The sequence below is a fragment of the Lathyrus oleraceus genome, chromosome 7, assembly GCF_024323335.1.
Source record: "Lathyrus oleraceus cultivar Zhongwan6 chromosome 7, CAAS_Psat_ZW6_1.0, whole genome shotgun sequence".
In the NCBI taxonomy this organism is placed as follows: domain Eukaryota; kingdom Viridiplantae; phylum Streptophyta; class Magnoliopsida; order Fabales; family Fabaceae; genus Lathyrus; species Lathyrus oleraceus.
Genome location: NC_066585.1, coordinates 410,670,754 through 410,742,842, shown reverse-complemented (window position 1 = coordinate 410,742,842; position 72,089 = coordinate 410,670,754). Strand labels below are relative to the sequence as shown.

The following is a 72,089-nucleotide window of genomic DNA, read 5'->3' as shown; positions in this document are numbered from 1 at the left end:
TTATATTTAGGAGATTTAAGGTGTTAAAACGATACCGATCTTATAAAGTTTTTCCAAATCTCTACAATTCAACCTCAATTTGATTTATAGTTTAGAATTTTCAAAAGATGCACTGTATCTCTAAGTCTAGATTTTTGCAAAAATTTTGTATGGCTTAAGTAAATAGGAGAATTAGTAAATAACGGAAACCACGCATAAAGACTCGATAACACATTGATATTTAACTCAACTGACACTTTAACAAAAAATTATAAAATAACAAAAGGAAATAACAATATTTTAAATCTAACTAGAACGCGGTAAAGCTTCCTCCCCCATACTTAAATCTTGCATTGTCCCCAATGCAACGACATAAGATAGGAAAGAAAGGTAGAACCTGGTTATTCTGCTACTGACGCCTTTTGCTGTAACACCCCAATAAAAATAAGATAATTATTTGATTTAAATTAATATTATATTTATTAATTTAATTAAATAATTGGAATTATTGGATTATTATTATTATTATTTTGGAATAATAATAATTGGAAATATATAAGTGTGAAATAAGGAAAAAGAATCCCATTTTTGTAAAAAGAGTTTTACGTGAAACAGAGAACCGGCTGAAAAGTGAAAAGTGGAGAAAGGGCAAGAAGGAAGAGCAAGGGCAAAGGTTGGAGAAGAGAAAAGCTTGAAGCTTAAAGATTCGCCGGATTAACTCAGGTAAGGGGGGTTTATCGTCGTTTAATGGGTATTATGGGTTAGCATGTAATGGGTAGTGATAAACCGTTGAATTGACCCTAATTGAGATTTGAAATGCTGAGAAATTGTGATGAATGAGTTGTGTGAAAACTGTAATTTGAATCGATAATGGTGTGTGTCGTAAATTGCTGGACGTGTAGCTTTTTACGGAATTGGAATCGGAGGTCCGGAAGTCCTCCAACGGCGGAAAATGCGGAGAATTCTGCATTCTGCTTTGTGTTAGCGCAGGAACAGCTTCTGTCTTGCGTTAACCGGTTAACCCAGGGTGTTAACCGGTTAACACTGTGTTGTGTTGTGTAAAAACTGCTGTTTTGCTTGCGTTAACCGTTAACCCAGGGCGTTAACCGGTTAACACTGTTGTGATTGCTGAGATATTGCTGTTTGTGCTGCGTTAACCGGTTAACCCAGGGCGTTAACCGGTTAACACTGTTAAGTTTTGGGCAGGAAGCGTGTTTGTGCTGCGTTAACCGGTTAACCCAGGGCGTTAACCGGTTAACACTGTTGCAGAGTGGGAAATTGGTGTTTTAAATGTTGTGTGCTTAGTCGATGGTTGGCCTATGTTGGCGTATGATGTAATAGGGATTAATTCCTGTTGTTTTGAGTAGTAAGGGTATTAGTAGAGCGTGCTAATACTGTGATTAATTATTTGACATGATATGATGTTTGATACATGTGTGGATGATGTATGATGATATGCATAATGTTGTGAATGTATATATTATGCATGTGTTTGTGAATGGACTATTTTATGGCTTAGAGTGTGAGCATATGTCCATTGTGAATTATTGTTGATGATGTTGCATTGCTAGGTGATTAGCATGCATATTGTGGCCTTTAAGGTGGTAGCTAATTCCCATGGTGAGGAATTAGTGATGTTAGTCATTTTGGACTGTTGTTGACGTTTGCATGCTAGGTGATTTAGCGTGCATAGCATGGCCCTTGGGGTGGTAGCTAATTCCCATGGTGAGGAATTAGTGATGTGAGTCACTAGGTCTCAAATGAGTGGGACTAGTGAGCTTGGTAGCCGTACCTGGATTTGGTCGGTGAAGTTGAACTATATGTTCACGAATAGTCGGTACCGCATGCATGGAGTCTCATTGCATAATATATGTGTAGTGTATAATATGAATGGATGTATTCCAGTGTTATACGTGTGTTGTATTGGCATTGAGCATGAGTATGAATTATGTTGATATTGAGTATGATATTTGAGTTGATGTGCCGTTACTGAATGTGTGATGTGATTAGGGTGATTCATGTGTTAAAATTACTTAACATGACATTATATTCTATAATGCTTATTATATCGATTGAGGAACTCACCCTTACAACTATTTTTCAGGTAACGAGCAGTGATTGAGTAGAAGCTAATGCTTGGAGTCTAGTGTAGTCTCCTTAGTGGGTCATGCTCTGATAGATGTAACATCGGGAGGGAACATTTTAATTGTGTTGTTGATGTTTGTTGAACCAGTTTACATGTAGTATGTTACATGTTTTGAATGATCGATTTGATCTCTATCCGCTGCGTATTGTGCAATACTTTATGTTTTGAGTTAAATAATGAGCATGACTAAATAGTATGACGAATGGTGCGAAAAGTTGTGTGACACCCTTACTTGCATGATTACTCTGATTTATATACGTTATTTTAATTAAATATTTGGGGTATTTTAGAAGGGTGTTACATTAGTGGTATCAGAGCATAGTCGGTCGAGTCGAGTCGTAATTATTCTGTTTCCCCTGTACGGGATAGGTGTTGTGTAACCCTATCAGTACTTATTGTTTTAGTTTGTTGGGTTTTCAGAATAGAGATGGCTGGAAGAGGTAGAGATGATGCTGCGATTGCTGAGGCTCTGGGTATGCTAGCTGGAGTACTTGGAGGAAATCCGAATGTTGTGGGAATGGGAGTTGCTCGTCAATTGAGTGAGTTCCAGAAGAACAATCCTCCAATATTCAAGGGAGCATACGATCCAGATGGCGCTCAGAAGTGGTTGAAAGAGATAGAGAGAATCTTCCGAGTGACTGAGTGTGCCGATAACCAGAAGGTCAGGTTCGGTACGCATATGCTGTCAGAAGAAGCAGATGATTGGTGGGTTGCTACCCGCACTGAGTTGGAATCTGCTGGGAATGCTGAGATCACTTGGGCTGTGTTCAGAGAGAGATTCCTGAGGAAGTACTTTCCAGAAGATGTCAGAGGAAAGAAGGAGATAGAATTCTTGGAATTGAAACAGGGTAACAGGTCTGTTACTGAGTATGCTGCTAAGTTCACAGAGCTGTCAAAGTATTATACTCCCTATAATGAGGCTGCTGGAGAATTTTCAAAATGTGTGAAGTTTGAGAACGGGTTGCGTCCCGAGATCAAGCAGGCTATTGGATATCAGCGGATTAGAGTGTTTTCTGATCTAGTTGACTGTTGCAGGATTTTTGAACAGGATACCAAGGCCAGAGCGGAAAGCTATCAGCAGAGGGTTGATAGGAAAGGTAAGAATCAGAATGATCGTGGAAAACCGTATGCAGCTGGCAAAGGTTTCCAGAGGCAGAGTGGAATGAAGAGGCCTAGTGAGGGAGACTCCAGTGCTCCTGCTAACTGTTACAGATGTGGTCAGGCTGGACATCGTTTCCATGAGTGTACCAGTGCTGAGAAGAAGTGTTTCAAGTGTGGCAGAGGTGGTCACTTGGCTGCAGAGTGCCGGTTGAAGACTATGACTTGTTTCAACTGTGGAGAGGTGGGTCACATCAATCCACAGTGTCCTAAGCCGAAGAAAGAGAACCAGTCGGGAGGCAAGGTCTTTGCTTTATCGGGTTCCGAGACTTCTGCAGATGATCGTTTGATCCGAGGTACGTGTTATATTAATGGCTTTCCTCTTGTAGCTATTATTGACACAGGTGCGACTCATTCCTTTATATCTTTGGATTGTGCTGTGAAACTTAAGTTAGAGATATCTGAGATGCATGGAAGTATGGTGATTGATACTCCTGCGAAGGGTTCAGTGACTACTACTTCAGTTTGTTTAAATTGTCCTTTGAGTATTTTTGGTAGAGACTTTGGGATGGACCTAGTGTGTCTTCCACTAGTGCAGATTGACGTTATCTTGGGTATGAACTGGTTGGTGTCTAACCGGGTTTCTATCAACTGTTTTGATAAGACTGTGATCCTTCCTGAGATTGAGGAAGGGAAGAGTTTGTTTCTATCAGCAAGGTAGGTGAATGAGGCAGTAGCAGATGGGGCAGAGTGGTTTATGCTGTTAGCGACTTTGGAGGCTAAAGATAAACTGGCGATTTGTGATCTAGCAGTGGTGTGTGATTTTCCTGATGTGTTTCCAGAAGAAGTGAGTGAATTACCACCAGAGCGTGAAGTTGAGTTCTCGATTGATTTGGTACCTGGTACTAGGCCGATATCGATGGCTCCGTACCGTATGTCTGCAGTTGAGTCAACTGAATTGAAGAGTCAGTTGGAAGATCTGTTGGATAAGAAATTTATTCGTCCGAGTGTGTCACCGTGGGGTGCACCAGTGTTATTGGTTAAGAAGAAAGAAGGTACTATGAGGTTGTGTGTGGACTACAGGCAACTGAATAAAGTGACGATCAAGAATCGGTATCCTTTGCCGAGGATTGATGATTTGATGGATCAGTTGGTTGGTGCGAGTGTGTTCAGCAAGATAGATTTGAGATCGGGTTATCATCAGATACGTGTGAAAACTGAGGATATTCAGAAGACTGCTTTCAGAACAAGGTATGGACATTATGAGTATTCTGTAATGCCTTTTGGTGTGACTAATGCGCCTGGAGTATTTATGGAGTATATGAATAGGATTTTCCATCCGTACCTAGATCAGTTTGTTGTGGTGTTTATTGACGATATTTTGGTGTATTCGAAATCTGAGGAAGAGCATGCTGAGCATTTGAGAGTGGTTTTAGAAGTTCTACGAGAAAAGAAGTTATTTGCTAAACTGCCCAAGTGTGAATTTTGGTTAGAAGAGGTTAGTTTTCTTGGTCATGTGATTTCAAGAGGTGGTGTTGCTGTTGATCCTTCTAAGATAGAAGCGGTATCTAAGTGGGAAGCTCCGAAGTCTGTTGCTGAGATTCGAAGTTTCCTTGGTTTGGCTGGTTATTATAGGAAGTTTATTGAGGGATTTTCTAAGTTGGCGTTACCGTTGACGATGTTGACTAGAAAGGGGCAAGCATTTGTTTGGGACTCAAAATGTGAAGAAGGTTTCCAAGAGTTAAAGAGAAGGTTGACTACTGCTCCTATTTTGATATTACCGAGTCCGTCGGAACCATTTGAGGTTTACTGTGATGCTTCATTGTTGGGTTTGGGTGGTGTGTTGATGCAGAATAAGCAGGTTATAGCTTATGCTTCGAGACAGCTGAGGGTTCATGAGAGGAACTATCCGACACACGACTTAGAGTTGGCAGCTGTGGTATTTGTTCTGAAGTTATGAAGGCATTACTTGTATGGATCAAGATTTGAGGTTTTCAGTGACCATAAAAGTTTAAAGTATTTGTTTGATCAGAAAGAGCTGAATATGAGACAGAGGAGATGGTTAGAGTTTCTGAAGGATTATGACTTTGGTTTGAATTACCATCCGGGTAAAGCAAACATAGTGGCTGATGCATTGAGTCGGAAATCATTGCATATGTCTATGTTAATGGTTAAGGAATTGGATTTAATTGAGCAGTTTAGAGACTTGAGTTTGGTGTGTGAGAGTACTCACAATAGTGTTAAATTGGGAATGTTGAAGTTAACGAGTAGTATTCTGGATGAGATTAGAGAGGGTCAGAAATCCGATGTGCTTTTGGTCGATAAGTTGACTTTAGTGAATCAAGGTCAAGGTGGTGAATTCAGAGTTGATGAGAATGGTATTTTGAAATTTGGGAATCGGGTGTGTATTTCGGATGTTACCGAACTTAAGAAGAGTATTCTTGAGGAAGGACATCGTAGTGGCCTGAGTATTCATCCTGGAGCTACGAAGATGTATCATGATTTGAAAAAGTTATTTTGGTGGCCGGGAATGAAAAGAGAAATTGCGAGTTTTGTTTATTCCTGTTTGACTTGTCAGAAGTCAAAGATAGAGCATCAGAAGCCGTCTGGGCTAATGCAACCGTTGGCTATTCCAGAGTGGAAGTGGGATAGTATCAGTATGGATTTTGTTTCTGGTTTACCGAGGACAAGTAAGAATTTTGAAGCTATTTGGGTGATTGTAGATAGATTGACGAAATCGGCTCATTTCATTCCGATCAGAATGGATTATCCGTTAGAGAGATTAGCCGAGTTGTATATTGAGAAGATTGTAAGTTTGCATGGTATTCCGTCGAGTATTGTTTCGGACAGAGATCCTAGATTTACATCGAAGTTTTGGGAAGGTTTGCAGAAGGCTTTGGGAACTAAGCTGAGATTGAGTTCTGCATATCATCCGCAGACTGATGGTCAGACTGAGAGGACGATTCAGTCACTAGAGGATCTTTTGAGAGCTTGTGTTTTAGAAAAGGGAGGTGCTTGGGATTGTTACTTACCTTTGATTGAGTTTACCTACAACAATAGTTTTCATTCGAGCATTGGTATGGCACCGTTTGAAGCTTTGTATGGTAGGAGATGTCGGACGCCTTTATGTTGGTACGAGTCCGGTGAGAGTGTTGTGGTTGGACCGGAGATTGTTCAACAAACTACGGAAAAGATTAAGATGATTCAGGAGAAGATGAGAATTGCTCAGAGTCGTCAGAAGAGTTATCACGACAAGAGGAGGAAGGCACTTGAGTTCCAAGAGGGAGATCATGTGTTTCTTCGTGTTACTCCGATAACTGGGGTTGGTCGAGCTTTGAAGTCGAAGAAGTTGACACCTCGATTTATTGGTCCTTATCAGATTTTGGAGAGGATAGGGGAGGTAGCCTATCGTATTGCTTTACCGTCGTCGCTTGCGAATTTGCATGAGGTTTTTCATGTGTCTCAGTTGAGGAGGTACATTCATGATCCGTCGCATGTAGTCCAAATAGATGATGTACAAGTGAGAGATAACCTGACTGTGGAAACATCACCTATGAGGATCGAGGATCGAGAGTTGAAGCAGTTGCGGGGTAAAGAGATTGCCTTGGTGAAGGTAGCTTGGGGAGGACCAGCAGGTGGCAATGTGACTTGGGAACTTGAGAGTCAGATGAAGGAATCTTATCCAGAGTTATTCGCTTGAGGTATGTTTTCGAGGACGAAAACTCTTTTAGTGGGGGAGAGTTGTAACACCCCAATAAAAATAAGATAATTATTTGATTTAAATTAATATTATATTTATTAATTTAATTAAATAATTGGAATTATTGGATTATTATTATTATTATTTTGGAATAATAATTATTGGAAATATATAAGTGTGAAATAAGGAAAAAGAATCCCATTTTTGTAAAAAGAGTTTTACGTGAAACAGAGAACCGGCTGAAAAGTGAAAAGTGGAGAAAGGGCAAGGAGGAAGAGCAAGGGCAAAGGTTGGAGAAGAGAAAAGCTTGAAGCTTAAAGATTCGCCGGATTAACTCAGGTAAGGGGGGTTTATCGTCGTTTAATGGGTATTATGGGTTAGCATGTAATGGGTAGTGATAAACCGTTGAATTGACCCTAATTGAGATTTGAAATGCTGAGAAATTGTGATGAATGAGTTGTGTGAAAACTGTAATTTGAATCGATAATGGTGTGTGTCGTAAATTGCTGGACGTGTAGCTTTTTACGGAATTGGAATCGGAGGTCCGGAAGTCCTCCAACGGCGGAAAATGCGGAGAATTCTGCATTCTGCTTTGTGTTAGCGCAGGAACAGCTTCTGTCTTGCGTTAACCGGTTAACCCAGGGTGTTAACCGGTTAACACTGTGTTGTGTTGTGTAAAAACTGCTGTTTTGCTTGCGTTAACCGGTTAACCCAGGGCGTTAACCGGTTAACACTGTTGTGATTGCTGAGATATTGCTGTTTGTGCTGCGTTAACCGGTTAACCCAGGGCGTTAACCGGTTAACACTGTTAAGTTTTGGGCAGGAAGCGTGTTTGTGCTGCGTTAACCGGTTAACCCAGGGCGTTAACCGGTTAACACTGTTGCAGAGTGGGAAATTGGTGTTTTAAATGTTGTGTGCTTAGTCGATGGTTGGCCTATGTTGGCGTATGATGTAATAGGGATTAATTCCTGTTGTTTTGAGTAGTAAGGGTATTAGTAGAGCGTGCTAATACTGTGATTAATTATTTGACATGATATGATGTTTGATACATGTGTGGATGATGTATGATGATATGCATAATGTTGTGAATGTATATATTATGCATGTGTTTGTGAATGGACTATTTTATGGCTTAGAGTGTGAGCATATGTCCATTGTGAATTATTGTTGATGATGTTGCATTGCTAGGTGATTAGCATGCATATTGTGGCCTTTAAGGTGGTAGCTAATTCCCATGGTGAGGAATTAGTGATGTTAGTCATTTTGGACTGTTGTTGACGTTTGCATGCTAGGTGATTTAGCGTGCATAGCATGGCCCTTGGGGTGGTAGCTAATTCCCATGGTGAGGAATTAGTGATGTGAGTCACTAGGTCTCAAATGAGTGGGACTAGTGAGCTTGGTAGCCGTACCTGGATTTGGTCGGTGAAGTTGAACTATATGTTCACGAATAGTCGGTACCGCATGCATGGAGTCTCATTGCATAATATATGTGTAGTGTATAATATGAATGGATGTATTCCAGTGTTATACGTGTGTTGTATTGGCATTGAGCATGAGTATGAATTATGTTGATATTGAGTATGATATTTGAGTTGATGTGCCGTTACTGAATGTGTGATGTGATTAGGGTGATTCATGTGTTAAAATTACTTAACATGACATTATATTCTATAATGCTTATTATATCGATTGAGGAACTCACCCTTACAACTATTTTTCAGGTAACGAGCAGTGATTGAGTAGAAGCTAATGCTTGGAGTCTAGTGTAGTCTCCTTAGTGGGTCATGCTCTGATAGATGTAACATCGGGAGGGAACATTTTAATTGTGTTGTTGATGTTTGTTGAACCAGTTTACATGTAGTATGTTACATGTTTTGAATGATCGATTTGATCTCTATCCGCTGCGTATTGTGCAATACTTTATGTTTTGAGTTAAATAATGAGCATGACTAAATAGTATGACGAATGGTGCGAAAAGTTGTGTGACACCCTTACTTGCATGATTACTCTGATTTATATACGTTATTTTAATTAAATATTTGGGGTATTTTAGAAGGGTGTTACATTTGCCACGTATACGTAGACGTCCACCGTTTCCTGGCTAGTGAGGTGGCGTATAGTTCTGGAGATCTTCCACACGCATTGTCAATGTTGTCATTTCATCGATCAAGTCGGACATGTTCTGTTAGGTTCTGAAAGCGTAGTTGTGCTGATCATGTTGCATTTGACGAAGGATTTGCATCATTTCAGTTTGCTGAGCTCCCATGGTTTGGATTTGTAGGTCTCGCTGAGCGTCTAATTCTCTATGCCGCATCAGTTCAGCATAGATCTCATCAAGAGTGGCTGGTGCCACATTTCTTCTTGGTCTTTGACTAGAAGATGTACCTGCAACATTTACAAATGAAGTGTGTGTGGTGTGTGGGTCAGTAGCGGGAGTAGTCTGCTCCGGAATGTGATCCTCATCGGTGTCCCCGCCAGCAGCTACATTCTCAAGAATGTGCGTGGGGACTTGGTTAGACACCAGATCATTAGTATAATAATAATTATCCGGGTTGCGCACATTTGTGCGATTTGGATTTGGGAGGATAAAATCTTGTAACACATTATTAGCAATTATTAAATTAAATTTACTGTCACTCCTTCGTTTTACTAGTTTCATGCTCCTTGCTATGTCAATGTCAATGGCATGATGCGGGAGCGGGGTTAGCCTGGAGAATTTTTCTTCGAGTCCTAGGACTCTGGCTATGGAGGTTATTAAACCTCCAAAAATAATCGGGTCTCGCTTCGCATTGACAATGGTCTGCATGTGAGATAGAATAAAAGGGACGGTATTCACCTTTTGTGGCAAAAATGTGGCGAACAAATAAAAGAGTTCTTTTTCGTTCACCTTGTTAGAATTTGCTCGGCCAAAAATGGTGGACGCCAATATTTGGCGGAAATATCGAATAGCCGGATTTTGAATTAAAATGGCTTTGTTTCCCTCAAAACTATGGATGATTGTACCGGTTATTGTCCTCCAAAATGGTTGGAAGGCGCGTTGTCAGCCCTTAGTATCTGGGACCTCACTTAATACACCATCCCCATGGGGGAAATGTATGAGGGTCCGCTAATTGGGAAAATGTAAGGGCATATTCGACGTTAAATAAATGAAACTAGACAGTCCCACTAGAGCAGTTTGTGTTGGGTGTGGGACTAAAAATTAATGAGCTCAAGAATTCTAATGTTAGTTGAGCATAGACAGGGTCCTTGAGAGATAGAAAATAATTTAAGTTTAAAACATCTAGCATATAGTTAACACTATCTTGAATTCCTAAGGCAAATAAACAGTGTTCATCGGCGTACCTTGTTGATTCGATCTTTCTGTCGCTTAGAGCCGTGTACGTCTCCTCATGTGATTCGCCTGACTCGCCGTTTCTGAACACTATTTCGTATTCCCTCATCTGTGCCATAATGGATTTCACACTCCTTGTGTAATAGTGAGAATAGAGCAAAAGAGGAGAGAAATATGTAGATGAGAGATGTGGTTTGTTGAGGTAATGTTGGTGGTTTATATAGATGAGAGATGTATGTCTTGGTCAAAGAGTTGTTAAAAGTGGTTGAATGGCATTAAGGTACTGTCTTACATGCAAGGGACAACACCATAAAAGTGATATGAATGGTCAAAATACACAGCCTGCGCGTGCAGGCTTGTGTAGTGGCTTGCGCCACTTTTGGTGTTGGTGGCGGGCGCCACTATGGGCTATGTGGCGGGCGTCACAGCCCTCACATGGGCGCCACAATTGTGTGTGGCAGGCGCCACATGTAGTGTGGTTTCCCATGTGTGTGCCTTTATCTGCTTTGACCACAGAATTTCAATGGAATTTAGTTTACCAATAATATATAGCGTATGGGAATAATAAACATGATATAGTGGAATGGAATTTAATCACAAAATTGATGAACAAAAGAATCGAGTAGACGAGAAAAATGAAATACTTTGTCTACTGGAATAAAAAGAAATGAAGTAATTAAATAAATCCCAATATGTAACAACAAATAACAATAAAATTTCAAACAAGAAAATAAAATAAAATAAAAGTCAGTAAATCGGTAATACTATAATAAATTAGCCATTACAGCGACTGCTGGTAGGAGGAGAGAACGAGTAGAAGTGCTGGGAAATGTGATCCAGGTTCTCTGTCACTACATCCATAAAGCCGTGGAATTCCACGCGGAGGGTGCTCAGCTCGCCTCTCAGACTGGCAACGTCTGTTTGAACAACTTCGATGGCAGCAACATGATCGGTGAGAGGTGCAGCAGGTATAACTGGGGCATGTGGTTCAGCATCAGAGAGATAATTGTCATAGTGGTCGTAGATTTAGGGTGTCTCTGGAGGAGAAGGTGGTGCATCTGGTGGTCCATCGAAATCATAGAGCCAGTTGTTCATATCATGTACACTCGTCCTAGGGTCTGGCAGGGTAAACAGGTGTACTACTTCGCTGTTAATGAGGAATTCAAACACATCCGGACCTAGGTTCCTAATGATACCGGTGTTGACACAAAATTGGATGTTCATAGGTCGTATGACCCTGACGAGTGGGTAAGGCAGTCCCATTGCATGCGTTATCATGGTCACTAAGCCTCCCACTGAGATTAGTCCATAATCTTCCTGTGTTATACGGTACATATTAGCTATCATGAATGTAGCAGCATTAACAGGTGGGGCCTGTGATGCACAATACATTATAAATAGTTCGTCTTTGGACACAAAGGTTATGTTCTTTTCCTTTCCAAATATGGTGTGAGCTAGGATCTTATGACAGTAACGAATGGCAGGGTTATGGATGTTCTCTGATTGCATAAGGTCTAGCTCGGGATGGTTGTTTCCAGTGATGCTACCCCAAAAGATGTCTAATTGATTGTCCACAAGTATGTCTTCCTGGGTAATGGTAAAGGTATCAGGTCCATTAGGACATCCTAGGAGTTCAACCATTTCTCTATGGGTGTAGCGGTAGTCTTTATCAAACAACCTAAAGGTGATTAGGCCTTTGTTAAATCCCATACCATGATTAGGCCTTTGTTAAATCCCATACCATGCCCACAGGGCTTCTGGTAATTTTGAGGACCAATCTTTCCTAGAGGTTGCAACTGTCTTTTCTAAGATTTGTTTAATTTCTCGGTTCGAGACTTCTACTTGCCCACTTGTCTGTGGGTGGTAGGGTGTTGCTACGCGGTGCCGGACTCCATATTTCAGTAATAGCTTTTCAAAAATCCTTGAAATAAAATGGGAGCCACCATCACTGATGACAAGTCTCGGCACTCCGAATCTAGGGAAGATTATTCGCTTAAAGAGTCTAATTACCACTCGTGTGTCATTCTTTGGAGAGGCTATGGCCTCAATCCATTTTGATACGTAATCGACCGCAACAAGGATATACTTGTTATTAAAAGAGGATGGGAAAGGTCCCATAAAATAGATGCCTCAAACATCGAAGACTTCTACTTCCAAAATGCCTTTAAGAGGCATTTCGTCGCGTCTAGATATGTTACCAGTGCGTTGACACCGGTCGCAATTTGTGATCGCGTTGTGGACATCTTTCCACAGAGAGGGCCAAAAGAGGCCGGCTTGCAATATCTTAACGCAAGTCTTCGAGGTGCTTGCATGTCTTCCATAGGGAGCAGAATGACGGTGGGAAATTATGTTTTCTACCTCATCCTCGGGGACACATCGACGAAAAATGCCATTGGCGCCTCTCTTGAAAACTAGAGGCTCATCCCAATAGTAGTGTTTAAGATCGTAGAAGAATTTTTTCTTTTGTTGGTAGGTCAGGTCTGGCGGAAGCACCCTGGCTGCTAAGTAGTTGACGAAGTCAGCGTACCATGGTAGTGTGGTTGGGGTGTGAATTGCTTCCACTACTTCATTTGTTTTGGTATCCTTATGGGTTAACGCATATTTAGCTGTATTGCTTTCTAATTGGGCTATGGGTCTTTCATACGGAAAATCATCATTTATAGGCACTCGTTTAGGTTCAATACCTTCCATTCTTGACAAGTGATCGGCCACGACGTTTTTAGTGCCTTTTTTATCCTTGATTTCTAGGTCAAACTCTTGTAATAGTAGGATCCACCTTAGGAGTCTTGGTTTGGCGTCTTTTTTGTTTAACAGGTACCTAATTGCAGCATGATCGGTATAGATAATTATCTTTGCTCCTACTAGGTGGGAACGGAATTTATCCAGAGCGAACACTACGGCTAAAAGTTCCTTTTCTATGGTAGCATAGTTCATCTGTGCAGGGTCTAGGGTTCTACTTGCATAGTATATTGCATGAAGTTTCTTATCCCTTATTTGTCTTAAGACTGTGCCTACAGCATAGCCACTAGCGTCACACATGATTTCAAAAGGTAATCTCCAATCGGGCGGTTGCATGATAGGTGCGGTAATAAGAGCTATTTTCAGTTGTTCAAACGCCGCTAGGCATTTGTCGTCAAAGATGAATTCGGCGTCTTTCATCAATAAGCCAGTCAGTGGTTTGGTGATTTTTGAGAAATCTTTAATGAATCGTCGTTAGAAACCGGCATGTCCTAAGAAGCTCCGTATTTCTCTTATGGTTTTCGAAGGCTGGAGGTTTTCTATAACTTCTATTTTTGCCTTGTCGACTTCAATCCCCTTGTTGGATACTATGTGTCCGAGCACGATTCCTTGTCGAGCCATGAAATGACATTTTTCCCAGTTTAGCACGAGGTTCACTTTTACGCATCTTTCGAGGATGAATCCTCGGACAAACTTTTCACTTTTCCTTGATTTCCATGGCCACTTCTCAATCCATCTCTCATATCCATCACATTTTCTTCTTTTTCTTCTATGAGGTAGTTTATCCTTCTGAACTTGTGGTGGTGGTTCTGGCTCTATCCTGAGAGCTAGCTTTTTAGGTTTAGGTTCAATTTTTTCATCCACCACCTCAAGGTCTAATTTGCCCCTTTTAATACTAATGAGTTCCCTAGTTTCAAGGTCTTCTAATTTTCTCTTCTTATTCAGGATCTCAAATAAAGGTGCATTGGTGTGGATATTTTCCGATAGCTCCTCATACCTTTCGGATTTGGGGTCTACCTTAACTTCCACAAACCTTTGGGGGAAAGGAATCGGTGATTTATAGGGAGGAGTAACAATACATAGTTCTTCCTACTCTACCTCTTTGACAACCTCCCTCTCGGGTGGTGACGATGGTTCTTTCTCAATCTCTACTCTTTTATCACCTGAACCCCCCTCATTATCATTCTCCTTAGGATTTTCGGTAAATTTTTCACTGGTGATTGTTACAACATCCGCATGTTTCTCTGGGAATGGTCTTAGAGATGTCTGCGCGAGCAGGGAGATTTGAGTCTCCAATGCCTCGTTGTGAGTGACGAGGGACTCGACCATAGTGTTTAGTTGCGTAAGGGTTTCATTGGTATAGAGACTTTGTTTTCTAAATTCTTCATTCTGAAGCGTTTGTGTAGCCACAAAGCGTCCCATCATAGATTCTATCCTAGAGTGAGTTTGTGTCTCAATGAAATCCTCCATTAATATTTCCAGGTTGGATTTATAGGAATCTTGCGATTCCTCAAAATACTGGGAGTGATAATCGTAGAGAAAATTTGGGTGATACATAGTAATAGAGAAAAGAGTGCGTTAGTCTATACTGGGCAATACTGGAGTTACGTTATCGACTAAATTAGTCCCCGGAAACGGCGCCAAAAACTTGATCATGACTTAGTAAGTCTATGTGAATCGTGACTGCAAGTGCACAATCCTATCGCGTAGTTTTAAAGATTATCGAACCCACAAGGACTACAATCGAACGTATTGTGGTCTAATGTTGCTATGTAAATTTAATGCTGATGATTGTTCTAGGATTGGAGGGATGAAGAGAAATAATTATAACGTAAATAGAAATAAGATATGGGATATAGGGGATATCGGTATGTAATACATCAAACTTCGGGGATTCGATAGATAGTTGGTGTAATCTTATTGGTTAAAATATTCTTCAGTAGAAATTATTTATAGAAAAGACTTAGTCTTGAATCTTAGATTAAAATAATTCCGGCAGGCTTTGGCAATGAATAACCCTTACAATCGAATCCCAAATGCGTAAAAATAATAAACCGTAATAGTCCCCGATGTGGAGAAACTATCACTTTTACAAGGTAAGAAAACTGCCTAGAAAACTAAAAGAAAAATAGTGCTGAATAAAATTAATCGTGAACTTGAAAACTGGAAGAAGAGAGAGAGTCCTGCAAGTCTGAGAGGTCCACTTTTTATATCTTTTTTCCACAATCCCTAAATTTTAGCAAGGTAATGGCATTGTGGCTAAAAAAGTGGAGATAATGGTGGAAGACCAGGTTGTGGCAGTTGCCACAACCCTAGCTTCTTAATGAGTGGCGGACGCCACCTTTGTAGCAACAGAAAGCCACTTCTCAAGGGCTGGTGGAGGGCGTCACCTTCCTCTTGGGCCAATGTGATGGGTGCCACACTCCTTGGATAATGGGCGCGACAAGCCCATTTGCTTTGGTAGCCCATTATCCCTTTGAAAACCTCATTTTCTTCCCTTTTTCTTTCCTTTTGGCTATTTTCCACTTTGCTTGCGGTAAACCTTTTAATCGATAAATACCTGCAATAAACATAAAATACTGCGTAATAATAAGTGTTAATCGAGTAAAAAGCAATGCATATGGAGGGGAAAATACGATACGTTTTCACGTTATCAAAAGTCTTTCACAAAACATAAAACATCTCATTTAATCACTTCCCATTTATTCTTCAGGAAATCAAAAGTGCAACCATTCGGTCCCACACTCTTGCTCCCATTGCAGCTTCAAGCCGCGTCCTTAACCTCAGTCTCACTAAAAGGTTCTTCCAGACTCCTATTTTCTTCGTCAGAAACACAAGAAAAGATAACGCCTTCAGGAACGGGTCTTGAGTTGTTGGATTCTTTGAAGAAGTTCTCAAAATGACTCAAAACAGCTTCCTTGACTTCTTTCACTCCTTCGACTCTACCGTTATGCGACTCAAAAACATTGATAAAATTCCTCATGAACCTATCCTTCATAGACCTATGAAAAAATCTGGAATTATAGTTCCCCTCCTTAAGCCACAACTATCTTGATTTCTGCCTAAAGAAACTTTCCTTTAAAACCAAGTTTCTCCAAAAGACTTATGACACCTTAGTTCTTCCTTTAACTAGATTAATAATATTACCTCCCTGATTTAGAACAAGAGAAATATCAAAATCATTCAATTCATTGATAGCATTCTCAAATTTCAAATCGATTCATCCAAAAACTGCTTTGTTCCACCACTTAAGTTTCTCTTTCAACATTTCCAGTTTCTCTTTAAAAATGAAATCACATTTCCCTGTAACAACAAGATTATTCCACTCCTTAGCAATAAACTCCTCTAACTTCTCATGCTTGATCCGTCTACCCAATTTTTAAATCTGAACGGTTAGGACCCTAATCCTCAGAATTTGACTTCATCCAAATGGGACAATGGTCCGAAATATCCATCTACCCAATTTTTTGACCAAAAATCTTCCAGGTTGAGACCAAAGAAGTAGACAAAAGGAACCTATCCAATTTTATCATAGCATTCCCATCCCCATTAAACCAAGTGAAGCAACCACCAACACTTGGAACATCAATCGGCTTCATGTCTTCAATAAAAACTTTGAACTCCTCACATTCTGAAACTCTATAACTCATCCCTACTTCAATAAGCTCCTCCTTTCCTAAAATAGTGTTGAAATCCCCCCCCCCCCCAAGCACCATTCATCATTCAGACTCTTCCTTTTCAAATGAATCAAAGTATTCCACAACTTTCTCCTTTTCACCAAATTACAAGAAGCATACATATTGATAAAATTATAAGTTCTCCCTTTTCCAGTCTGCATTAACACCAACAAAACCTTCCCCCTTAAAGCTAAAGTTTAGATACAACCAATCTTTCCTCTAAAGAATCACCATACCACCAAAAGTACCATCAACCATACTACTAGTCCATTATACATCCTTAGCTCCCCAAATTTCACTAGTGGTTGAACTATCTACATATTGAAGTTTTGTTTCTTGAAGAAAGCAAATGTCAAACTTGTTTGCTTGATTGTTGAAGCTGGTTCTCTTTCTCTTAATTCTGCTACCACCACATCTAATGTTGAGGGATAAAATATTCATCTAAGAGATTGTAAATCCGCTACCCGTTTAATCTTTGCTTCCTTATCTCTTTTATCCATTAAAGTTACTTTTTTCACAGCATTAAAATTCTTCTTGCCACTCGAAATCCTTAATCTAGTGATCGAATCCCAGGCTATCTTTTCCCACCTCTGATTCCGAGTTTTCCACAAACCTGGAATTGCAATGATTGACATCAGAATCAGTAGTTGATTCGCAACACAACACCTCCTCGCCTGATAATTGATTATCATAACCAGAAAGACACAATCGAGAACTACCGGACATAATCCTTTCATCGATGGCCTTCACCTCCGACTCAACCACTTGCTTGCAATTTCTAATTGCTTTTCTAAGGCACCGAATTAGGGAATGAATTTTGCCACTCCTAGGCTGAAGAGTCGAAAATTAAGAAGGGTGAAAATTCTCTTTCTTTAGAATGTCCAAAAACTCTTTTTTTTAGATCATGGGTTGACATCCATGACTAAATCGTTGATAAAATATTAAAAAAATTTATCCAATACTCTCATAAATACAGACTAAATCGTTGGTAAAATATTAAAAAAATTATCCAATAACCTCACATTTACCAATGATTTGGTGATGACTCGATCATCTATATTTAAAATATTATTGACAACTACGAGACCGTGAACAATCTTTATAGATAACTAGTAACAAACTTGTGTATACACACATGTTCTAGAGTGGTACACGTATTTGTTTTCATACTTTAAAAAAATAGTTGATAATTTTTTATTTTTTAATATTTGGATCAATAATTTAATTTTTCCCATTTCATATAATTTTTATCATAAAATAAAATTATTAAAATTTTATTATCTATAACTCACTACAATTATCAAAATTAATTAAAAAATTAATTAAAATTAGATGATAAAACATGAAGAAAATATCAAATTTTAATTTGTTTTTTAAAATTTTAAATATTGATATTTGAATTGAAATGATGAATTTATTCAATGTTCTCAAAAACAGTTAATACATGATAAAATTTATTATTTTTGTTATAAACATATTATAACATTTTCTGTTTATTAACATCATAATAAAATAGTAGATTTTTTTCATATATAAATATTATTTTTATTTTTGGCATCATTTATAAAAATATTTGGATCAATAATAAAAAAATTCTCGTTTATAAAAATAACATTGTTTATAAAAATATTTGGATGAACAATACATTGTTTACATATATAAAAAAAATATGCTTGTTTTGACATTATTTGTTAATGGTGTAGTTGTAACATACAAACTCCATGAATATGGTGCAGAAAGTAATCGAAACTTGGAAAGGAGGAAGAGATAGAATGTGAAAGATAAAGTTGTTATTCATTGATTGAGCAAAAAGGAGATTACAATATCCAATATATACATTGGTCAATAACTAACAAATAACAAAATTAAACTAACTTTACACGTGTTAAAGAATTAGTGGCTCAATAATATTAGAATATTAATAGCCCCCGTCAAATTGGACGGTGTATATTATACAATCCTAACTTAAACAACACGGCAGACAATGTTGGTGAATGCAATGGCTTGGTGTAGATATCTATTAGCTGAGCATTGGTCGAAACAGGCAACAATTGAATGTGTTTGGAATAAAGTCTCTCTCGCACTACATGACAGTCGAGCTCGATATGTTTACTCTCACGCCGAATCAGTGGAGCTACGTCGGGCTTTAAAGAGATGAAAAAATAGTGTCAATGTCGGTACATTATTCTTATACTCACACTAATACTATAAGACTTTGATGTAAGTCCAGCTCACTGGATGCAATTGTTTAGGAATTATTGCTTGGTGATTTTTAGAACACCTTCCTCGAAGCCATTGAAATGAAGGCAAAAACTTATTTAAAAAAAAGGTATTTATGAAGAGGGATGACACACCTACCACACTTGTTGCATATCCTCTTATTCTCTTCAAGGGGAAGCACCCCCTAGTCTGAGGAATGACGCACCTCGGTTAAGGCATGATCCATACCATCCTTGTTGGCGAAGATCAAGAGGGTATCCAATCTCTATTTATCTACCCATACGGATGAACCATTTTTTGTCGCGTCTCAGACTCCTAGATGAGGCTTATCCATTTTAAAAGTCCTACTAACATATAAATGAAATGGCCATAAGTAGTAGCATTGGATCAATATAAATTTAAGATTCGACATCCCTATCAAAAGTCATCAATGGTGAAAGACTTCGTCAATTGCAGGGAAGCAAAAGCCATAAACCCTAACATCTTTCTAGAATAGATATCGCCACACAACATTGTGTTCCCTAGAACCCTAGTGAAGCAAACGGGTGTAGAAGGAAAGAAAGGTTTTTAGGTGTTATCTTGAAATATATGAGCTTGAAAACCCGCATAATGAGTGGGAACGATAACTAGACGAGGGATATTGACGAAGATGGAAGAATTTGTAAACATAGAAGAAGAGTTCTCAAGATCCACGAGCAACGAAAGGGGAGAAGGTAATCTCATGACTCCCATATATCCACCAACAAAGGCAATTATACTATCCACAATAATAGGCATTAGAAAGTGCAAACCACACCATCAACGGTCGAGATCTTACTCCAAACTGTTAAGAATACTCAAATATCCTAGTATAGGAAAAGATCATTATTATTAGGCAGAAGTCCACGCGTCGAGATTCCCCTACTAAACGTTGTTAGCCACGACGGAGACAATTAATGTGCATGTTCCCAATGTCATTAATGTTCCACTGAAACTCTTTCGCTTCCTTCTGCCAAAAGCCAGACAGAATACATGCATAACAAACTCTCAGTCTACAAGTGTGAACAAAGACTTGGGGACAACTGTTATGGGTCGTTCACATGGCATGCGATGAGGACACAATAACAAGCATCACACGGAAAGGTGTGCGGAAAAGGTGAGACCTTACCTCCAACTAAGGACAGATGATTCCGGCCTCTAACCCACTTCCCATTGTTAGATGTGATCTGATAGCCATCCGCAAGAGGTGTCAAATCTCATCGAGGCGATTTCAATCGTCCATCTTATATAAAGCACAACACATGTCATTTTAGGTATTCTCTCATTCACGCACTCAAACTACTTTCTCATTTATTTATTGACTTAGACTTTTGAGTGCAAACCTTACAGTCTACCTCCGTTGCACCATATCAGAAGTTCACTCCATCGTATCAATGTTAAAGTTCATTCGGCCTCAACTTATTTTTGATTCCGATACGAAAAAGACTATTAAATCCAAAAAAAAAAAATTATATGTCATTTGAAATGTTTTTAAGAGGCGTGAAGCTATCCATCAACTTCCTTTTACGCCAAAATAAAAGTACATACTATGTATAAATGAACGGAAATGAAAACTTTAGAAGTTAAAAAAATAGCAATATATATATATATATATATATATATATATATATATATATATATATATATATATATATATATATATATATATATATATATATATATATATATATATATATATATATATATATATATTACGTTGTAGGGGTTTTAATAACATTGTAACTTAGTGCAAATTAAATACAATCTTACTACTTCTACCCTTTTACGTTGAAGAGAAGAAATTAGTTGTGCTCACATTGTTACCACTTCCCACATGAGCACCATGACTATTGAATCCTCTTTACTCGTTTTTACGTTAGCTGGGAGTCACTCAATTATTTCAAACTTTGAAGTACATTGGATTTCACATTAAGTGATTGATTAATTAAATTGATTAAAATAAATTTCACATTAAATATGACAAAATTATGGTACAGATAAATTTGTATACAAACTTATGGAGAAAACATTTTTAAAGAAGAATAGAATGTAACTAGAAACGGAAGAAACACTTGATAAATAACGTTGCAAATTTAATTGAAGAGGGTGTTATTATGGATAGATACATTGGAAACCGAAGATGAGAAGTCTTAGAAATCAGTGCCCTGACACAATTTCCATGCATACATAACCACAAATATAACGCCATGTATGATTAGGTGGCACTTTCTTTTTGCATGACAAGCAACCTCATCACAAGAGTTACAAAAGAAAGAGAGAAGAGAAACCACTCCATTCTTCATTGGGGTTGCATCAACCTTGATTGATAAAGCATCTCTTATCTAGAAAAAGAAAGAAAGAGAGATGGGTTACAACAAAGGGTTTCATCACAATGGAGTGAGTCAGAAAGGAAGGCCTTATTTGTTGATATTGCTCATGACATTTGGTGCTGCACTTTTTGGTGTTATGGTGCTTCACAGGTTTAGAGAGAAACGCATTTTCAATCTTCTTGTCAAACAGAAAGATCATCAGCTTATTACCCTTCAACTTCTCTTACAGGTCAGTTACTCTCTTAAATCGACGTGCAAGACATTCCTATGTCTTAAATTTTCAGTCAAAGTTTAATTGTGGAAAAATAGATAGGATCCTATTTTGTCATGGTTTAACTGTGGCAAATAATTTAAGAGGCTCTTTTAGCCACTGTATGACCGTGTCAAATTTTGGATCTGTGTTGTAATCCGTTTTGAACTCCTTCAAAGACGGCTATAATAGTATATGTATAGAAATCAACAAAACATTTCTAAGATCTTCTGTAAGCAATTTTATTATTTGTTCTGTAGTATAAAGATGTTACGTTTTCAATTCAATTATGATGATGTTTGTTCTGTAGTATATATGTTCCTTAGTAATATTTTGGTTTTTTTCAATTCCATAGAAGGAAAAAGATCGCACAAAAGAGTTGAGTAGGAAGAACCAAGAGACAAAGGCAAAAATATACACCCTGAGCAGTCAAAAGATGGAGCTTGCTAGAACAATTGCTGGGATGAAATCTACCATGAATTCACTTAAAGATGAGCAGAAACTAATAGAATCCGCGTTCGTGGAACAGCAGCACGAGCTCAGAAGGATGCAGAAAAGAGGGAGTAATTTGGAACGAAGAGGATTTGAAAAGATAGCATCAAGAGAGAATCAGATGAAAAAGGAAGCAGAGAAAAAAGATACCCTAGTTAAGACCAGCAGGTTAAGTATTTATGAACATCCAACAACCATCTATGATCAAATTCTGGCAGAGAATGCAAATGCAACGGCGGAAGCACAGGGTAAAACTCAGAATGATAATCAAGAAAAAGATGAAAATTCCAAATATGAAGGTGATGAAGATAGAAGCAAATTAACCGAGTTCAAAGATGGGAAGGTAACAGCTGAAACGCAAGAAGAAAGTAAGACTAATGATGAGCAGGAAAAGAAAAATGACAACCCTGAAGATAATGGTACCGCTGCAAAAGATATTGATGCTGAAGTGTTGGAGGATAAGAAAGCAATCATAGAAGAGCATCAAAGAAAACTCGAGATGAACACAGATGGTGAAAGACGAGATTTCAATGTGAAGCAGTTGTCTGGAGAGAAGAGGAAACAAGATCATTTAAGTAAAACAAAAAGGAAGCACCGGAGAACCATCGTTGAGAATAAGTTAATGGAGAATAATGGGATTTCTGAAAGTCATGGAGAGGTAAACATGAGCAACAGAAAGGTTTACAGAGAGGAGAACAATGGAACAGTTGTAAGAGACTCTGATGAGGAAAGGGACGGCAATAACCAAAGAGAAGCTGAGTCACAGGCAAAATTGTTGAAGACTGAAAACCATGAAAACAGTGAAGATGACAGCAATAACCAACGAGAAGCCGAATCACAGGCGAAATTGTTGAAGCCTGAAAACCATGAAAACAGTGAAGATGACAGCAACAAAACAGTGGGTAAGACTAATCTGCAGGTGACAGACAATGGAATCAATAATTACAAAGAAGAGCATGAAGATGGTACTGTCCAACAAAACTTGAGCAGGAGGCATATCAATAATGCTGAACAACAGAAATCCAATATATTCCATGAAAAGTCAGAAGAATTTGAAGTTTCAGATTTGAATAAGCAAGAGAAAGATACAGGGGATGATGGCGAGGAGGATAATACCGACAATTTCCTCAACGAAACTCAACCTGATTTTGAAGATGAAAGTGAGAAAGAAGAGTACAAGGAGGAAATAGACGAATCGGAGTTCCAGAGTGGTTTGTAATTAAACTGGATTTAGAATGTCCATCCAAAATAGTACTCATGGTTTGGGTTTACTGAGTTTGAAAATATTTTAAATTACTGACTATAGAGTACCAATATCATCTTAGGAATAGGATGTGAGTGAATACATAATTCACCTTTATATATTTGTGTTTTAGTATTATCAGACATTTTGTTCACATTAACATATATTTATCGATCTCAAACTTTGCAATGAGATATGTTTAATTGTCACCGAACTCATTCTAGTTTCACAAAAATACTGACAGGTTTATACTACCATTGGTAAGGCCTTTGAATTTGATATATTTTGAAAGAGCTTTTGTTAGTGACTTTCTTTGACATAGAAGTGCTATTGATAATGCACTTCAAATACTACCATATTATTTGATAGTGCAGTTGAACATTGTCTGCTGTAATTAGTTGTCACAGTATAGAAATTTGTCTCCACGTAACCACTAAACAAAGCAACACAACTCTTATTGTTTTGAAAGCTTAGTGTTCCCCGCATACTGTCAAAGTCAATGCACTTGTTATTTTACTTCTCCCGTGTAGCTCATTCTCATGGATGAGAAAACCTTGCGGGGTGTTATAAACAATTCATTTTAAAAGTTACATTTTTAAATATAAAAATAAATTATTCGTATTAATGTTACCCGAAATTTCTCACCTGCAATCTATTCTTATCATTTTAAGATTAATGGTTGGGCCAAATCATAATGTTACCCGAAATTTCTCACCTGCAATCTATTCTTATCATTTTAAGATTAATGGTTGGGCCAAATCATAAATTTTAGCTTTTCTTAATATTTTTTATTTACCTAATACATTTTAACTTGATATGTTTTGATGAAAAAACAAAGCACGTTGGGTATGTTAACCGTGTAACAAGGTTGTCTTCGTGACTCACAAAGGACAGACAATGTGTAAAAGTGGAGGGTTTATCAGAGGATAGACAGTGCTAAGTTGAAAAGGAGGTGTGTCAATAAAAAAAACTAAAAGGGTTGGTGTTTTACTAAGAAGCTAGAGAGTGGAGTGTTTGTGCGGTTTAGAAAAACCTTGAGGAAGGTTAGTGTGTGCTATTTATCTTTCTTGTTTATTTTAGTAAAATATTAGACATTGTGCTCACATTTTAGACTGAATAATCATGGACTCAAACTTTTGCAACATCCATGATGTCAGTCAAACACACATTATTAGATTGTTGGAATGATATCCCCTTTACCACTTGTACGAATACTTGGATGACCTATGCGGCAATTAATTTATCAAATGTGGTACATTACTGTAAAATGACCATATAGCTCGAACCATTATGGTGAGAAATTAACTACTCTTTTTTGCCCTGGTACTAGAATGATAAGTATTTGATAATATGGAAACTTATGGATAGCTTTCTTCTGGTAATAATAACATCAACAAAAGTAATTGCTTGCAAATGTAATTGAAATCCGGAATCGAAATAAATAGGCAAATATAACGCTAAAAGTAACATATTGTTACGTTATGGAAAGAACCATCTTCAAATATTCACTGTCTGTAAGAATTATTTGATAACAAGGCAAAAGGTTTGCTTGCCAGCAAACATGATCAGTCTAACAAACCCAAAAAAAGGCCCGGGCACACACATTATTACCAGGAAAACTGTGTTCTACTACGTTGCAAACATCAATGTGCCGCTTCAGGTAATTTCTGCAACAACAAAAAATCAACACATTTGGTGAGTAAAAGCTAAAATTTTAACTGCCAAATAAGATTAAGATCAGCTGTAATTAACATGACATGCACTACCTTGGCAAAATTAGCTTACATATAAGGAATGGAAGGAAGGAGCGCATGATACAAAAAGCACCAGAGAAATACAAATAGAAACTACTGATTCATTAAAGTATTGCAGCAAGCTCTGAGCTCATCTAATTACTATCTTGCCTTCTAATGTGGATTCTAAAATAAAAACTACTGTCTTCATTGACAAGTAGAAGAAACAAACCGTCATTCTTCTTCAAATAATCATTCTAAACTCTGAACTGTCAAAAGAAAAAGAAAAAAATTGCAGTTGCCTCAGAGTGTTAAATAGAACTTGTTATGATACCTCATTAGGGACTAAGCCCAATAAAGGGGTAGAGTAGGGGAGTTAGGGGAAGATTGCTTATGTGTCAATTAGCAGAGGTTGGCAACTGAACATAGGGCAGGAAAAATGGAAAGGGAATCATTCAGCGCCAATTTCCAATTCAAACCTTTTAGGTTGAGGAGAGACAGTACTATCCCTTCTCAGAGGAGCAGTAGCTATAGGTTAACAGGGGAATTTTCTTCTGCAACAAATATAATTTTCCAATCAAGAATACAATTTGTTTCTTAACTGTTTCTTTCATTTGGGTTCCTATACACAAAACATAAAACTACATATTTATCATCAAAACTATAACTACTCCGCTCCATCTGCATGTGAAGAATTCCCCCAAACAATTACGGATATATTGTACTGTACATGGCCAATGAACAAAAATCCATGCATTAATTTAGAATGGTAAATGGTGAAATACTCTTCTATCTGACATCAGAACAGCATCGCAGATACAGAACTCAGTTATAAACAAACAAGATTAGACACACTCATATTGAACATAGCTACAAGCTAATAAACACAGTAATCTTAGTTGTAACAGAGATAACTAAAAATTCAAAGTACCTCTTCTTTCTTGCCTCCGGAAAATAACTTGTATCCCCCATAGATGAGTACTCCCCAGCCAGTTAATGAGGCAATCACAAACTGGAAACACACAAATTAAAACTCAAGAATATTCACACACAAAAATCAATTCCAAAAAAATAATCCAAATATCTCAAGAGTAAAAAATAACAATTCAAGTTATGTAGAGTTCATTTTCAAACACAAAACTAGAGACTCACGTGCTCTTCCTTCCATTTTGAAGGGCTTAATGGGTCTTTCCAGATGTCAACTTTAGGGGTAGCATGAGGATCTGCAATAACCAAACGATGAAGCCATTCCACATATATCAGAATTGAGTACTAAATGCAAATCTGCGGTACACAAAATCAACTCCATGGAATAAAAACAACCGAAAGAAAGACCAAACATATATCATGAAACCTCACAAGATTACTCTATCAAAAATCAAAGTGAATTTCTTTGTTCTAGAATCACAAAATATGCAATACACGCTTCTGATTTCAATTGCATAGAATGCATAAATTGGAATTGAGTTGAATAATCGGAAATTACGAGTTAATATCTCGAAAAATGCGAATAGTTCAATTTCGGGGATTTTGATGAAACGAAATATGAGATCGGAAAATTAAACAAAGATATGATGAAAAATTAACCTGCAGCTCCGGCAAGGCCGCGGCGGTGGACAAGTTGAATCGGAGATTTGGAAGCGGATGTAGAAATACGGGTTAGGGATGCGGCTCCGCGCGCGAGAAAGGCCATGGCTATCGAGCTTGACACGGAGAGAAAGGGCAGTGTTGTAGTCGGGACAGGATGCTGCTGGAACAGAAATGACCTAAAGGGTTAGTATTATACGACAGCGTATTTCCGCCTATCCTCTTCTCGTTTTGGATCCTAAGTATAGGGGTTAAATGTAGTTTAGACCCGTAAAAATTAATTTTTTTAAGGCTAAAATTTCAATATTCAATCAATAAAATTTGTTTTCATATTTTATTCTTCACACTACTTTTTTATCTAATAATTTTAGTCACTATAATATCAAAATAAATCATTCTTTTTATTTAGAGTGTAAAAAAATGTTTAAGATTAAGTTTTTATTTTGAATGTAAGTCATTCTTATAAATTCAATTTAATAAGGATAGACAAACACCTGTTTATTGACATATTGGTATATATCATATTTCATTTGATGTAAGTTTTTAGACTCATATATTCACGTTGTCGATTGAAAACGTGTAATTTAAGCATATTGATCATTTGTGATGCGATAATAGGTGGTTAAATAAATTTTGGATATATCTAATATCATATTAAGTTTTTATATTGGATCTCTCTTTCATACGAATATTGTGTTTATATGAAGACTAATAATGATATTTTGTAATGGTACAAGGAATATGTAATGAGATAAATATGTAATGAGATGGGAATGATATCTTCTGGTGAGGTGGTAAGTGCTCCTGGTACAGGTAAGTGGGGGAGATTTAGAAGGTTAACACTTAAACACACAAGTCACTAAAAGTGGTGTGTGTCATACCCTAATTTTATCCTTAAGATTTCACATATCATATCATTTTCATTTCAACCAAGATCACAAGCATGGTATCCTCCTAACTTTCACCTCTTTGAATTTGTCTTTGTGAGAGATCATCAAACACTCTTTTGTGTTTTCCTTTTACCTTTTTGCTTGCTTGCATTCTAACTTTGCTAACCTTATTCAAAATACAAAAATATGTGTTGTTTCCTTTTTTTATTGTACAAGGTAGAGACTTGTTATCAAATGATCAAGTTAGGTTTCTAAAATAGGGTTTTGATTTCCAAGGTCAAAGTGTGGTCAACAAGTGGTCCACAAGAGCTTTTACTCCAAGACATGACCTATAATCTTTGGTCACATTTTTTGCAAGCTTCATTCAACATCATTTGATCAAGAGAAGTTAAAATTGTGTGCATGTTTTCAAAGTTGATTCAAGTATGACTCATGTGTTTGTTTTCATTCCATCTCCATCTAATTTTTAAGCAATTATCAAGATTCTTCAAGGGACAGTCAAGTTTTCTTCATTTGGTATTCAAGTGTTCATCATCGGGCCTTTGGATGCAAGAAATGATAAGAAAGCACAAGTTGGCATATGTTTGGTTGACCTAAAATCAAGTATGGCATATCACTTGGTCCAAACACCATAACTCTCTCATTTCTCAACATGCTTGGAATCTACTTTGAGTCATATGTCACATTTGAACTCCTCTACAACTTTGCTTCAAGAGACAAACATCAATTTTGCCTCTAAGTCCATCAATTTTGGAATTTTCCAAGATGCCCATGTGTGCACAAAAGTAGGCTCAAGACCTCGTCGACCTAATGTCTGGCCTAGAATTTCAGGTCACGACCCTAACTTTCCATTCATGCCATTTTCAACTCAAGCATCCTTTTGATTTGATTCTTTTTGCATTTGATTCTTCACCATGAGGAGATCATTTGGCACAAAGAATATCTCAAAACGCACAAGTGCATTTCATTTGGCCTAAGCTCCAACATGGTACCTCAAACTTTGCTTCTTGCGCAACTTTCAGGTGACGAATTTCATGTCATTTTCAATATGGGGCCACCTGCACATGTGCAACTCATTTGAGGACCTAGAACTTATTTGAACAAACACAAAACAATTGGTTTCAAGTGTTAATTCACGCATTTCACTCTCACTCTCACACGCTTGGCAAATCATCAAAATTCTAACCTAACTCACACGAATTTGTTTCCATTTCACACGTATCCTGACCTCACTTTATTTCCTATAAATAGAGGAAGCATTTGCCTCATTTCCATGCTTGGATAACCAAAGAAACTCTGAACCCATTTGAACCCGATACCTTAAAAAACTAGGTAACCATTTCTTGGATTCAAGCTCTTTTAGCTTCGTTTCTTCACCCAGAATCACTCATCGGCACCTTCTGAAGTTGACTAAACCATTGTCGTGCTCTGAAGCTTCTTGAATCAAGCTCACCATTTCCACCATTATTTACCTCTAAAGCTTCAACTGCAAAGGTAGATACGAGTTACATTTCTGAGCAAACGAGTTACCGGTGTGTTCATCTTGATTCACTAATCAAAATCCTTCAACTACCTAAAATTTATATTGTGTATTCATCATTTAGTTTTACTTTGAAGAACTAGGGTTCTTTGTGTTCTTGAGCAAATTCTCTTTGCTCATAGCCAATCAATGGCTCTAAAGCAAAGAGACATGAGCGATGATGTGTTAGGCAATTGAATCCATGCTTGGTTATGGTTAAAAACACGAGTTTATGAAGTTTGCAAAATCTGGTTGGAGATTGAAGATAAACATGCTTCACGCGTGTTTCAGACTTCACTCCAAAATTATTTGAATTTCTCCAATGAGATGAGGACGCGTGCATTTTTTTCAAATTTCTCTTGACCGTTATGATTTGGTGTTGTGATCCATTGGTGAACGTGTTTTGACTTTTGTTCTAGGTAGTGTGATCATCTGACTTGGCTTTAGTAATCAGATTTGATGGCTCGATCTTTTTTCGTTTATTTTAATTTTGTTTTAAATAGTTTTTTAATTCCTTTTTCTTTCAAAAATTATTTAAAATAGCTCCTAACTCTTTTTTATTCCAATTTTTTACAGAAAATCTCTAAAAAAATTCTATCTGATTTTATTTTCAAAACATTTTAAAAATCATTTTTAGCATTTATTTGTTATTTTCTCTTATTCTATTTATTATTTTCAATTTTCAATTTTATTTTCAAACATTTTGAGATCAAACTTTTGAGATCAATTTAATTGTATTTTTCTCAACTTCTCATAATTTTCTCAACCATTTCTTTAATGTTTTGATGGTTGTTTTGAATTTTCTCTTTAATTCTCATTTTTAATCCTTTTTATTTCATTTTTAATTAAATTTTTGTCATTCTTTTGACTTTGCTTGAGTGATTGCTTGGTTGATGAGATCGTCAACATTTCAAATCATTTATAGATGGTCCCTTGGTTGATTCAATCTTCTCTAATTCAATATGTTAATAGGTGATCATTTGATCATATTTTTGGCGCTTTGTGTTAATGATAGTTTATCCCTTGGTGTAGCATATTTTTGAGTCATTTGACTTGTTGATAGATTGATCTCAATGTGATGACTTGAGTTTTCCTTCTAACTTCTAACTTCTAACACCTAACACATAACTTTACATTTATGTCATTTACATTCATGTCATTTGCATTATTGCCTTCTACTTTATACTTTTATTGCTTTCTTATTTCAAAAAGAACAAAAACATGATAAAATGGCTAAAATCCTAAAAAGATTTAATCTGGTCTTTTGGACTTGATGTATTATCCCTTGCTTGAGGAGTATTTTGAATTTTGGACCTTAACACTTAGTGATTTCCCTTGCTTGGAGTATGTCTTATGATTCACCTGAGACCTTGTGATCCCTCTAGACCCTTTGATCTTCAATTTAAGACTTGGATGTTTATTTGTGGCTTTGTGATCCGTTGTCGCACACGGGTCAAAAACGAGTTTAAAAGTGTAGTAAAACAGAAGCGACACTCGAATATCGTATCACAAGGACTCTTGAATGTTATAATCAAACAAATAAAAAGAAGGGGATTTTAAGGTTCAAAAACTTAAATCGAAGATGATTAAAGATAAAAGCAAAATTGATAAATAAGTTAATCTATTGTATCGATTTCCGACTTATCATCGATTCTTATAATTTCAATTTCTTAGCGGATTCAATCTCATTCGATTACAATACCCACTAACAAGCGCAATTGGTATTATATGACGTATGTTCCTAATTTCCGAATTAAGCAAACGGATTTAGGCAAACGCGAATTAAGCAAACACGGCTTAATCAAACACGATAACGAAAAAGCGACGCTAACGTGATTATAGTTAAGGATCATACAAACAATACATTTTAATCAACTCTATCCTATAAGAAACAATTGAATTAAGCAAACGAAAGTAATCGAGTTAAGTAAACGAGTTTATAGGAAGAATTGAAAAGAAATCAAAATTAAATTGAAATTAATAAAAACCTCAAAGTGGATTTCGAATACAACAGATCAACTCTTTGGGAATTAGCTCTTCATGGTATTCATATTCCTTATTCTCTATTTCATGAATTCTGAATCCCCCCAACCCTAAACTACTGAGTTGTTTAAATAGAGCAAGATAATTTGGTCCTAATAGCAACCGATCCGAAAAAATACAAAATCGGGCCCAAAACTAAGTATTTTCTAAAGCCTGGAACTAAAACAAATTATTCGACTCGTCTTCACTCCGAATCAGCTTCTGACTTTAACATGAAACTTTTATCTTATCCTCTAAAATTTCTAACGCATATTAGAACGCATTAATCCGATCCTCGTAGCTCAAGTTATGATCTGCATAGTAACATGGTATCAAATAATTATTTATGCTGAAAATAAAGTATGAAAATAAAATAAAGCCAAAAATAAACTTAAATATAAAAACACATTAAAATAGTAAAAATAATAGAATAAATTATAGAGTTACCTAAGTAGAATAGTAGAAGAATGTGCATCAAAATGCACCGATCAAATTCCCACTCTTGAACTTTTGCACTTCGAGTAAAATTATAAATTCAAAACTCAAAACAGAAAAAACAAGAACAAACAAAACATACAATTCCAAAGGTTATCAAGATACAAGGTACAAGTAGAATTCTAAGTCTAAGCTTCAAGAATATGGTGTTAGTGAGCAACTTCTTGTGACATTCAAAGACGATAGAAAAACAGATTACCAAATAGTACATCCAAAAACAGTAAGATCTTCACAGGATAAAATTCACTCAATTCTCAAGTATTTAGGTTAATTGTTTACACTCAAAGTACAATATGAAAGTTAGTACTACCATAAGCTTGAAAAGACTCTGACATGCACACAATGATCAAAAGGACTTTTATTTGGTTGTAATTTGGCCAAGGTAAGGGTGAGATAAATCCTAAGGGGGTATTAGACTAAAATTCAAAGAGACAAAAGAGACTTGAAAGAAACCGCGGGAGTTGAATTTAAAAAATATTTCATTCACTTCAACAACTCTATAATAACTGTTTTCATTCATATTTTCCTTCTCCTTTCTCTTTTTATTTTTTTTCCTTTTTCATATGGAGTATGTATTGACATGTATACATCCTTCTCTTTTTTTTCATTTATTTTTTTTTTCTTTTCTATTTTTCTTTTCTTTTTCTATCAACTTCTGAAATATTACAAACATACTTATTCAACCCCACACAACTCCAAACAAAACTCTTTCAACCCTTTGAATAGGGTGATAACATTGTTTTTCACTTCTCGGTTTGTAATGAGTTTTAAACAAAAAAAAAAGAGAATAGACTCAATGGAGTTTCAAACAAGAGATGATATTATTTCAGGGTTGGCTTTTTGGCTAACTATCTAAAAAACCAAATTGTTTTTATCATATCAATGTACACAAGTAAACAACAACATCAACAAGAGTCAATTCAAGTTCTAGAGACTAACACACATGAGTGAATCACACAAGAAAGAAAGAGATGGATTTGTGTATGTTATCCATATAAGGATCAAAATCTCACAAAGTTAATTGATCTACCACAAATGATGTACAATTTAAAGTTTAATCCTACCTATCATACTAAAAATGCACATCAAATTTTTCACATCACACCACTAGACTTTAGTCAAGAGAACTAATAAAAATACTCATAATTGTAACTCAAAAACCAAAGGAAAAAATATGCAATTTTTTTTTAAGAAAGCAAACAAAAACTAAAACAAAGAAAAATTGAAAACAAAACAAATAAATGGTTCTCTCCCCCGCACTTAAAACATACATTGTCCTCAATGAAAGAACATAAATATATAATAAGAGAGAGAGAAAAAAGAAAGAACACACCCGAGGAGTCAAGGCGGATAAATGATTGCATAAGCAGCCTTTCCCAAAGAGAGCTCTTCTACAGTCTCTTCTTCGAAAGTCGGGCTCTCATTGAGTAGCTTTGGATAATGTTCATTGACCTTGAAATTTTGATTAGTGTCTTCTTCGCCTTGTATTCCAGAATAAAAGAAGAATCTTTGATAAGTAAAAGTGTTGAATGGGCACGTTAAAGTGATCTTCTTTTTCACAGCATCAAGAATCAAAGGATTACGGGGATGCCTCACTACTTTTGTTTCATCTTTAAGTGAGATCTTATGCATATATATGGATGAGCTAATATCACGAGTGTCAGCCAAGGTCCATCCAATTCCCTTCTTATGTTTCTGCTTAAGTTGAAGTTTTGATGAATAATACGATTCCTTGGGTAATGGTTTAGGCTCTACAGAATGTGGTTGTTCAATGGATGGTATGTTTGGGGCAGCCGGAATTTCAAGAGCTTCAGCTACATAAACAACTTTATTTACATTGTCACCCTGTAAGGCGGCATCAATCTCATCACAAACAACACAAAGATTAGTGTTAGTACAATCATTACGTGAGTAAATATCATTAAAACCAGATAAAGTTGGAAAATCAGCTGAAAACAAATCAGAATAAGCTTCATCAACAACTTCAGAAAGCAACTCTATTTGAAAAACAGAATGCTCTTCCTCGTCAATCTTCTTATTTTTCAGTACTCTTGGTGGTAAAGGGATTGATGATACATATTTTTTTCAACCTCAACAACAATAGAAGGTTTAAGTTTATTTTCAGGTGTTACACTAACAAAAATTTTATTTTTTTCTGGGGATGGTTCTGTAACTTTTTTGGATTTCAAGGAAATTACACTCACATTAGAGCCTTTTGGATTAACTACTGTTTGGGCATGTAGTTGGTTTGATCCTTGAGCCTGTTGCATGGCATTCATTGAAGTGGAAAGTTGTCCAATTTGTGTTTGCAAAGTCTGAATACTATAATTTGTTCGTTGCTGAAATTGGAGACTATTTACAACCATTTGCTTGACAAGTTCCTATATTGAAGGTTCAGAAGGTGAAAAGGTGGTTACTTGTGGAAGGTTATATGGTGGTGGTGAAAGAGGTAACATCAATTGTTTCACTAAAGCGGTAAGTTCATTAATTCTGGTTTCTAGAGCCGTGTTGGAAGAAGAAACCTGAATCTCATTCACATCTTTTGCTTAGACCACAAAATTATCCCTTGTTGTGAATTGTTGGGAGTTAAGTGACATGTTTTCAATCAAGGATTTGGCAGAAACATGATATTCAATACACAAAGCATTATAATCAATATCAGGGGTAACAAGTTCTCTTAGAGTTCTTTGGTTGGACATGTTAAACTCAATAGAAAAAAATCAACAAATAATGAGAAAACACATAACTAATTCAGCAATGCAACAACAAATAGGAAAATACCGACAATGTCCCTATTAAGAAAAAATAATTTAAATACGAAAAAAAACTATTAAAATAAAAGGAAAAAAATACAAAAACACGAAAATTAATCTAATAAAGTCAATTAAAAATTTTGAGAATTTTTTCAGAATTTTCTGAAATTATCAAAACAGAAAATAAATCATAAAAAATAGAAAAATAAGGATTTTCGGATTTTTAGGACGACTTTAGATTCTAAATAGAGGATTTTTATGCTTGATTTTTTCCTAGTTAATCGACAAAGAATTTGAATAATTTGAGATGATTTTCTTAAAAAACAGAATTTTTTATCCTAAAACGCAAGAAAGTTAGGACAAAAAAATGCTAAAACACAACACTTAAAACTATAATAATGGTTAGACTATAATAATGGCTAAAATCTACAAGAGTCCCCAGCAATGGCACCAATTTGATTCGCTGTCGCACACGGGTCAAAAACGAGTTTAAAAGTGTAGTAAAACGGAAGAGACACTCGAATGTCGTATCACAAGGACTCTTGAATGTTATAACCAAACAAATAAAAAATGGGGTTTTTAAGGTTCAAAACTTAAATCGAAGATGATTAAAGGTAAAAGAAAAATTGATAAATAAGTTAATTTATTGTATCGATTTCTGACTTATCATCGATTCTTATAATTTCAATTTCTTAGCGGATTCAATCTCATTCGATTACAATACCCACTGACAAGCACAATTGGTATTATATGATGTATGTTTCTAATTTTCGAATTAAGTAAACGCATTTAAGCAAACGCGAATCAAGCAAGCGCGACTTAATCAAAAACGCAAGAAAGGATTTTTAGGACGACTTTAGATTCTAAATAGAGGATTTTTATGCTTGATTTTTTCCTAGTTAATCGACAAAGAATTTGAATAATTTGAGATGATTTTCTTAAAAAACAGAATTTTTTATCCTAAAACGCAAGAAAGTTAGGACAAAAAAATGCTAAAACACAACACTTAAAACTATAATAATGGTTAGACTATAATAATGGCTAAAATCTACAAGAGTCCCCAGCAACGGCGCCAATTTGATTCGCTGTCGCACACAGGTCAAAAACGAGTTTAAAAGTGTAGTAAAACGGAAGCGACACTCGAATGTCGTATCACAAGGACTCTTGAATGTTATAACCAAACAAATAAAAATGGGGTTTTTAAGGTTCAAAACTTAAATCGAAGATGATTAAAGGTAAAAGCAAAATTGATAAATAAGTTAATTTATTGTATCGATTTCTGACTTATCATCGATTCTTATGATTTCAATTTCTTAGCGGATTCAATCTCATTCGATTACAATACCCACCGACAAGCGCAATTGGTATTATATGATGTATGTTTCTAATTTTCGAATTAAGTAAACGCATTTAAGCAAACGCGAATCAAGCAAGCGCGACTTAATCAAACACGATAACGAAAAAGCGACGCTAACATGATTATAGTTAAGGATCATACAAACAATCAAATTTAATCAACTATATCCTATAAGAAACAATCGAATTAAGAAAACGAAAGTAATCAAATTAAGCGAACGAGTTTATAGGAAGAATTGAAAAGAAATCGAAATTAAACTGAAATTAATAAAAACCTCAAAGTGGAATTCGAATACAACAGATCAACACTTTAGGAACTAGCTCTCCATGGTATTCATATGCTTTATTCTCTATTTCATGAATTCTGAATCCCCCAACCCTAAAACTACTAAGTTGTTTAAATAGAGCAAGGTAATTCGGGCCTAATAGCAACTGACACGAAAAAAATACAAAACCGGTCCAAAAACTAAGTATTTTCTAAAGTCTGGAACTAAAACGAATTATTCGACTCTTCTTCACTCTAAATCAGCTTCTGACTTCAACATGAAACTTTTAACTTATCCTCTCATCTTTCCAATGCATATTAGAACGCATTTATCCGATCCTCGTATCTCAAGTTATGATCTGCATAGTAACAAGGTATCAAATAACTATTTATGCTGAAAATAAAGTACGAAAATAAAATAAAGTAAAAAATGAACTTAAATATAAAAACACATTAAAATAGTAAAAATAATAGAATAAATTATAGAGTTGACTAAGTAGAATAGTAGAAGAATATGCATCAAAATGCACTAATCACTTTGTAGATTTGTTGTTCATCTAGACCCTTTGATTTTCATGTGATCATGTGCTTATTCATTCTGTGGCTCAATCCAAAGGTAAAGGAATGCTTATTTTGACCAATGTCAAATGCTTGCTTCATCTTGTGGTTAGTACACGTGCCCACACAAAGGTTTCTCTTAGACTACCTTACAATAAGACCTTTTATTTCATGTCATTTATTTTATGCTTTAGGATAGTCTCTTCATCTCCCTACCACTTTTTCAATTTTCAAAACTTATCCCTATTTCAAAAACTTCTTATTTTCAAACTTCACATCTTTTCTTAATAAACCTTGACTTTGTCAAGTGATCCAGAAAATCTTTTTCTCAATAAATGCTAAAACATTTAGGCATACTTAAACTCTTTTCTTCAAACTTCTAAAAAAGACAAACCTCATCAAACTTCTTTTTGTGCCTTTGTGCGCTTTCCTTTAAGAGCCCTTTTTTGAAAAGATTGGATATTAGTTTATTTTTGTAGTGATGCAAACCACTATACTTCTATAATATGTTGAGAAATGATTGACATTTTCCACTTGAATGTTGAGACGTGCTTGTGAGAGAGTCCAAGTAAAAGTTATCCATATCAAGATGATACAAATGCTCATTTCCTCATACTTATGGGTAGTAAGCTGAGTTTTCCACTCAAATACGACAAATGTATTTTCAAATTAAAAATCAATCAACAAACAACCCAACTTTTTCATAAACACAGATTTACAAGTGGTTCATATGGAGTACCATAAATGTGAAGGGTGTTAATACCTTCCCTTTGCATAACTAACCTTTGTATCCAGATATTCTCTTTTGTTTTATCTTTTGTGGGTTTTGTTCGACCTTTTCCCCGTTACCTTTGGAAAAAATAAAGTTCGGCAACGACTCTTGCTTTTTATGAGTTAAGTTAATCAATAGTTTAATCTCAAATTCTTTTCCCGCTGCGACAGCTGGCGACTCTGTTGGGGATTAGTCTCCAAGTGGGTTAAGCCTAGCTTGTTTATCTGTGTTTATGTTATCACTTTTTGTTTGATGTTTTCATTTTTGGGTGCTTGGTAATATATGTGTGGTGAGATAAGTCCCCTACCCGGACTTGAGTGCACTTAAGCTAGGATGGTGGTATAGTCATGTTAACCTTAGTGGCGTTAGGCCTTGTAAGGTTGGCATGAAAACCCCGATTAGATGAGACCCCTTTTGAGGTACTAATGTATTGTGAGTAGTTGTAATGGTGTTATTATTTTTGACCTGAGAGTCTGATATTCTGAGAGAGCTTTGAACACTTTAACCCATCTTGGCCTTTTAGGATGTAGTGTGGTAACCTTTCTGGTGTAGGCCTGGTCTGGTTGATACATAATACTACACTCAAACGAGGTTCTCTTGATAATACTATTGGTCTACAAGCAAGTCGTTAAACTGGTAATATTCGAAATATGGATTTCCGGCGTAGGCTTAGTCTAGTTAAAGGGTGAGTTTACATTGCTTAACAAAGAAGAAAGTAGGTGCACTAGGCAAGGATGTCTGACGCGCCTAAAAGACCTGCCTTTATCAAGCCTATAAATAGGATGTCTAGTTTCAACTTTAAGGGAGTTTTGGTAGATTCATGGGAGTACAAAAAGGTAGTAGGTTCACATTGATATGAATAGGAAAATATGATATGAAGATTAAAGGAGGAAGTGTTGCTCGAGAGATCATTGCGGGTGACTTTCCAAGTTTGTTCTTGAGATTACTTGTACAACTATGATGAGTAAGTGTAGCTAGATATCTCTTTGTCGAGGATATATGTAGTTGTTATATTCTTATGTTTAATTACAATTATGGAGTTTTATGTAATGCTACTTAAGTTATAATATTTATGAATTGTTCAGTCTTAATGCTTATTTTGGATTAGTTACCTAAAATATGTTTTCATGGTATGGCTTGGCATACGATAGGTGTTGGTCATTACTAGATTCAAGTCTCTATCTATTAGATGTTAATCCTAGAGATAAGGTTAAGTTTAATATCTATAGAATATTGATAATTGATTATAAATATATTCATATCATTGTTGAATCTTAATATTGTTGTATTTAATAGTGTGAGAGATCACCTAGTAGGTAATACAATTGATCTCACGTTGTTGAGTCAGAGATGAGATACAATGAGAGCAAAAAATGGTAATATTAACAGTTGAGTAAAGGAACATATTACTAACCAATTGTTATGCATCAGTATAAACGATGATGAAATCTCCCCTAGCAAGTTTTTTACTATTAACACCAAATCTCCATTTATTTTTTGTCATTTACTTTTTCTTAACTAACAACTATAAATTTTTACTTAGAATCATAAAAACTATTGAATTTGTCTTTAAACACAATTAGTTTTTGTGGACAAAATAATATTGCACTTTCTATTTACACTGCAACAAAATGTCATGCTGTCGCATCCTGCGAAAAATCAACCGGCGAGCTAAAAATAAAAACACACACAGAGCCGCCACTGCGCGTTATTTATCCCAAGATAGGGAAAGGAAACGCTCAGAGAAACCTGGAAAGGAAATGGTCTTGCGACCAGAGAGAAAGGGTAAAGGAGTCGGTTATGCAAGGGGAAGGTATTAGCACCCCTCATGTCCGTCGTACTCGACGGGATCCACGTCCTAGAATAAAGAAAAGGTTGCTAAACATCACACACACACACGGGGAACGCAGGTGGGGTTAAGAGGAACGGGCTCGATAAGGTATCGCACCTTATGCCTACATATCTTGTCTGGAACAAGAATCAGAGCCACTGTAGTTCGGCTTACGCACGCCAAACAACACAAAACAACACAAACAAACAAGGGTGGCAAACATGGAGCCCGACAACCACTGGATGGAATTACGTCGGCATCCGAACCAAAACACACTCAAAGCGGCAAACATGGAGCCCGACAGCCACTTACTGGACTTACGTCGGCATCCGAGCCAAAACACAATCAGAAGGGCAAACGTGGAGCCCGACAGCCACTTACTGGACTTACGTCGGCATCCGAGCCAAAACACAATCAGATAACAAGTAAACGCACGCAAAAAAGAAAAAAGGTTGCCCGGAGAGGTCTTGCACGACCCCCTGCCTACATACCTCGTCTGGAACGAGGATCAGGGCGATGTAGTTCCCCTGAAAGGGACTGACTTGCTAACCAGAAACCAGGGAAAGACACACTACTAGGGAGCTGGACTCGAGCCTAGTGTTGTCATGCATCGTTACCCTAAGTTCAGTTTTCTATCCTACTTGCATAAGCAAACTACTCCTATCCAGGAAAGAAGCCAGCACACAAGCATACAGCATAATTCAAGCATACATCAAATGAGAACAAGCATCTCAAACAGATATTCACACAGCACGCACTATAACCAAACAAGTGGCTCACACAATAGGTTTGACTGCCGAAGCGAGTCGTCTGTACGGGCTGGGTTTGCTCTTAACCTTGCCATTACGAGGCTAAGGTGAAGCAGATGAGAGGTGAAGTGAGGATCAGACCTCACAGCTCTTATCCCTAACCAGGGAGAGCTTCTGACAAATGAGCATGGGTCCAGAATGGGGGAACCCTTCTATACTCAGAGACTCTGACACAATGTGCACTGCACAAGATCTTGGGCTAGGATCTCAATGCTACAACCATGTAATGGGAGCAAGGAGAAGACTCCACTGAATAGTGGGGGATAGATTGCTTATCCCTACCTTCCACCAATTGCCTTGATTAAGGACTTTACCTGCTTAGGCACAAAATTAAACAATCACAATCATCGCCTCTTAAGGAGGACTTCAGACATTTATTTGCCCGGTCAAATAAAAGACCGGGTCTCCAGACTACATGAAGTTAGGAAGTTATACCTCAATGCAAGTTGCTTAAGCAAAGCAAAGCAAAAGTTCACAAGGAACTGAGCAACTAAAAGTACCTGGAAACAGTCAAACACAGTTAGTACTCAGACAGACAAACTAAACAGCAAAAGTTCAATCAGTTAATCTATTACAGATCAATGCACAACAAAGCAAGCTCAAAGCTCAATCCCAAACTTCACAACCTACAAAACAATGTTATGTTAGTGTACAAACATCAAACAACATCAATTGCATTTAACTTGATTCATTCTCCATGTGCATTATGCTTTTGATCCTGAAAAATCAAGCAAATATTAGCAACAAGACCACTAGGCTAAGCCTAGGGTCCAAAGGCAAGAAAAATTCCTAAACAGCAAGGTATCTCTAACCAAACTCAAGCTAAAGTCAAACAAGAGTCAACACAATTAGTCCCGTGTCCATATCATTCATTATATTCATTTCATGCACAAAACAATTCAAACTAGTTCAAATGAAACACCAAACATGCAAACAGAACTATTGCATTCAAATCCACATCAAAACAAATCCAAAAAATCTCCAATAAATTACACCTAAACAGGACCTAATCCAGGTATGGCACACCAAATTTCAGCTTAATTGGGCAAAGGTAACTATGTCAATGAAAATCAACAAAAACAGACACAATTATATGCTCCAAATCACAACATCAACACATGCTTCCACTTCAAAAATTCATAACTCATGAAGACAATAAAGAAATGGATGAGACCAAAACAGGGATGTCATACAATGTGTCTACAACTATCATACCAAATTTCATAAGCATTCAACACCATATGAGCATTTCACAAGGATATTTCAAACACATGTCACACAAGCTTGCACATTTGACCAACAGAGATGAAAAATAGCAATCAAATTGAAAATGCAATGTAAAATTCCACAAAAATTCACATAACCTCTTAACATGTTAATCAACCATCATGCAAAATTTCACATTAATCCAACAAGTATAGGTCACTCAAAAAAATCCAGCAAATTGACATAATGAGGTGTGACACAAATTGTCACACCTAAGCTCCAAAATTCATAACTCAATGACCAGGAATCAAAAATTCACAAAGTTTACATGGAAATAAACATCAGCCAGTCAACAATCATCACAAAAAATTTCAAGAATTTATTTGCAACCATGAGAATTTCATGAACAAAATGGCAAAGTGTATCAAATTTACATACATGTGAAACAAACCTAAGTCAAACATAATTCCTACCATGCACAACCTTCAAAAATGAGTCAAATAAATCCTACAGTCAACAACAAAGTCAACACAAAAATTTCCACATTTTTCTGATTTTTCTATGATTTTTTATGAATTATTTAACATGTTATGAATTTTTTATGAATTAATTAAATTAATTGAAATTTGACAATGGCACAATGGTAATTAAGTTATGGCGGGGGCGGTAAACGTCCAATTCAAAAATTCGAATGGAAATCTGGATCAAACACAAGTTTATCATCGTTTCCAATCAGAAATCACCAGAACACGCAAGAACATGGAATTTCCAAACCAACACCAAAATGTGCAAATGAGTACTCGTTAGAACCGTATGAACATGCACAATCCAAATACGAACTCGAATTAACCTAACAGTTGCTATTTCACACGAATCGATCATGTTAGGGTTTTGGATCGAAACTTCAAACCTAGATTTCTCAGCCTACGGTTCATCATTTGCAAATCTAAAAGCATCACGATGCTCTACATAGCATGACCTATAGAACGCACATAAGCATTAAGCGAATCATGATGATCGAATTTTGAGGCACCTGTTATGGCAGTGATGCTATTGATGACCTTTGCGCGATTCAGCTCCAAACAGTTGCACTATATGCTCGTGGAAAGGAGATGCGAAGCTTAGATTCACTCGATTTTGCTCCTAGCGCTCCAAATCACAATTCACCATTGATGGAGCTTGAAAGTGCAGTCGAGATTGGCACGGTTTTGGATGTTGAAAAGCACAAACAGATGGAGCATATGGTGATACAAGATCAATGCAACAAGAATTTTGCAAATTGATGCAAAATTGAAGAAGTTTGATGAATTTGAAGATTTTGGTGTTCTTGAGATTTTGAGAGAATTTGGAAAGTTTCAGATCCAATTTTGGGGAATGTGATTTTCTGTTATGATTATTGTGTGATTAGAAATATATATGATAGCTTAATCATCACTTAATCATGTAATTAGCCAAATGGAATGTGTTAGTGAAATGGTTAATTTCCAAGTGAGGGCAAAAATGGAATTTCACAAGCCAGCTCATTGCCACCTCTTTGACAGCTCACACACCCTCTAAATGACATGTGTGAGCTGTTGCAACTTGTCCCACTCTCATTGGATGTGTAATTTTGAAATTCACCATGTAATGCCACTTTGTCCATTTTTGCAATTTCATTTTTCAAGTCAAATTCCAAACCATGAGCCTTTGCCATGAAATGATGATTCCATCAACTTTTAAATGCCATTCATGAGGTGTAGCAAAAATCCCCACTCAAAAATTCCAATTATTTCACAAGTTGGACAATTTTGCCCTTGGTCCATTTTAACTGTCCAGTTGAAATTTGACTTTTTGCATTGGCCACTTTTGAGAAAATCCAATTATGCACCATGAAATTACATGTCAAATGGAGTTTGTGCATATAAAGAACTTCCAATTTGGACAAACCATGTGGAAATTATGGCCTCCTGATTATGGGTCATTTCTGAAATTCACTGAGCCATAACTTTCCCACCATACATGGGATTTTCAAGTTCTTGGACTTTTTGGAAAGGTAAGAACAAAATCTACAACTTTCATGTTGAACAATTTTTCATTTGAAGCTTCCTTGGACACGTGGCTTTGAGGTCCAAAACTTTCCATTTTTGGAAACTTCAATTACAAGTCACTTTCTATTTTTGGCAGTTTTTGTCCTGACTTGATTTTCTCCATTCTTAAGCTTTGAGATGTCATATAACACTTGTTCCAACATGAATGAAGTGTATCCAACTCATTTCCACCTCCACATCCATCAGATCATGTACAGTTGACCACAATTGACTTTTCCAACTGACAGATGGATTTGGCAATGCATAGATCAAACTGAGCTCCAATCTTCAACTGAAATGGCTCAAGGGTGAAACCCTAGCCTCAATAAGCACAATATAATCATATAATGAATCCCATATTGTCATAAACCTCATCTCCTGATTGTGCCCTGATTGGCCCAATGCAACTGATTAGGGTTGACCAGTGGTCAAAACCCTAATCTCAAGGAATCTGCTTCAGCACTTGATTCTTCTGATGATAACCAACCATGATGACGATGATGTATCATTGCAATCAAGATGAAGACCAACATCCATTGAGAGTCATGAAACCCTAATTCACAGCCCAATCCTCAGATGATTATGATCAGTCAATAAACCCTAGGCTTGCACTTTGACTTCCTCATCTTCTGAACAAGACTTGAGAGGAGGGCTTGCACAATGTAACCTCATGATATGCAATATGCAATGCCTAATGACCTAAAATGATATGCAATATGTTAATGCTAGTCCCAAGAGATGAGGGCAAATTTTGAGGTGTTACAGCTGCCCCTATTCAATCCACTGTGAACCTGTCGATACGAATAGCCTCGGCTTTCGGATGATCAGGATGAAGAGTGATTGAATACCAAGAAACAGACGAACAATTTGCACTCTGATGGGATAATAATTAACAACGCCTGTCAGAATCGGCGAAGAAACAAACTCGAAAGACGTCGACCTGGACACCAAAATAAATGGTAACACAGGGATAACCATGGTCTGATCACCACACATCCACGCGGGATTATCATTCTCTCTTCTTTTTATGCTTTTCTTGGACCCCGAAATTTTTCTCTGCTTTTTCATTTTCTTGAACCCCGAAATTTTTCTCTGCGCAAACGATCCTCGGATCTCTGCATTTGAACCCCGGAAAATGCCTCAGCACTCCTTTTTGCCAAAATAATGAACCCCAATCTCTAGTTTGAACCCCAGTCGCCTGACAATAACTCGCGATCGCCAATACGAACCCCGTTCTCCAGAAAATGTCGCAACATCTCCCTTTCTCCATTTGAACCCCAGAACATGCCTCAGCATTTCTTTTCTCCATTCGAACCCCAGGAAAATGCCTCAGCATATCCTTTTCTCCAATCTCTCGTGATAATTCCGCTGGCAACGTCGGAAATAACACCAAACCACTCTGAGGGCGACATGTCAGAGGGTATACCTTCACAAAAGGAAGGTAGCATGTGTATCTCTTCCTCAGAAGACACCTATAACGACCTCCATTGGCCTCAGCCTGAGTCTAAGGTGACACATGAACAGAAGATAATCCTAAGGACCTCATCCCGGATATAATCTTCAACTTCATCTCCATCTGAACCCCAGAAAATACCTCAGCATTTCCTCTTCTCCATTTGAACCCCGAAATCGCGCTGATCGCGTAACGTCTTCTGGTTTTATTTCCATCTCCGTCCGACGGAAACATTTCCTCCAATATCGCACTACTGGGGAATATCTTCGATTCAATCACGATGCTGAACTCCTCGGAGTAACACCTCTTCACCTTTGGGCAAAACCACTTCTCAAACGGTAACCACGGCTTGAGACTAGCTTGTGCTTGCAATGATGCATGATTGATTTTTTCTGCGTAATGCTCCACAATTATGGAAATGCTACGCGATTATTTATTTTCCTATGCAATATGCCATGCTATTTTGTCATGATGAATGCATAAAAAAGTATCCCCCTCAAGGGACTCCTCTGAGGAATACGAGACACTCTGCTGAGGAACTCGTCACCGCTCCGATTTCCACCATGCTGGGGGAATCACTGTTGCTGGGGATAAGGCAACCCTTGCTGGGGAAGAACCTCCTTTGCACCCAATCCACTCAAGAAACTGCTGGGGATAAGCACCACCAACACTCTGTGGGGATACACCAATCTTGACTTGCTAGGGATATCAATCCTGACTCCGCTTCGGGAAAACCCTCACAGATACTTGCTGACTTCACTGGGGAAATGCTCACAGATACTCCGCTGGGGAAAATAGCAATCTCCAGACTCAACTGGGGATGCATCACCCTATCACCTGCTGGGGATAACCATCCTGATCCTGCTAGGGAAACGCATACCACTCCGCTGTGGACAATCCATGCAATCCATAGGTAGGATCAGCTCAGCTGGAGCTGCAAAAATCCATCCGTCCGCTACGGAAACTTGTCCAATCCACTGGTAGGATGAACACTGCTGGAGATATATTTCATTGAAAAGAACCCGCTCCACTCGGGGATAACAACCTTCAGACCTGGCTGCTGAGGAAACAACATCGTAAACCCGTCGGGGACAACCATCCTGACTCGGCTGGAGAAGTCCACAGACCTTGTATCTGCTGGGGAGCTAGTCCTATAATTCTGCTCGGGGACCTAGCTGGGACATGAGAAAAGTAAGTACAGAACACCCGTCGACTCATCGAACCATGGTATCCACCTCCAATACTCGCATCGGCTTTCCACTTTTGAGAATTCCCAGACTCGTCTGGACCTTTTCTGCTCCATCATCTTGTATTCCAAATCGTTCCGCGCTCGACGAGAACGTACTCCTGGATTTATACAGAAATTTCAATTTCTCGATTTTGAAGAATCTTCTTGATTAATTTCAAGGGTCATCAGACGTCTCGTCGTCTCTCCGTCCTTTCTTCATGCACTCGTCCCTGATCGGGCTCTGCGGGGAATTACATACTTTCCAATCTTCCGACTTTGAAGAGTCTTCTTGATTACCATCAAGGATCATCGTACGTCGCAACGTCTTCGTCGTTCTTTCATATATTCGTTCCTGAGCGAACTCTCTGGGGATTTGTTTTTCAAAACTTCCACATCACCACCTGCAAGTGAGTGAAAATATCTAACAGTTCCTGCAAAACAGATCGTTAGATAAAACCGTGCCCCAGGCGTGTCAAGATTTCAACACTTGGGTCACTCAACCTTCCAAATAAGATTTCAAGCTTTCAATCTTATAAACATGCATTGGAAGGAACCTGTATGTCTTAAAATGCAAGATTCTTTATCAAAAATATCTGGATGTTTTTGCAATCAAAGCAGTAATGAAAAACAAAAACAAAATTATTTGACTGAATGTGCATTTTATTGATTTGAAAATGGGTGGCTCAAGTTGAGCAATACAAAGGAAGCAATTCCTGAAAAGAGGTAATTGCGCTCAAAAGGAAAAATCTATCCTAATGGCAATGTGAAACCCGTGATCTCATCGAGTTCCAACTCGGTTACACCCCATATGTCCTCAGACTCTCCGTGCTTTCCGCCTTCTGAACAAGACAATTCTGACTGATCCCTACCGGGTATTATCCATGATGCTTTAACCAAAGCGCAAACGATCATGCTGGACGCAGTTGTTCGTTTCAATCCCCCTTTTGCCTGGACCGCCCTTTCGGGTTTTCAGTCCACCGGGATACCCCTTTTTGCCCAAGTCGCCTTTTCAGGTTCTCGACTTGCCGGGTGTACATTTCTTCATTTTTATCCCTAATTTTTGCCCGAACCTTTTTCTGTCTTTTGGTTCGCCGGGATGCCCATTTTTGCCTGGACTATTTTATTCTTTTCGTCCAGCGGGTCTCTTTCATACGAAGTATTTTTTAACTACGTCCGCATTCACAGGGGATGGAAAATCCTCACCATCCATGGTCGTCAACAACAAGGCTCCGTCAGAGAAAACCTTCTTAACCACGAATGGACCTTCATAATTCGGTGTCCATTTTCCCCTACGATCGTTTTCAGGAGGAAGGATCCTTTTCAGCACCATATCACCTACGTGATATACCCGAGGTCGTACCTTCTTGTCAAAAGCACGCTTCATCCTTTGCTGGTATAACTGCCCATGACAAATGGCTGCTAGCCTCTTTTCCTCAATCAGGCTCAACTCTTCATACCGGGTCCTTACCCATTCAGCCTCTTGCAATTTCACGTCCATCAGGACTCTCAAAGAGGGAATCTGAACCTCAACAGGTAATACCGCCTCCATCCCATATACCAATGAGAAAGGAGTTGCCCCAGTAGATGTACGTACCGACGTTCTGTACCCGTGCAACGCAAACGGCAACATCTCATGCCAGTCTTTGTAGGTTACCACCATTTTCTGCACAATCTTCTTTATGTTCTTGTTGGCTGCCTCAACCGCCCCATTCATCTTCGGACGATAGGGAGAAGAATTATGATGCTCGATCTTGAACTCCCGGCACAACTCTGCCATCATCTTATTGTTCAAATTAGAACCATTATCAGTAATGATTCTCTCGGGAATCCCATATCGGCAAATGATATCTCTCTTGAGAAATCTGGCAACGACCTGCTTCGTCACGTTCGTATAAGAGGCCGCTTCTACCCACTTGGTGAAGTAATCAATAGCCACTAATATGAACCGATGACCATTCGAAGCTGTAGGCTCTATCTTTCCAATCATATCAATGCCCCACATAGCAAACGGCCATGGAGACGACATTAAGCTCAATGGATTTGGAGGCACGTGCACCTTATCAGCATAAATCTGGCATTTATGACACTTCCGCACGAAATTAAAACATTGGGCCTCCATTGTCATCCAGTAATATCCTGCCCTCAGCAGCTTCTTTACCATCGCATTCCCACTGGCATGGGTACCGAACGATCCCTCATGAACCTCTTTCATCAATTGGCTTGCTTCTGCATCATCCACACATCTGAGCAAGACCCAATCAAAATTCCTCTTGTACAGAACCCCATCCTTATTCAGGTAGAACACCATGGCTAATCTCCGCAGAGTCTTTCGGTCCTTCTTCGACGCTCCCTCAGGATACTCTTGCGTCTCAAGATAGCGTTTGATATCATAATACCACGGCTTTTCATCATCGGGCGCTGTATCAACAGCAAACACGTAAGCCGGTCTATCCAGACGTCCAACCTCCACACTGGGAAACTGATTCCACCTCTGCACCTTAATCAAGGCGGCTAGAGTAGCCAAAGCATCTGCCAAAGGATTCTCCTCTCTGGGCACATGATGCATCTTCACCTTGGTGAAAAATGTCAACAACCTCCTCGTATAATCTCGATACGGAACCAAATGAGATTGATGCGTATACCATTTCCCGTTAACCTGATTTATCACCAGAGCTGAATCTCCATATATGACAAGGTTCTTGATTCTCAAATCAATCGCCTCTTCAATCCCTAATATACACGCTTCATATTCAGCCACGTTGTTGGTGCACTCAAATGTTAGCCGGGCAGCAAAAGGAATGTGGGATCCTTTCGGCGTAACCAAAACAGCACCAACACCGCTTCCATTCACGTTAACGGCCCCATCAAACATCAGAATCCATTCGGATTCAGGGTCAGGCCCCTCCTCCGGGATCGGTTCCTCACAATCTTTCGATTTGAGAAACATGATGTCCTCATCAGGGAATTCAAACTTCATTGGTTGATAATCATCAATAGGTTGCTGGGCGAGGTAATCAGACAATACACTCCCCTTTATTGCTTTCTGAGAGGTATACTGTATATCATATTCAGTCAAAATCATTTGCCACCTCGCAACCCGTCCGGTCAATGCTGGCTTTTCAAAAATGTACTTGATCGGATCCATCTTGGAAATCAATAAAGTGGTATGAACCAACATGTACTGCCTTAGTCGGCGAGCAGCCCAGACCAAAGCACAACAAGTTTTCTCGAGCAGTGAATATCTTGTTTCACAGTCGGTAAACTTTTTGCTAAGGTAGTATATGGCATGCTCTTTTCGACCAGACTCGTCATGCTGCCCCAATACACACCCCATAGACCCCTCGAGGACTGTCAGGTACAGAATTAATGGTCTTCCCTCCACAGGAGGCATCAGAATCGGAGGCTCCTGCAAATACTCTTTTATTTTTTCAAATGCCGCTTGGCAATCATCATTCCACCTGACCGTTTGATCTTTTCTCAACAATTTGAATATTGGTTCACACGTGGCTGTTAGATGAGATATGAACCGTGAAATGTAGTTCAATCTACCTAAGAAACCACGAACCTCCTTCTCTGTTCTCGGTTCAGGCATTTCTTTTATTGCTTTTACCTTTGCAGGATCAACCTCGATTCCTTTTTCGCTTACAATGAACCCCAGCAATTTACCGGACCGCACTCCGAATGTGCACTTGTTCGGATTCAACCTCAGTCTGAACTGTCTCAACCGGTCAAACAACTTGGCCAGATCTACCAAATGCCCCTCTTCTGTTTGGGACTTTGCTATCATGTCATCAACATAGCATTCAATTTCATGATGAATCATATCATGAAACAAAGTCACCATGGCCCTCTGATAAGTAGCACCGGCGTTCTTGAGACCGAATGGCATCACCTTGTAACAAAAAGTGCCCCATGGCGTGATGAACGTTGTTTTCTCCATATCATCTAGCGACATTTTGATTTGATTATAGCCAGAAAAGCCATCCATGAAGGAAAACACCGAGAATTGAGCTGTATTATCTACCAACACGTCGATGTGAGGTAGTGGAAAATCATCCTTCGGACTAGCTCTGTTCAGATCTCGGTAGTCCACACACATTCTCACTTTCCCATCTTTCTTCGGGACTGGCACAATGTTCGCAACCCATGGCGGATAATTAGTGACAGCAAGGAAACCAGCATCCCACTGCTTCTGCACTTCCTCTTTAATTTTCATTGCCATATCAGGTCGAGTTCTACGCAACTTCTGCTTCACTGGAGGACAATCTGTTCTCAACGGTAGCTTGTGCACAACGATATCGGTATCCAACCCTGGCATATCTTGATAAGACCAGGCAAAGATGTCGACATACTCTTTCAACAACGCTACCAATCTGCTCTTTACACTTTCCTCCAAAGCAGCCCCGATTTTCACTTCTTTCTTAACCTCGTCGGTACCCAGGTTCACGACCTCAATCTGTTCTTCATGCGGCTGAATCACCTTCTCCTCTTGTTTTAACAACCTGGCTAATTCCCCTGGCAGTTCACAATCTTCTTCGTCTTCTTCCTCAGCAAGATAGATCGGATTGTCGAAGTCATACAAGGGTGTAACAGGATTGTTATCAATGAGATCCGGGGAAGAATCGCATCTGCATGAATGTTGATTCATGCATTGCTTTAGAACCGGTGCGAGAAAACAAAAAGAAAAATGAAAACTTTGCCATTTTTATTTTGTTTTTATTTTTAAACTGTAAAAATAAATGAAAAACAGGGAATACCGCTTTTAATTGAAAAACATCCTTTATTTATGATGCAAAATTCTGCAAATATGAACATGAGGTGGCCCTTACAATGGACCATTACGCGTCGGGCAACACGTATGGCTTTCATGCAAATAAGAAGGAAAACAAGAAAAATATTACTCTTCGAGGAGAGTGACCCGGATGATCTCTTCGGCCTTCCAGTTGTGGATTTCCATCCCTGGTGCGCACGGCTTTATCCATTGGTCGATGTCACAGTCGCTGTCAGAGTCTTCACCCATCATGCAAACGTGATCCGGATCCAGCATTCCGGCGCTTGTGAAGGTAACCGTCGTACGACGTCCTCTTCCTCGTCCTGAGCCTCGGCCCGGTTGATATCCAACCCCAAAACGATCCTTCTTCTCAGGGACCTCCATCATTTTGCCCCAACCAGGAGCCTCACCACTCTTGACTACCTCAGCAGTCTGCTTGTAGGAAGCGATGGATGGTTTCTCCTCTTCTTGCTTAGCGAACAGAGCATTCTCCACCTTAACGGTTTCAAATGCCTGGCTAGGCGTTTCCCATATTTCACCATCCATCTCCACGTACTTGAACGAAGACAGGTGGCTGACGAAGATATCCTCCTCTCCGCAGATGGTGACGACCTGACCTCCCCAGACATATTTCAGCTTCTGGTGCAAAGTCGAAGTAACTGCTCCCGCAGCATGAATCCATGGGCGACCCAACAGGCAACTGTATGCCGGCTGAATGTCCATGACGTAGAAAGTCGACTTGAACACCTCAGGTCCAATCTTCACCGGCAATTCAACTTCCCCAAATACGGCCCTTTTAGACCCATCAAATGCCCGCACAATCAGATCAGTCGGGGTCAAAATCAGCCCATCACAATTCAGTTTAGCCAAGGCTTTCTTGGGCAACACATTCAATGAGGAGCCGGTATCAACCAGCACATGCGAAAGCACGGCTCCTTTGCATTCCATTGCTATGTGTAATGCTCTGTTATGGTTCCTTCCATCTACGGTCAAATCCATATCAGTAAAGACCAACCCATGGCTAGCATGCACGTTGGATACGACCGTCTCCAATTGGTTGATTGTGATCTCTTGAGGAACATAAGCCTTCTTCAGAATTTTCAATAAGGCCTCCCTATGCCCCTCTGAGCTCAGCAACAATGAAAGAATTGAGATCTTAGAAGGAGTCTGCTGCAAGTGATCGACCAGTTTATACTCCGACTTTTTGATGATTCTTAAGAACTCTTCAGCCTCATCATCAAGTTTGCTTTCCGACCCCGCAGGCGCCGGTGTCACCACAGGAGTATCACTATCCACCACAGCCTTTCCCTTTGCCCTGGCTAAAGCATCGGCCTTTTCTTTTTTATCTTTTTCCTCTTCACCTCTTCTCAATGCATCAGGAGCAAATAATCTTCCGCTGCGAGTGAAACCGCTGGGACCGGCATTATCCACCTTTAGCACGGTGGTTTCACCTGCAGATTGCTCTTCCAACTTCTCCCCGTTACAGTATACTTCCCCACCATAATGCCACGGTACGGCATCATCTTTGTCATAGGGAATTGGCCCAGGCACCGTGATGGTAACTGGAGCCTCCTCACTAAGGTTTGACAAATCCACCGGGTCGTAGTAAATGGTTATGGTGGAGACCTCTTCCTTCTCTTCATCAGCCCTCTCAATCATAATAACCCCTTCGTCCATCAGCCCTTGGACACACTTCCGCAGAAGCTCACAACCGTTCTGAACAACCCGACATTCAACACAATCATCACCACAGCCCGGGTAAACCCCACTCTTCAACAACTGCCTCTTGACCTCAGCCAGAGGCGTCTTCAACTGATCAACATCAGACAACCCAACTCTACTCTCCGCAGAAACGGCGTTCACCCCCCTCTGACCATGCGCGGGCATGGGATTTGCATTGACATTGGGAGATGGCGCAAAATTGATTGCCTTGGAATCCACTAAATCCTGAACTGTGTGCTTAAAAGCTTTACAGTTCTCAATATTATGCCCAGGCGCACCTGAGTGGAATTCACATTTGGCGTTCTCGTCATAGCTGGCTGGCCTTTGATCGGGTCTCAAAGGTGCCAGAGTTCTGGTTTGTACAAGACCCAGATCTTGCAGCTTCTTAAACAGGAAAGCATGGCTCACCGGAGGCCTATCAAATTGACAATCCTGTGCTCTGCCCCGAACTTGATAACCAGCCCTTTGCTGCCTCTGCTGAAAGGGTTGTTGTCTCTGTTGCTGCTGTTGCTGTTGCGGTTGCGCTGACTGAGGCTCAGCAGGAATAGTTACCGCAGCATTGTGCTGGAAGTAACGGTCCCTACTGGGTCCACGTTGAGAATACACGGCGCTGGTATCGCCCTCTTTCTTCCTCTGCCCACCATTATTACCAAATGGTTTCTTCGATCCCGAAGAAGAAGAAGATGCATTACTCTGAATTTTTCCCAGCTTCAACCAACTTTCTATTCTTTCTCCTGCCACCACAATGTCAGAGAAATTGGTGACAGGACAACCCACCATTCTTTCTGCAAACGGCCCCTGCAGGGTCCCCATGAACAAGTCAGACATCTCACGATCAACGAGAGGAGGTTGCACCCTAGCAGCCAGTTCCCTCCACCGCTGAGCATACTCCTTGAATCCTTCATTGTGTTTTTGAGACATACCCTGCAGCTGGGTACGGCTCGGAGCCATGTCAGCGTTGAACTGGTATTGCTTGAAGAACGCGTCCCCAAGATCCTGCCAACTCTTTATCTCGGACGATTTCAGCTTAGTGTACCATTCCAGAGAGCCTCCGGACAGGCTGTCCTGGAAAAAGTACATCCACAACTTCTGATCTGCTGTGTATGCAGAGATCTTGCGGACAAAAGCTTGCAAGTGAGTCTCTGGGCAAGAGCTCCCGTTGTATCGGTCAAAAGTAGGGGCTTTGAATTTCTGCGGAATAACGATTCCCTCGACCAGCCCCATGTTAGACATATTTACCACCCCCGGCGTGGCATAGCTCTCAAGCACCTTAATTTTCTCAGCCAGCAGCTGGATTTCTTTGTTCTGAGGAGGAATGTTGTAAGGCACAAAAGGCTCGTTCTGCATAGAAAATTGGTCAGCCTCTCTATCTTCCTCCTGATCTTCGTCAAAGCCATAGAACGGAGGCACGAAATTATCCTTCATATTCTGCCCCGGTTGGCCACCAACACCACCAAGACCGCCAGCATTATTCACGAGGCCCACAGTTGTCCTCTTTCCACCATCTCTGGATCCTTGCCCCTGGTTGGAGACTCCATCCAGGTTGACCCCACTATTTGCCGCAGAAACCCGCTCGAGTTTCTCAACCTTGTCTGCCAGAGCCTTCTGACCAATCGCAAAGCCTTGCATTATATTGATCAGCTCGTTCATTTTGTCCTTCAGTTCAAGCATATCTGCACTGGGAAGCTCCATGAGTCTGGGAGTATTTCTTCGGGTATAATATCTGTGAGGGCGCGTTGAGTGCAAAGGTACTGTCCTTCGAGCGCGAGCAATGATTCCTGTCACAAACAAGCACGTTAGTAACAGACACCTGCAAAATAAAACACAAGTTATTATGATCAATGCATGGATGCAGTGTCTATCCATATGAAGGACACTCTGTCTCTCGATCCTGGCATCATTGAGACAAAATACTAATCCGGCATCAATACTCGATCATTCAGCATTTGATTTCATCGTGCAGATCGGAGATATGTGATTTAGCATGATACCCCCCAACCATGTGTGTGCTTGTGTGAGTGCATACGGCAAAGCAAATAAAGCTTGAAAACCAATCACTGAATGAAAAATCACCATCACATAACCAAAAGTGCACAATCAGTGCCATAGTCATACATCAAGTCAAATAAAATCAAATACAATCCTCCAGAATATGAAAGAAATACAGACAAGTGAATTCCGTCAACAAGCCTGACGGTAATCCAACACAAATGAAAGATCTAACTGGATGAGGGTCCCACAGATGGCCCTATCTCATCTTCCATCCTCGCGAACTCTGCGGCGAACCTGAGCTCGGTGTTCTCCTGCTGCAGTCTTCCAACTTCCTTCTGATGAATCTTCATTTGCCTGAAGTAGTGGTCTCTCTCTGCCATGTAGTGATCTCTCTCTGTAATGATCTTCAGCTTCTCTGACTCCTTAACCTTCAGCTTGGTTTCCCACTCAGCAATAATCTTCGGATTCTCTGACTCCTTTACCCTCAGTTTTGCCTCCCATTCAGCAATAAGAACCCGGACTCTGTCATCCCTCTGACCTTTCACCAGGATCTGCCTTCTCTTCTCATCTTCAATGACTTTCGAAGCTCTAGCCAATCTCTCTTTGGTGATGTCATGCTCCCTTGCTGAAGATGCCAAGGCCTGACTGACCTTCCCATAATAGGCAGTATCCATCTCAAAGCGCTTTGCTTCCAGGGCATGCCGCTTGTCTTGATCTTCCATCTTCCCCTTGAGCTCCTGATTAACCCTCTAAACCCGAGCAACACTCATCTCCAATTCCGTCTTCTCTGCGAGCAACTGATCTCTCTCCCGCTTCATCTCTAAAAACTCATCCATACTAACGGTAGAAGGAGTCTCCTCAATCAACGGATACCAAGGATCGACCATCGGAAATGGTAGACAAGTAAGCTCCACTCTCTTGCTGAGCCAGTCATCGAACGGAGGAAAAGATCTGTTATTAGCTTTACCCCAAGAAGCCTTGCCTTTTCTCTGAATGATGCGCCATGCCTCAGCTATCTGCTTCACCCTGGCCTGATTACCCTCAACTGGGAAGTACACAGATTCCTGAACCTCACTCTTGTATGGTGGAAGCTCCATAGCAAATCCCATCTGCCTCTTAAGAAGTGTCGGGTTATAATTAATGCAACCCTGAACCCCTATAAGTGGCACATTGGGAAAACCCCTGCAACTGCAGATAAAATCCTGTCCAACTCCACTACTGTGAGTCCAATCTATGTCCTTGGCCCTCAAACCCATCAGCTTGGTCGCCCAATTAACATTCTGACCCAGAAGAACAAAAGCACCCTTGGATGGTAAATAACCCATAAACCACTTGAATAGTAACTGCGCACAGCATCGAATCAATCCCCCACGCCTCTTCTCATTCCGGTTGTGAACCGAATAATAGACATCTCCGATCAATGTAGGGATAGGATTCCTTCGAACAAACAAGCGGATGGCATTAATATCCACAAAATTCTTCTGGTTAGGAAACAAAATGATCCCATAAATGCCCGCAGCAACCAAAGCACAGACAGCTTCCCAATTTCCCAACTCCGACTGCTCCTTAGCCTTAGCCTCCAGGAAACTCAGATGAAAACCAGGCAACTTCCCCTTTTCTTTCAGATTACCCTTCACTACCTCTGGACTTAGATAGAAAGCACGAGAAATCCCGCCAATATCAGGTTCTTCCTTAGTAGCATAGAAAGGGACCTGATCCCTGATCTGGATACCCAAAATGTCAGCATAATCCTCCATCATAGGCCCTAGCACGTAATCTGGGAAGACAAAACACCTCAACTCGGGATCATAGAACTGAAGAAGAGTATGAATGGCGCTCCTGTCTCTGTCCATGAGCCTGAAAACCACTTTCAGAATACCCCCATACATCTCACGAAACAACCCCACATGGTCGGGTGCAATCAATGCTATCATATCCTTCAGCACACTGATATCTGGATCGAAGAAACCGTAGGCTACATCATCCTTCAAACCGGGTCTTCTCATGTCTGGATAGAAAATCTCTCAACCAGGATCTCGATCAAAAGGGTCCCTGCATATGGGTAAACATGTGTTAGATGTAATTAATGCAAAATGCAATGATGCTGATGAATGAATGCAATGCATTGCCATCCTCCAAGCCCTCTGATCATCTGTACTGAAACTGGTCTCTGAACTGATCATAACCATCTGAGGAATACACAATCACACATCTGATCCACGGGTTCCGAAATAAACGGAAGACAGATACATCATCATCATCATCATCATCAATCTCTGAGCAGATACCCAAAACCATCTGAATCGGCCCGGGGGATCCTGAAATAAACGGATCCCCACTGATAAATAACTCGGCCCGGGGAATCCTGAAATAAACGGATCCCCGCTGATAAATCTCGGACAGCACTCCGGCGTCTTAGAAATAAACGGCCATAAATCCGACTTATAAATAGGACTCTGATCCACGGAACAAAAAGTCACCATCTGAGCAATGCATCTGAAATAATCAACCCTCCCCTCACAGGTAAATTCTAAACAGGTCTTCCTAAGGCGGATAATAGTCTCGACAATCGGGCAGAGATACTCAATGGGTTTGCCCTTTCGGTTGTGCCATTGTAGCTCTCCTGAGATCGTCTAAACCAAAGATCCGGGAAATGATCGGTCACCAGAGTCAACAGCCCAAAAGAGATAACCCAACCAAAGTGGAAAACCCCACTGGAAGAGCACTTCTCAGATGAACCTCGTCCGGCTTGTGGTATGTCACACCGCAACATCATGCCCAACCGACATGTGAGCGACGCGAGACCACGCTAATCCTAGGTGTGTACTCGGGCCTGGGTTTTAGCCCCACTCAGAACACCCACCCCAAACAGAGGAACCACCTGCATAGAGGACGGCAACAACATGATAGTATGATGCATGCAGACATTGATGCAAATATATACACAGTCAGAATAATAAATGCGATAAATCAAACATCACAAGCAACCTAAACTACCCTAGAACGCTAGGAAGGACTCGCTCAAGGGAAAATGGACCAGCACAGGTCTACATCTCTCAATTCCCCAGCAGAGTCGCCAGCTGTCGCATCCTGCGAAAAATCAACCGGCGAGCTAAAAATAAAAACACACACAGAGCCGCCACTGCGCGTTATTTATCCCAAGATAGGGAAAGGAAACGCTCAGAGAAACCTGGAAAGGAAATGGTCTTGCGACCAGAGAGAAAGGGTAAGGGAGTCGGTTACGCAAGGGGAAGGTATTAGCACCCCTCACGTCCGTCGTACTCGACGGGATCCACGTCCTAGAATAAAGAAAAGGTTGCTAAACATCACACACACACATGGGGAATGCAGGTGGGGTTAAGAGGAACGGGCTCGATAAGGTATCGCACCTTATGCCTACATATCTTGTCTGGAACAAGAATCAGAGCCACTGTAGTTCGGCTTACGCACGCCAAACAACACAAAACAACACAAACAAACAAGGGTGGCAAACATGGAGCCCGACAACCACTGGATGGAATTACGTCGGCATCCGAACCAAAACACACTCAAAGCGGCAAACATGGAGCCCGACAGCCACTTACTGGACTTACGTCGGCATCCGAGCCAAAACACAATCAGAAGGGCAAACGTGGAGCCCGACAGCCACTTACTGGACTTACGTCGGCATCCGAGCCAAAACACAATCAGATAACAAGTAAACGCACGCAAAAAAGAAAAAAGGTCGCCCGGAGAGGTCTCGCACGACCCCCTGCCTACATACCTCGTCTGGAACGAGGATCAGGGCGATGTAGTTCCCCTGAAAGGGACTGACTTGCTAACCAGAAACCAGGGAAAGACACACTACTAGGGAGCTGGACTCGAGCCTAGTGTTGTCATGCATCGTTACCCTAAGTTCAGTTTTCTATCCTACTTGCATAAGCAAACTACTCCTATCCAGGAAAGAAGCCAGCACACAAGCATACAGCATAATTCAAGCATACATCAAATGAGAACAAGCATCTCAAACAGATATTCACACAGCACGCACTATAACCAAACAAGTGGCTCACACAATAGGTTTGACTGCCGAAGCGAGTCGTCTGTACGGGCTGGGTTTGCTCTTAACCTTGCCATTACGAGGCTAAGGTGAAGCAGATGAGAGGTGAAGTGAGGATCAGACCTCACAGCTCTTATCCCTAACCAGGGAGAGCTTCTGACAAATGAGCATGGGTCCAGAATGGGGGAACCCTTCTATACTCAGAGACTCTGACACAATGTGCACTGCACAAGATCTTGGGCTAGGATCTCAATGCTACAACCATGTAATGGGAGCAAGGAGAAGACTCCACTGAATAGTGGGGGATAGATTGCTTATCCCTACCTTCCACCAATTGCCTTGATTAAGGACTTTACCTGCTTAGGCACAAAATTAAACAATCACAATCATCGCCTCTTAAGGAGGACTTCAGACATTTACTTGCCCGGTCAAATAACAGACCGGGTCTCCAGACTACATGAAGTTAGGAAGTTATACCTCAATGCAAGTTGCTTAAGCAAAGCAAAGCAAAAGTTCACAAGGAACTGAGCAACTAAAAGTACCTGGAAACAGTCAAACACAGTTAGTACTCAGACAAACAAACTAAACAGCAAAAGTTCAATCAGTTAATCTATTACAGATCAATGCACAACAAAGCAAGCTCAAAGCTCAATCCCAAACTTCACAACCTACAAAACAATGTTATGTTAGTGTACAAACATCAAACAACATCAATTGCATTTAACTTGATTCATTCTCCATGTGCATTATGCTTTTGATCCTGAAAAATCAAGCAAATATTAGCAACAAGACCACTAGGCTAAGCATAGGGTCCAAAGGCAAGAAAAATTCCTAAACAGCAAGGTATCTCTAACCAAACTCAAGCTAAAGTCAAACAAGAGTCAACACAATTAGTCCCGTGTCCATATCATTCATTATATTCATTTCATGCACAAAACAATTCAAACTAGTTCAAATGAAACACCAAACATGCAAACAGAACTATTGCATTCAAATCCACATCAAAACAAATCCAAAAAATCTCCAATAAATTACACCTAAACAGGACCTAATCCAGGTATGGCACACCAAATTTCAGCTTAATTGGGCAAAGGTAACTATGTCAATGAAAATCAACAAAAACAGACACAATTATATGCTCCAAATCACAACATCAACACATGCTTCCACTTCAAAAATTCATAACTCATGAAGACAATAAAGAAATGGATGAGACCAAAACAGGGATGTCATACAATGTGTCTACAACTATCATACCAAATTTCATAAGCATTCAACACCATATGAGCATTTCACAAGGATATTTCAAACACATGTCACACAAGCTTGCACATTTGACCAACAGAGATGAAAAATAGCAATCAAATTGAAAATGCAATGTAAAATTCCACAAAAATTCACATAACCTCTTAACATGTTAATCAACCATCATGCAAAATTTCACATTAATCCAACAAGTATAGGTCACTCAAAAAAATCCAGCAAATTGACATAATGAGGTGTGACACAAATTGTCACACCTAAGCTCCAAAATTCATAACTCAATGACCAGGAATCAAAAATTCACAAAGTTTACATGGAAATAAACATCAGCCAGTCAACAATCATCACAAAAATTTTCAAGAATTTATTTGCAACCATGAGAATTTCATGAACAAAATGGCAAAGTGTATCAAATTTACATACATGTGAAACAAACCTAAGTCAAACATAATTCCTACCATGCACAACCTTCAAAAATGAGTCAAATAAATCCTACAGTCAACAACAAAGTCAACACAAAAATTTCCACATTTTTCTGATTTTTCTATGATTTTTTATGAATTATTTAACATGTTATGAATTTTTTATGAATTAATTAAATTAATTGAAATTTGACAATGGCACAATGGTAATTAAGTTATGGCGGGGGCGGTAAACGTCCAATTCAAAAATTCGAATGGAAATCTGGATCAAACACAAGTTTATCGTCGTTTCCAATCAGAAATCACCAGAACACGCAAGAACATGGAATTTCCAAACCAACACCAAAATGCGCAAATGAGTACTCGTTAGAACCGTATGAACATGCACAATCCAAATACGAACTCGAATTAACCTAACAGTTGCTATTTCACACGAATCGATCATGTTAGGGTTTTGGATCGAAACTTCAAACCTAGATTTCTCAGCCTACGGTTCATCATTTGCAAATCTAAAAGCATCACGATGCTCTACATAGCATGACCTATAGAACGCACATAAGCATTAAGCGAATCATGATGATCGAATTTTGAGGCACCTGTTATGGCAGTGATGCTATTGATGACCTTTGCGCGATTCAGCTCCAAACAGTTGCACTATATGCTCGTGGAAAGGAGATGCGAAGCTTAGATTCACTCGATTTTGCTCCTAGCGCTCCAAATCACAATTCACCATTGATGGAGCTTGAAAGTGCAGTCGAGATTGGCACGGTTTTGGATGTTGAAAAGCACAAACAGATGGAGCATATGGTGATACAAGATCAATGCAACAAGAATTTTGCAAATTGATGCAAAATTGAAGAAGTTTGATGAATTTGAAGATTTTGGTGTTCTTGAGATTTTGAGAGAATTTGGAAAGTTTCAGATCCAATTTTGGGGAATGTGATTTTCTGTTATGATTATTGTGTGATTAGAAATATATATGATAGCTTAATCATCACTTAATCATGTAATTAGCCAAATGGAATGTGTTAGTGAAATGGTTAATTTCCAAGTGAGGGCAAAAATGGAATTTCACAAGCCAGCTCATTGCCACCTCTTTGACAGCTCACACACCCTCTAAATGACATGTGTGAGCTGTTGCAACTTGTCCCACTCTCATTGGATGTGTAATTTTGAAATTCACCATGTAATGCCACTTTGTCCATTTTTGCAATTTCATTTTTCAAGTCAAATTCCAAACCATGAGCCTTTGCCATGAAATGATGATTCCATCAACTTTTAAATGCCATTCATGAGGTGTAGCAAAAATCCCCACTCAAAAATTCCAATTATTTCACAAGTTGGACAATTTTGCCCTTGGTCCATTTTAACTGTCCAGTTGAAATTTGACTTTTTGCATTGGCCACTTTTGAGAAAATCCAATTATGCACCATGAAAGTACATGTCAAATGGAGTTTGTGCATATAAAGAACTTCCAATTTGGACAAACCATGTGGAAATTATGGCCTCCTGATTATGGGTCATTTCTGAAATTCACTGAGCCATAACTTTCCCACCATACATGGGATTTTCAAGTTCTTGGACTTTTTGGAAAGGTAAGAACAAAATCTACAACTTTCATGTTGAACAATTTTTCATTTGAAGCTTCCTTGGACACGTGGCTTTGAGGTCCAAAACTTTCCATTTTTGGAAACTTCAATTACAAGTCACTTTCTATTTTTGGCAGTTTTTGTCCTGACTTGATTTTCTCCATTCTTAAGCTTTGAGATGTCATATAACACTTGTTCCAACATGAATGAAGTGTATCCAACTCATTTCCACCTCCACATCCATCAGATCATGTACAGTTGACCACAATTGACTTTTCCAACTGACAGATGGATTTGGCAATGCATAGATCAAACTGAGCTCCAATCTTCAACTGAAATGGCTCAAGGGTGAAACCCTAGCCTCAATAAGCACAATATAATCATATAATGAATCCCATATTGTCATAAACCTCATCTCCTGATTGTGCCCTGATTGGCCCAATGCAACTGATTAGGGTTGACCAGTGGTCAAAACCCTAATCTCAAGGAATCTGCTTCAGCACTTGATTCTTCTGATGATAACCAACCATGATGACGATGATGTATCATTGCAATCAAGATGAAGACCAACATCCATTGAGAGTCATGAAACCCTAATTCACAGCCCAATCCTCAGATGATTATGATCAGTCAATAAACCCTAGGCTTGCACTTTGACTTCCTCATCTTCTGAACAAGACTTGAGAGGAGGGCTTGCACAATGTAACCTCATGATATGCAATATGCAATGCCTAATGACCTAAAATGATATGCAATATGTTAATGCTAGTCCCAAGAGATGAGGGCAAATTTTGAGGTGTTACACATGCCTACTACATTTTATTTGCACACACCTTTTAGTCTTATCATTTCTTTGCCTGAGTTTTTTTTTTTGGCTCAAATTATTATTTTGCCTCCTTGGTGTTTGTACTTTTTCTTACAAATTTCAAAGTAGTGACCAACCATTATGCTGTGAGTATATTAATCTGGTAAATTTTCATAATCTAGTTCCACACAAAAGAGAAAAAACTAATCTGGTAAAATTTCATAATCTAGTTCCACACAAAAAAGCAAAATATTTCCACGAGGACCTTGGATCCTAATGTTTAAATTGTGTGTGTGTCTACCTAGGCCTTAACAAATTGGCCAAAAGTTCTATCAAACATTACTTTGGAGGCAATGTTGTGAGTGCCATGAGGGTTGTAACATCCCGGATTTTTTTTCCAAGATATTATTTAATGGGTGTTATCAAAATTGAAACTCTTCTATTTTTTTATTTTTTTTTATAAAATGGAATAATTATAACGACAACTGAAATAAAATTTAGAGAATAATAGAATTAATAAAATTTAGAGATAGTTGGAAAATCCCTAATAGAATAAAATCAATATTCATATTTCTAAACGAGTTCGGATGCTAGTAATAAGTGAAATAAAGTGACATTCTTCTCTTATTAAATAAAATGCTAATTTTGCAAAACCCTATTTTCTTCCCCGCACGCGATTCAAGCAACACATTCAATCATGCCTTTCTCCTTGAGTACCTAAAATATTAATTGTAAAGGTCAAATTCCATATCCACATTGAATCATACTCACCATAAGAAAATGTCATAAAATAATATAGAAAGACTCCACCAATTAAAATATAATTAATACTTTTTTTTTATAATTGCTTATGCTATATGAAATGCAATATGACTAAACTACTATATGAGGCACAAATGATCCGGATAAGTGAACCCATTCCAATGGGAAGAAGTGCCACAAAGGCTCCTGCCACAAAGGCCCGAAAAGCGTCAATCTTGCCACAAAGGCCGAAAACATCACGCTGGCCACAAAGGCATAACACAATGACTTTTCTATACATTCTATATGATGAATGTCTCAATAATATATTAAAGTTATTTGTTAAAGATACAAGTCACTAGCAACTATCAATAACTAATTATTCACAAACATACGTAACTACTTTACACATTCAATGTCGGAACTCAACAATAATAATATATGTAAATATTAATATAGAAAAATGAATACAATAGTTAAATTATAGTTAATTTGGACATAAATCTTATATATTTTCTGCACAGTATTTATTCTATTTCTTTCAAAGCTATCAATTTTATATTTTAAATAGTATCCTTATTATAATTACAAATTGTTTCATGGTTATCCTATTCCGGGTGCGGCGAAAACTAAAGAACCGAAAGTGAGGGATACGTGTATATTATGGAAAGAAAAATACTGCCATAACTAGAATTTATAATCATAATAGAATTGTTACAAACACCATCAGTAACAAATTTATGGATGTTACTAACCATACATTTGTAACACCATCAGTAACCAATTTTTTTTATATTAATAACAGTACGTTTATAGCACCATCAATAACAAATTTATACCTATTAATAACAATGCATTAATATATATATCTACTTTTAATATATAAAAGTTAATTACCACCATAATTACTTAATTACCCTAATTACAATCAATAATACAGCTAATTTCATGTTCTTATAAGTAATTTCGTACTAAACTCTATTTAATACTAGATATGAGTGAAAAATATGATAAAATAATTGGTCAAATTTAGACTAGATGTGAGTAAAAAATGTGATAAAATAAATTACCTATTTATACTACTAAAAAATATTACCGTTATTTTATTGTTGTTGCAATCTTATCATTCCAAAATGAAATCAATATCCTGAAATCAAAATAGTTATTATTGTAGTTTTTTTGCCAAATATTATCGTTGCTTGATTTTCTTTAAATGACAAAATGAATTTTTTTTAATAATAAATATTACCCTTATTTTATTGTTGTTGCAATCTTATCATTCCAAAATGAAATCAATATTCTGAAATCAAATTAATTATTATTGTAGTTTTTTTGCCAAATATTATCGTTACTTGATTTTCTTTAAATGACAAAATGAATTTCTTTAAATCCCATTTACCCACTTAATAACTCAAAATATTCCAAAACCACTATTCCAAAACCACTGACAATATTATACCATTTTAACTAACTCTACCATTTTACAATTTAATAAATTTGCCTCGACAACATAAAAAAACGCTTTTTCCTATTACTTGCACGCCGAAAATTTCCTTGGGAACACAACAGTCTTCACGCCTTCTTTTTCAAGAATGCTGTTAATCAATTCAATGTTATATATGTGTAACATCAAAGGTTGGATCCTTTTCTGCATTTTGCCACACACCTCTATCAAATTTATCCGAATTTTCTTAACAATTACAAGAATCCAGAATTTTTGCAATCAAGAGCTATATTGGCAGGAACAATTGAAACGGTTGACATCATAAATCAATACATTTTGGGATTCATACCAGGTATGCGTTATCCATTGTAAACATATTTACAGATACATTCATATATTTATATGTACTAACATAGATTTATAATAATAAAATTTCAAAAAAATTCCCAAAGGTGAAGAAAAGGAATATTTAAGTTCAGATTCTGTAGACACTTTTGACGGTGAAGGAAATGGAGCTTTTGATGTTTTAACCCCGGAATTTTTGAATACACTTACAACTTCCGGTCTACCTAACCACAAGATTAAATTGAAGATTGGGACCCCTATTATGTTGCTTCGAAACATTGATCAACCTGAAGGTCTCTGCAATGGAACAAGGCTTATAGTTACAAGATTGGCAAACCACGTTATCGAGGCAAAGATTATATCTGGAAAGAATATTGGAGGGGTTATCTATATTCCAAGAATGGATATGACTCCAACACAATCTCTGTGGCCATTCAAAATGACTAGAAGGCAATTTCCCATAACTACATGTTATGCTATGACAATTAACAAATCTCAAGGTCAGTCATTGGATTATGTTGGATTGTATTTGCCTAGAAGTGTATTTGGTCATGGTCAACTATATGTTGCAATATCAAGGGTCAAAAGCAAAAAAGGGCTTAAGATATTAATCCATGACAAGGATAACCATCCATTGAATTCTACAACAAACGTCATGTTCAAAGAAGTTTTTGAAAACTTATAGAACGTAAGTTTTTCATTAGTTATATTATATCAACAAATGTCATTGTTTATTATTAGAATTTTATTGAATGAGTTGTATAAAATATACATTATGTTTTAACATTTGTTTATATGGATGTAATTGTTTTTTACAGGGTAATGAATCATTGTACGAAGTTAAATCATTTTTGTTGCTGGACTTATCTCTCACAATTTTAACTAAAATTGTGAACCTTTTGTTTCAATATCTTTTGTTGCATTAAACCTTACTGTATCAATTGCAATTAATTTCAACATTTGGTAGTATTCATTACTATATTTTAAAACAAATGAGGTTCTGGTATTTCTTTTACATGGTTTATGTATTTTGGTTAAATAATCATTTATTATGAAGGTTAATATTTGCGCTTTTATACCTCAAATTAGTAACAGATTGGAAAATTTCATCCATTACTAAATAAATATATTTTTATTTCTTATGTCCAAAATCTCAATGATAAATGGAATGTTTATTCATAACATTAACAATGGAATGTTTATTATATATCAATATACCAATAAATTGTAAAAATATTTTTGTATTATATTTTTTGATTATTTCCTTAATATAGTATACAAAAAAATTAAGCAAATTATATTACTATAAATTAATAATGTTTTACTTTATTATGTCCCAAACTGGAAAAAGTTATTTGTGGAAATTTTTTGAACTCATTTATTGATCATTTAACATCCATTTCATTAAAAAAAACTCTTATGCAATAAATTTGTGTACGTTGATTCAAAGTATATATATATATATATATATATATATATATATATATATATATATATATATATATATATATATATATATATATATATATATGAATATAAACAAAAAAATATATTATATTTTAATTTTTTAAAAATAAATTATTGCACTTGCGCGACCCGTGCGAACGCACGGGTCCTTTACTAGTTAAAAGGATAATAAGATTAAATGTAGTTATCAATAAAAGATACATATAGAAATCACATCCAGAATTATTTCTAACTTGTTATTTTCCATTTAATTATATTTTAATAACCTTATATTTTTATTTTAATAGGTACCGATTTAAAAATATTTCACAACACAATCTTTATGTAATATGAGTGTATGGGGAAAAAGCCTTTATCTTTGTGGATGCTCTTATGATAATATTGACTTTAAAAATTCTACCGTTGATCACACGATCCGAAACTTGAAGGTTCTTTAAAGTTCAGAATTCAACTAGAATTCAAGATGTTGGTACGATTATGTAGAGTAGTAAGACTAAAGATGAGTTTAAATATGTGAGTGATTCATGTAACTTGGTTATTGGAATAAAGTTTCTGACTACACCAATTCTTTGGCTCCCAAAATTTAAGGAGAGAAAATAGTATAGGATGGTTACTTGGTCTTTAGATCATATCCCTTATGTTAGGTTATCATCATATATTACTATATTTTTGTAACCGTGTGAATAGTACATACACACCTACATTGTCTCTCATTCCCCTTTTTTATTGCTATATTTGTTTCTCCCCATGTGATAATGATATTTGATAAATGCTTGGAACTTGGAAAACAATAATCCAATGACCCTTTTTCACCCGGATGTACGTGGCATATGATTAGCACGGTTTTAACTAAATAGTCATCTAATTTTAATTTAATTTAAATAATATTCCTCTCTAACATACTAATTCCATATATTAATAAAGATATTTTGTTCATGAATTTCCTTCCTATAACTATATGGGTGAAACTGTGAGGTGTCTCATAATTTATTTATGTCACTACTATTACTATTATTCTACGTATAAGTATAAATAATTTATTTAATTATTACTAACTCTAAATTATTCACACGAGTCAAAATATTATCACTTTAATAGTGGATTAATTATCTATTACTTGATTTAAGTTTTCAACGTCATGCATAAAAATAATAATCTTATATTCATATTATATAATTAAATTAAAATATGATTTCTACTTAATTATTTAAATTAGAGAGTGTTACAAGGGTTCTAGTGCTACTATCAAAATAGAAAAGAAAAGTATATTTGGACGCGAATATTCATAAGTCAAACCATAAAGTTTGACCCAAAATTGAGTTCTCTTTCTTTACAAACTAGGATTGAAGTCTCTTGACTAAGCAAACGATTTCAGGTAACCGGGTTCCAAGTTCAAAGAAATAGTGGATCTAATCGTTGTCATATCTTTAAGTGAGGAAAATGAGAATTCATATCATCTTGTACCAAGTGATGTGATTCCCCATTGAGCCAAATTTTTCCAAAGTGACATTAGATTGATGTTTAAAGCAACTACATTTAGAGGAGTTCGCCTTTTGGTGAAATAATTCTTCCATGGAGATTATGTTAAAAAGCTTCTACTTCTTATAGACGTTCCTCTTCTGAACCAAAATGGTTATCCTATTGCCTTTCATAGATGATCGAGGGAGTTGAAAGAATGAAGTAACACAGATATTAATAAATACTTGGGTGAAAGTTTTTAAAATATTTAATTGGATTTTAGGTTGTGACGATTTCATAGGCGACGAGTCTAGACAAAACCAGATAATCTTGAAGTTAGACATGGTCATTCGTGTAGCGAAGACGAAGGCGGTTGATAGTGGGTGAGCTTACCCTAAGTCGTAGTGAAGTTGGTAATGAATATTCACAAATTCGTAGAGCACGTGCCTATTATTATTTTTTAAAATATTGTTTTATAAAATATTAAATTGGAAAAGAAAAAATCACACAGATTTTTTGTTTTCCCTTGTTGTTTGGTGAATAAATTTCTTATTCCCCTTACAGACAAACACAAGTATAATAAACTTGAGGGAAACGTCTATATACTATTAATATTTAAATAATAATTAATTAAATAATTAATGTTGTATTAAAAATTATTAGAGTGAAAGAAAATGTATGTGTGTGTAGAGAGAGAGAGAGAGATCTAAAACCTGAATTATGTTATTATGATTTAGAGTTGGTTACAAATTACATCATAAAGGATTTATATAAGTCTAATCATATTATATTGAGATCTTAACCTACACCACACTCTGACTAACTAAAAGTTAGTTATAGTGACATGTCACTATATAATATACTTTAATATTACCCCCAAGATCAATAGGGCTACAAAGCCAAACTTGAAGCAGTCACATTGAGCTTGCTCCTGAGCTCCAGAAATTGACAAATTGAGAGAGGTTTTGTAAGGATGTCATCCTTTTGATCAACACCAGGAATGTGGTAGACAGACAGAGTTTTGTTGATGACCTTTTCTCTCACAAAGAAAATATCAATTTCCATATGTTTGGTTCGTGCATGAAGAACGAGATTATGTGCCATAGCCATTGTGCTTTGATTGTCACATAAGATAAATGAAGTGGTACATGGAACATTCAACTCTACTAATATGGTTTGAACCTAAAGAACATTAGTTGTTGTTTGAGTCAAACTACGGTATTCTACCTCTGCACTAGAGCGAGCACCAACAAGTTGATTCTTTGCCCGCTAGGAAATAAGATTGGAGCCTAAGAAGACAACCGAGCCAGATGTGGATTGTCTATCATTTGGATCAGCAGCATCGTCTGCATCGCAATAGGCATTAAGAGAGAAAGGATGAGCAATAGAAGTAGGTATGAATAGTAAACTAGGAGTGACAATACCTTTTAGGTAGCGCATAATCCATTTGACTGAAAGTCAGCGAGTGTTCATAGGATGTGCCATAAACTGATTAGACTTTACTAACTAAAAAACATATCTCAGGACAAGTAATTAAAGCATACTGCAATGCACCCACAATAGATTTGTACATAGATAGATCATAAAAGTCAACTAAACCAATATTGGTGAGTTTGGTGCTTGAAGCCATAAGAGTTGAAACTGAGTTGGATTCAGACATGTCAATTTTGGAAAAAAGATCTCTGACATATTTGGATTGAGTGAGAAGTAATGTGACATTGGAATTTCGTTTTACCTCAATAACAATAAAGTAGTCTAAGTCCTCGGGTTGTTTGAGAGTAAACACATGATTAAGCTTGAGTGTGATTTGTTGAATAAGAGTTACAAAGTTATCGGTGATGATAATATCATCAACATACATTAGCATATAGGCAATATCATTCAAGTGTTTGTAGATGAACATAGATGAATCACACTTACCATTGGCAAAACCAGAGGACAACAAAGTAGTTTTAAGACGCTCAAATCAATGTCTTAGGGCTTGTTTAAGGACATAAAGGACCTTGTGTAAGTGGAAAACTATAGAAGAATTCGAAGAGGTGAAATCAAGAGGTTGCACCATATAAACTTCCTCTTCAAGGAAGCCATTAAGAAACACATTATTGACGTCCAATTATTGCAAAGGCGAGTTGTAAGTGAGAGCCAATGTAAGAATAAGCTGAATAGTAATAGGCTTAATAACTGGAGAAAATGTTTCATTAAAGTCAAATCCATGAACTTGATTAAACAGTTTTCCAACAAGAAGATCTTTATACGTATTCACTAAATTATCAACATTCTCTTTAACACGAAATATCTACTTGCACTCGATAGCTTTCCTATTTGGAGGTAAAGGAATAGGTGACCGGGTTTTTTTCTTTCCAAGGAACTATACTCCTCTTGTATGGAAGAAAACCAGTTAGGGTCTTGGATAGCATATTTAACATTATTAGGCTTAGAATGGACAAGAAACACAGACAGAGGCAGGCGAGACAAAAGAACACCAGATTTGGTTCTAGTAGTCATAGGGTGTGAGTTATTTGGGAGAGGCTGAAGAGTGAGGTCCCTATGAGGAGATACGCAGGATAATGAATGACTAGGAGATGGTGAAATGGTACGAGAGATGTGAGTGTTGGCCAAGAAGGCACATATGAGGATGGAGTTGACATAATAGGTAAGGAGTCAGAGAAGAGTTCAGTTACAGGTTAAGAAGAAATAGAATTGGAGGAAGAGGGTGCACTAGAGAAAGGAACCACAGGGTGAAAAGAAGAGTTTAATATGATAGTGGATGAATAGGTAGAGGGAATGGGAGGAGAGGTAAGAGAGGGTGAGGCTGGAAACAATTCATGATAAGGAAATTTCATCTCATTAAATAATCTTAGAGATGAAAAATTTTCCACTTGGGGAAAGACCTTTGTAGCCTTTATGAGATGTAGAGTACCCTAAAAAGAGACATTCATGTGATCTAAAATCAAACTTATGAGGGTTGTAAGGACGAATTAGGGGGAAACAAGCACATCCAAAAGCTCTAAGGAACCCATAATCAAGAATCTAAGTGAACAGGATAATATAAGGTACATTTTTATTAAGAGACGTGGTTGGTAATCTGTTGATCAGATAGACAGCGATTAAGAAAGCATGATCCCAGAATTTAATGGGAACGAAGGCATGACTAAGAAGTCTGAGACCTATATCAACAATATGTTGATGCTTGAGCTCAACCACATCATTTTGGTCATATGTATAAGGACAAATTAGGCGATGTATGATGCCAAGTTCAAATAAAAACTTGGTGAATGGTCTGAACTCACCACTCAAATTTGTTTGGATAACTTTGATTGGTTAACCAAACTGAACTTCAGCCATTACTTTAATTTTTATAAAAATGTTTAAGGCATCAGGCATAACTTCAAGTAAGTAAATCCAAGTAAATCTTGTGTAATAATCAACAAAGGCAATATAATATTGAAAGTTTTGTGAGGATTTGACAAGGGCAGTGATGACACTGAAATTCATCGTATTTTCGACTCCGATTTCGCATGCATTTTAGTTGTTTTATTATTATTTTGTTATGTTATTACTATGTTTTTCTTTGTTTTTAGGTTTTCACTCCAATCGGAGCCCCGATCGAGAAAAGGAGTGAAAACAAGCTAAAAACCCTAAAATTCAGCATTTTATACTTGTGGCTCCCACTGTGGTTGGCGCCATGGGTCCAGCCATGACGTGTCACAACTCAACTTCCCTCAACTACCACATCTCCCACTATCTCCATTTGGGCGCCACACTTTGCTCTTATGGCGGGCGCCATGGGGTTGTGGCGGGCGCCACAAGAAGGAAGGTTTTCCCTCCCAATTTCAAACTAAAGGGCATCCTTGTCTTTTCCATTATTTTACTTGCCTATAAATAGAGACTCGAATTCATTTGTTTAATCATCCAAACTTAGAGCAGATGCAAACTTAGAGCAAACTTAGTTTCACTTAGGCATATATTCAGTATTTTAAAAGTGGTAATCGCTTTGCATTGGGGTGTTACCGCAATTGTGTAATCAAGTCTGTGATCGAGTCTGTAATCGAGTTTGGAGCACTTTGGAAGGAAGTTAATCCTGCCGCCATTTTTATTTCCGCCTCGTATTTTATTCAACCCTCCGATTGGAGCAGGTTTTTATTGCTTTGCCTTTATCTATTTATTTTCCCGCACTGTCTTTACTTTATTTATTTTCTCGCACTCGCTTTACTTTATTTATTTTCTCGCACTCGCTTTACTTTATTTATTTCTCGCACTCGCTT

General features: G+C 37.9%; 3 protein-coding genes across 3 annotated transcripts; 2 read left to right on the top strand and 1 right to left on the bottom strand.

Annotated features, from left to right (window-relative positions):
* Positions 1-20,957: 20,957 nt before the first annotated feature.
* On the top strand, positions 20,958-23,437 carry LOC127103362 (uncharacterized). Its single transcript, XM_051040631.1, has 2 exons — positions 20,958-21,467; positions 21,844-23,437. The coding sequence occupies exons 1-2, from the start codon at positions 21,273-21,275 to the stop codon at positions 23,197-23,199; spliced, it is 1,551 nt and encodes a 516-aa protein (XP_050896588.1). The 5' UTR covers positions 20,958-21,272; the 3' UTR covers positions 23,200-23,437.
* Positions 23,438-24,675: 1,238 nt separating this feature from the next.
* LOC127103363 (uncharacterized) lies at positions 24,676-26,810 on the bottom strand. The gene is made up of 4 exons (XM_051040632.1): positions 26,544-26,810; positions 26,109-26,179; positions 25,888-25,968; positions 24,676-24,890 (listed from the first exon to the last, which is right to left on the bottom strand). Exons 1-4 carry the CDS (start codon positions 26,647-26,649, stop codon positions 24,867-24,869), a joined length of 282 nt encoding a protein of 93 aa, XP_050896589.1. The 5' UTR covers positions 26,650-26,810; the 3' UTR covers positions 24,676-24,866.
* Positions 26,811-60,170: 33,360 nt separating this feature from the next.
* On the top strand, positions 60,171-65,584 carry LOC127104085 (uncharacterized). Its single transcript, XM_051041299.1, has 5 exons — positions 60,171-60,181; positions 60,584-60,782; positions 63,682-63,753; positions 64,816-64,906; positions 65,007-65,584. Exons 1-5 carry the CDS (start codon positions 60,171-60,173, stop codon positions 65,582-65,584), a joined length of 951 nt encoding a protein of 316 aa, XP_050897256.1.
* The last annotated feature ends 6,505 nt before the right edge of the window (positions 65,585-72,089 follow it).

Bases quoted from the DNA above. Each gene is read 5' to 3' on its own strand.
- LOC127104085 (XM_051041299.1), top strand. The intron at 60,783-63,681 runs GTGATACAAGAT...TATTTTAAATAG, and splicing joins ACAAACAGATGGAGCATATG to TATCCTTATTATAATTACAA. The intron at 63,754-64,815 runs GTGAGGGATACG...AACAATTACAAG, and splicing joins CGAAAACTAAAGAACCGAAA to AATCCAGAATTTTTGCAATC.
- LOC127103363 (XM_051040632.1), bottom strand. From the start codon at position 26,649: ATGGCCTTTCTCGCGCGCGGAGCCGCATCCCTAACCCGTATTTCTACA. The intron at 26,180-26,543 runs GTTAATTTTTCA...TGGTTATTGCAG, and splicing joins CGGCCTTGCCGGAGCTGCAG to ATCCTCATGCTACCCCTAAA. The intron at 25,969-26,108 runs GTGAGTCTCTAG...GTGTGTTTCCAG, and splicing joins CAAAATGGAAGGAAGAGCAC to TTTGTGATTGCCTCATTAAC.
- LOC127103362 (XM_051040631.1), top strand. From the start codon at position 21,273: ATGGGTTACAACAAAGGGTTTCATCACAATGGAGTGAGTCAGAAAGGA. The intron at 21,468-21,843 runs GTCAGTTACTCT...TCAATTCCATAG, and splicing joins CCCTTCAACTTCTCTTACAG to AAGGAAAAAGATCGCACAAA.